General features: G+C 38.0%; 1 protein-coding gene and 2 pseudogenes across 1 annotated transcript in view; all 3 read left to right on the forward strand.

Annotated features, from left to right (window-relative positions):
• The first annotated feature begins 2873 nt into the window (after positions 1–2873).
• LOC131697447 (TBC1 domain family member 2A-like) lies at positions 2874–17145 on the forward strand (annotated as a pseudogene).
• Positions 17146–36804: 19659 nt separating this feature from the next.
• LOC117419864 (TBC1 domain family member 2A-like) lies at positions 36805–49759 on the forward strand (annotated as a pseudogene).
• A 20709-nt stretch (positions 49760–70468) lies between these two features.
• Positions 70469–72089, forward strand: part of LOC131697450 (TBC1 domain family member 2A-like) — an 11301-nt gene continuing 9680 nt past the window's right edge. The window contains exons 1-2 of the mRNA XM_058986313.1: positions 70469–70650; positions 71254–71528. Of these exons, the coding sequence (XP_058842296.1) occupies positions 71385–71528 (144 nt within the window). The 5' untranslated portion in view covers positions 70469–70650; positions 71254–71384. The remainder of the gene's footprint in view (positions 70651–71253; positions 71529–72089) is intronic.

The following is a 72089-nucleotide window of genomic DNA, read 5'->3' on the forward strand; positions in this document are numbered from 1 at the left end:
AATTTGAAGCAGTAGCAATTTTATATATAATGTATGTTCCGTTCTAATATCCCAATATATAGTCACTTATAAGTTACGTTGCAGTACTCCACACCATTCTTCCCATGGCCTGAACTCAGAATAAACTGTCCAGCTAACAAGTTATAAATTGTTCATTGGCTATGAAAGAAGGGGTTCTTACTAACTTTTCACTTGTAATCTTACATGAGCATCATCCAGCCAGTTGTGCAAGAAAAGGCTCTGATTGTTGTATGATAATGTGGGGGAGGAATGTATCCAAAGAAAAGACAAAAACTTAGTGTATGGTGTATTGAGGGTTTAGTAAGTTGAAGGTAAAAGATTAAACTTCAAAGTATATTGAATTTGGTATTTGACTGCATTGTGACCACTTTAAAATCCACAGCCTTCCTTTATAGTTTGAGTTAAGCAAACAGAGCAAGGCTATCATTTTAATCTTTTTTTTTTCTTATAAAGCTATAAAATAGCAGCTCTGTAAGTGTTTGCTGTAAAAAGGTTGTCAGTATAACAAAGGGAATCCTTTTCAGATGCTGCTTTGATAATACACAATAGCATCCCCCAAGCAGGTTTCCCTACATCTAAAATTTGCGCAATGATAAAAATGGATTACTGTGAAGGAATGGTTTGCAGTGTGCAGGTGTAGTGATGATGCAGTGCTCCAGAACAAACACACACAAGACAGTTCACAATTAACAGCTCTTTATTTTCAGCTGGGTTGCGTGCCAACAACACTTTAAATAATAAGCATGGGCTCTACACATCAATGTGTATTGCGCCATGCAAAAGGAGGGTTACAGTCCCGAAATAATAAAAACACTTTTTAAACACACAATACACAGACACAGACATGTCTCCTGACAGTGGGTGCTCTAGTGCAAGTGAATGGTGAAAGACAAACACAGAGGTAACAGTAGGTCAGTGTAGTCCGGGGTTTGGTGCTGGCGTGCAGCGACAGCTCCCGGTTTGTGTTAGCCGTCTAGCCAAACAAACAATGACAGTTAGCTGACAAACAAACAAAACACAAAACACTCACAGTACTTTTAATTCTCCTGTGCATACGGTCCTTATAGTTTAACCATCAAAACTAAGGAACAGATCACTGGGGCCACTTCCCCTTAAAACCCTCCGTCATGCCCTCTTTCGGTGGCGCGGCCAATCACGTCTCCTCCAATCCGTGACTGACACATCACCTACCGCATTAAGGCGCTGACTTCAGGTATCGTGGCCCCCAAAATTAGTAAACAATGTGACTTTTGACACAAATCAGCTACTTTGACCACTTTCCCAATAAAGCAAGCCCCACAACTTGTAAAGTTACCATTTAGTTTGTTTTGTTTTTGTTTTACAGGCATTAAACAGCCACGCCATGCTGTATTGGTTGCAGCAGCTGCAAATAAAACGGTGGCAGCACAATACCAGCCTGGTGAAAATACCTGCAGAGCCCTCCACTACCTCCACACAGCTCTGCCAGCTGCCTTCTGCACCTTGGGAAGGTAAGCTCACTGACAGCCCAGTTTTAATTCTAGCTCAAGTCGACCAAATTGTGTGTGGGGTGGGGTTCTTCAGTTTGTGATCTGATGGAGAAAAGGGTTCCAGGGTAGGTGTTGTGTGCATGCAATACAAAAGAGCTGAACCGGAATAACCCAATTTAAATTATTTATTCTAAACGCTTACAAAGTGTTGCTATACTCTTGTAACCACCACATATTTTTTCATGTTTTGCCCTTTATTGTAATTATATCTAAGATATTTTCATGAGGTGTAATGTGAAGCAAGAAATACAATGCTTTAATTAGGTGAGGTAACAAAAGTCCAAGGACTTTGTTTATTGTGTCTGGTGTCAGATATCTTAATGAATTCAAACAATCAAAAATGATGATCATACAGGAGAATGTTGGTGCTGTGTGGTGGAAAGAACTCAAAATAACAAAAGGGTGATTTCAATTCTGCCCCATACCCATGCTGAGAATGTTCACAGTGAGACAGTCTCATTTCTGCCGATGACTCACCGGCTCTGTTGTGCTTGAAGCCTTGAAGCAGGCTTAGTTGCTGAGAACACAAACATGGTAACTAGACAGGGATTCACTTTGTGATGTTATCTTCTGACTTGTTTCCATTTTTATAAAAACAGCGTTGTGTGGAGGTGACTCTGGCTGTTCATCTGTCCATCTGTATGTCACACCTGTCTAATTTTGGTTAAACTAGGTGTACACATTCTGTGGTAATATTTATTGTGCGTCCATTCATGTCTTGGGACTTTTCAGGAAACTGCATTGCCATTTCATAATGCTTATGTCATTGTCATGAATTTACAGTCATGGTGGGGAATGTATGTTAATGAAATACTTGGTTCATACTTGGATTCAGGTTAACCAGATTGGGTTAATATTGCTCCCTCCCAATGCTGTTTTATTTATTTTTTCTCAATTTACTGCTGTGATAATAAAATTGTCAATTTTTATATTTTACAGTCCTTTTGCCTGTCCAAACTACTCAAAATTTACAGAAGTTATTCAAACCTGTTATGTAAACTAGTCAGCCCTATCCAGGCAGCTGCCTGTAAGCAAGAGAAGCAACCAGTTGAGCTTTGGATTTTGTTATTTGTTGTGTACTACTTTAGTTTGTGTGTGTGTATTTGTTTCTATGCATTTAGTTTCGTTTTCTCTGTACTTTGCCTTCAGAAGTCAGTTTGTGTTTCCTCTGCCTTGCCCTTACAGGAACACAGTCCTCAATATCTGTGGAAACAAGCCAGCTCAGGAGCTGAGGTGGAGTGTGTTCAACTTTGACAAGATTCAGCAGTCGGAAGACTGTCCCTGTGAGGATCCTGTGACACAGATACTGGGGGAAAAAACAGGTGCGTCCTTCAGTTGACAGGAAACTGCCCTGCAAAGTCTGTGTCTCTGCTTAGTTCATGTCTGGATCAGTTCAATGCGGGGACCACCACAGTGGCTCTGAAACTATTACATTCTTCTCATGCAGGGTAAGAACTCTTTCTGCTGTTATAAATGTGCAGAGGTTTCCTGTTCCTAAAAGGTGAACCATGCAGGAGTAAAGCTTGTTAATAAGATAAAGAATGAGTGTCAATAAAGCCTTTTTTTTAAGAAATTTCTAGAAAACTCACTAGATAGCTCACAATTTCACCTTTCATTGAAAACAACAGCTCTTTTTAACAACTATTTTCTTTTGCAGCAAATTGTAGTTTTGGCTAGGCACCCTAGAATTAACATCGGTACTATGGGTTCTATGATGATTTTTGTGTGTATAACAAATTTGAATTCCAGAAATAATCATTATTTTCTTTTTTTTGTTTAATGATTATGAAGGGTATATTGTCAGGTAGGTGGCTCCAGAATAAAATAAAGAACCAGCAAGTTTAAGAAAAAAAAAAAATATATATATATATATATATATATAATAAATATTCATGCATTTCAAATGCTTTCTTTGCTTGCTCTCTTTCCTAGCACCTCCAGCACCGCCTGTACCTCTGACACCCCCAGCACCTACAGTCCTTTCAGCTCCTTCAGTTTCTTCAGTCTGCGCAGGAAGCAAAGACTGGAGGAAAGAGTTCTCCATCAAGCAGCATGAACAAGAGGGAGAAGAAAATGACCAGTTCTCTTCAGCCTTCTGGGGAGAAGGTGTCAGGAAAGGAGGGGAGCCCCGTGGACAAACTATCCAGACTCCAGCACGAGGTGTTCACGCTCACTGAGGAGCTCAAGTCACAAAAGGTATATGTTTGGTTTGGGTGACTGAAGTATATTTAAGCACATAACAACTGATAACTGAGTTATTAAATAATATGTCTTGTGAGGCACTTGTACAATGAATGATTGAACCTTACAAATGTTTCCCATAGTAAAATCATAAAGCATAGTGGTACAGCATAGGTCAGCATTGTAAAGACCAGCTAGGTATGGTAAAGCATATTAATAGACATGGAAAGCCAGGGTACATTGTGGGAAAATAACAGTCTAATCACGGGGAAAGCATGGGAAAACTGTAAAAAATACTGTGCAAAAACACAGTGGTAAACCTTTATAAAGTTGTATGATAGTATTTAAATATGATGTTGTATCTATAATAAGCATGGTATGAACGAACATAAGACAGAAACAGTGGATTTAGTCAAGCAGTTACACAAAGTAATACAAACTCAAATCCAAGACCAGCAATAATTTTGCCTAAACTGATTAAAGTACTGATCTACTGTATTTACTGTGTGATGTCTTAACTCTTTTTCTATGCAAGTCAGAAACCTGCATGCTGACCACAAATTGGTTGCTTTACTGTGCATTTTCTTTCCTCTTTGGCTAAGGTGTCAAAGGGTGTGAAGACAAACGCATTTAGCAGAATAACTCATGCATTACCTAACAGGAGAGCTTTTTAAAAGTGTGATAACTGTATTGCTGATAATCCAAATTGTTATAAACATGGTGGTATGATGTTCTATAGTAGCTGTGTATGTAAAATAGGGTTGAAGGGCACTTCTGAAACAGTGAAGAGAGTCTGTTGTTGCTTCATTGTCTGTAACTGAAACTCTTGTGCTGTACTACTGTTCCTATGAATCCATAAAGGTTACAGTGTAGAATTTTTTTATTATTTTGTCATCAACACATACAGTACAAGTGTATTAAAATACAAAATCTCTGGGGCCCTGTGGCAAAGTGCCCCGCCCCTGTGTGCATTTGTGTGTTCTGTGTATGTATGTTGCGTGCGTGTGTTAATGTTGGTGTATAGATTGGTACACGGGATATAAGCGGTCTGTGTTTCACGTGTGTGTAAATTGTATATTTGTAGTTAGGCACGGGGATGGCACATCACATCACGTGCAAGTAAAAAGTAATAGTATGTGAGCACGGGGAATTGCACTTGAATTAATTCACGTGCAGTTGTACCGAGATTCCAATTGAATGATTGACTAGCAATCGAATCTCGGTACAACTGCATAAAAGCTGCATGTTTTCACTCACTGGTGGTTGGTGTTCGGTGAGTGGAGAACGGGATAGGAGACGGAGGTAGTAATTGTTAGTAAAAGAAGTAGTAAAAGAAGCTCACCGTGTTTGTCTGTGTAGTTCGTTTTGTCTGTCTGTTTATTTTGGCGTGTAGTGCCGTGTCCTGTGTTTTTGGTTGTGTTTAAAACCTTTTATTTTTCTGTTTATTAAATGCTGAGCGCAATCACGCGCTCAGCTTAAACCAAACTCCACATCTCTGTCGTTTGTGTTCCTGTTTCTGGTCTGACGCCACCCACTCCGGCCGTCTTTGTGACAGGCCCCCGAGGGTCTCAGCTGGTAAAGGCATGAGTGCATGGTGTGCAGGGTGAGTCAGGAAGTCAAGGGTAATTTTGTGCCCTGTGCAGGGACTGTTTCTGCAGGGCTAGATCTAAACAGTCACAATAGAGCTCCTGAATGCAATTCTGGGTTTTCGCTCATGACTCCTCTGTATCTTATGATGATAAAAAGACAGCTTACATTTTTGCCTGTATGGTCACAAAACTTCCTTTTACATTTTTATGAGCTTCAATAAGCATATTTTATTGCTTCCCAAACATAAACTTTAATCTTGCATCGCCGCCTTCTTGTTTCCTGTTAGTAACCCATACGACTTTTAACGCAGTGCTCAAATGCACCTGATCTGTAACATGCAAGATGCATGCTAATTGTATATTTGATCTAAAATTAGACCAACAGACACAATCTTTATTTGTGCACAGAATTTATTCTGCATGTGCATTTTGACTTATTTTATCATTAGTTTTTGTGTCTTGATTAAAGACACGGTTATCCTGGACCTTATGAAACCACTTCACAAGACACCATTGCTCATTATTATTGTAATACTGGGACAGTATTTCCAGTGCTTGGTACTTTTATTGCATTATCATTGTTTTCTTCTTTCAGAGTACAAAGAACAGAGCTGCAAAAACAAGGTCTTTTTTGAGCCTGTTAAAAACACACAAGTTAAGCTGATCTCCTGAATGGTTTGAAAAATGACCACCAGCAGGCAGTGTGCAGAATTTTCAGTCATTTTGCTGGTCTTTTCTAAAAACACTTCACTGAATTCATCTTTTATAATTGGTTAAAAAAGGACATTGTTATTGAAATAGTAGGCTGTGTGGTCCAGTGGTCAAAGAAAAGGGCTTGTAATCAGGAGGTCCCCGGCTCAGATTCCAGTTCAGCCACTGAGTCACTGTGTGACCCTGAGCAAGTCACTTAACCTCCTTGTGGTCCGTCTTTCAGGTGGGACGTTGTTGTAAGTGACTCTGCAGCTGATGTATAGTTCACACACCCTAGTCTCTGTAAGTCGCCTTGGATAAAGGTGTCTGCAAAATAAACAAAATAGTAATAATAAAAATGTCTGATAATTGGTTTTAAGGCCACTGACGTATAATATAGGGCAGAGCTTCAGAGCCTTTTCTCATATGCACTACTAATAAATACTGCAACAGGCTGTTTTTTAGGGAAAATTGCATTGTACAGTAGACTATTGCATTGTACAGTAGACTATTTGAATTTACCTGTAGCTATAACTGTAATTAAATGCATGATGTTAATAGCTGTTCTTATATGATAAATAAAACAGTATTTTTTTATTCAAAGGGATATTACAGATTTTTCAGGAAATGCAAGAATCAAAAACCTAAAACAAATACTATACCAGGCATTTTTAGTATGGTACAGTTTATTATCAGTACTCCAAACAAATCACTAATCTGAACAGGTCTGATCCCACCTGGTTCAGATTACAAAGAAAGTACAGGTGCATTATTCAGGGACCACCTACAGTATAATTTATTTACCTCCAACACAGCTCATGAAGCTTCACCTTTAAGAGTAAATGACCATAGTGTTTTTGTTTTGAAATCAGGAGCTGGTGCGACTCCTTCACAAGGCCCTGGAGGCAGCACAGCAGGAGAAGAGGACCAGCAAACAGTTCCTGGCAGCAGCAGGGGAGCAGGAGCGGCTGGAACTGGTGCGGCACAAAGAGAGGTGTATCGCGGACCTGGACGGCCGCCTGGAGGCCCTGCTCAAAGACAAGGAGGAGCTGGAGCAGCGGCTGGCCATGCAGGACTGCCAAGTGAATGAGCTGCAGCAGCACGTGCAGCTCATGATGGAGAAGAACAATGCCAAGCAGGAAGTCATCCTCAAGCTCTCCGAGCAGGTGGCTGCCTGCATGGCTGACCCCCAGCGTACCGTAGCCAACTCCATGGGCACAGAGACCTTCTGCAGGCTGCAGGAGAAGATTGAGCACCTCAAGGTTATTTTAAAAGTTACTTTTACATTACAGCCATGGGAAGTACGTCAACTCTTGTTTCAAGAAACACGGATAAAACCACACTCTTTTTTTTGGTTTTGTTTGACCACCATGTAATCCTGCATGATGTGAAAAAGCAGTAAAGTAACTGATCCATGTTTTCACTGCTGGGGTGTCACATATGGTATTCTGCACCTTCTCTGCATCCAATAAGCATTACAAACATGACATCTTAACTAGCTTTTATTAGCATTGGAGCAGACACACAATTACTGTTTGCCACTCCAGTCTAAGAATGATTCATTTATAGTAGAACCGGTCCAGGGGTCCAGCGAATATATACTAATATTGTATCTCAGAGGAAGTCGTTTTAGTATATTGTAGTTTCTTTATTAACGTCGGGGCATTATAAATGAACAACGTCAGGTACACCAGTGTGCCTAAAACACCAAAGTACGACACAGCATGTATTCTATACAAAAAAATCTGTGAAAATGACTGCACAAGCACTGAAGTACAGTATTTCTCAGTTTACAAAACAGCATTCCAAACAGTTCTTAACGTGCTTTCTCAGTGTATGCCAAAGTAATCTGACAGGTTTTTTTTACATTGTGTGTGTGTGTTAATCTGAGACATAAACAACAACAAGGATGCACGCTTTTTAACAGTACAGTAATTTTATGAATCCTTTACTTTTCTTTTATTTACTATGGTTAAACTGGGCAGTTATGTGAAGTGACAGCGTGTACAAATTCTGACCTGCTAAGAGCTGAATTTACTGTTTTAGACCCATAATAAAATGTGCATTGGTCAGTTTCCATCAGTACCATTCAGTTGGTAGCAGCATATGTAAGTCACACATGGCACAGGTCCATTGGGTAATGATGGTGTCATATCTTACAGGATCAGATACGACAAGTTCGACTGTACTTTGTATCACGTTACTGTGATTTTGTACTCTATAGGTCAGGCTTGCACAGTGTTGATGTGATGTTACAATGAACAGCAAAAATTATTATAATAACATAAACATACTGTATAAAAAAAAAAAAAAAATCCCTGTGTAACCCCAGGCTACTAGGCATGATGGGGTACACTGCTCTCTGATAAAAGTTAGGAGACCAGTTATCTGCTTATTAGCAAAACTTAAATCCACTAATATAAAGTCAAATAATAATTCCAGACACATGATCAGTTGGCCAACTATTTTTTTCTTCTATTTCTTTGTTATTAGAACAAAACAAGTATATTGTTTTTGTACAGTGTATTAATTGACATTAGTTAGCCACACTTTTTTTTTACGTATCCCAGCGATTTTCAAACAGTGTTTTATAGGGTACAAATGAGTACAATTATGAAAGCAAAGAAAAGCAGTGATCAGTCAGGACTAGGTCAAACCTGTGCTCTTAATAAGTAGAGCTCACAGTAGAAATGTTTTAAGTACAACCACAGATTGTGTTCTGATTTCATTCGTTTACTGTGTTTACTAGGACGATATAGAGGCGCACAAGATCCAAAACAAGTTCCTCAACTCTGAAATTTACCAGCTTACTAAGCTGTGGAGGAACAGTTCAGAAGAGGAGAAGGGCCTCCTGATGAAGGTATGTGCTTTACAGCTTGCTGTGTGACAGATCTGTACCCATTTAACCATTGTGAAAAAACATATATGTTCAAAAAATATATTATCCTTACCTACAAGTCTTTAATGCAGTATCGTCACTGTGTAAGGCTAATATATAAGTGACTTTATTTAATACTAAACATCTTATTTTCAGCTTTTATAGCCTAGGCCCCAGATTAATAGTAATAGTAATGAGTTTCATTTATTTCTTTTTTCTTATAGCTCTAACCACAAAACCACAATGAGATCTGTGATTTCGCCTAGAGACATCTCTGTCTGCACTAAGAAGCCAAAGTAAATTAAAGAACAACTAGCATGCTGGTACATTATGATAAAGCAAACTGCTTAGTGACACATGGATTGCAAGTGGTTCTAATGTAGTGACGCAAGCTGGTGACCTACTGGGCACTATTCTTACACAGTCTAACGCAAAAAACAAAACAAAATAAAAAAAACAACTTTAGATTCACTTTGTATCATTTTCACATCATGGTAACTTTTTAAAAGTTTAAAGCATTCCTTTGGCCTCCTGTTTAACCACAGTATTTCTGCAGTTTTACCCATGCTTTTCCCATGGTTATACAATGCATTTATAATAATTTACCTGGGTTTACCATGTTTATTAATATACTTTTATTATTATTATTATTTATTTCTTAGCAGACACCCTTATCTAGGGTGACTTACAATTGTTACAAGATATCACATTATTTTTACATACAATTACCCATTTATACAGTTGGGTTTTTACTGGAGCAATCGAGGTAAAGTACCTTGCTCAAGGGTACAGCAGCAGTGTCCCCCAGCTGGGATTGAACCCACGACCCTCAGGTCAAGAGTCCAGAGCCCTAACCACTCCTCCACATGCCTTCTTACCTTGTTATTGTAGTCTAGTATCTGCATAAATAAAGACATAGGCAGTCAGTATTTTTGGTCAATTATTTGCTTTTTTTGCAGAGATACTTCCTCTGTTATGTTTCTCTTTAGTAATTTGTGGTTTTTCTTTTTTCATTTTATGCTGTACTTCCCTTATTTTTATAATTTTCTTTGTACTCCTACTTGGTTTCACTCCTTGTTTCTTCTTAGTTGACTGTCATAGTAGTTCTGACTGGCTGGCTGTTAGCCTGGTCAGCAACCTCGGGTGTGTTCATGCATTACTAATTAAAACCACAGAGAAGTTAGCAACTGAGCCAGCTCCAGTCTCCCAGAATGAACAGATCAGACTGACTGGGATGTTTCCCTTTCATCTCCAAATCTAGGTCTTCTCTAGATGCAGAAAGCAAATTGGAAAGATATGTAGTGAATTCTAAATACAAGTACAGTGCTGTGAATGTAGGGCACTGTTCACAAAAACACAAATGCCTGGTTTGCAAATTAAATTAATTTTTAATCTTGTTGACCCCAATGTGTTCTTTGGGGTGGGTCAAGTTGTAGCTGTTTCTGTATCAGTGCTTGATCTGTCCTAGTGCCTGCGTCATGGCTCCATATAGTGATATCCCCTGAGTGCACTGTGCAATGAAACAGCTACTGGCTGGTATGATTGCAGCAAATTAGATGTTTTATCTATCTGGTCTGATTGGCAATGGTTTTAAATTATTTTAGATATATTTAGGATCAGACCATATTTGTGACATGAAAAACTATTGTACTACAGTAGAGTTGTTTCAGGATTTCTGGGAGCACTTGAATTAATAGGTATCACATTTGATACCAGGGTGACTCTGGTTTAAAGAAGAACCAAATAGCAAAAATTGTAAAAATAAATAAATAAATATAATTTCAGTTGCAGGTTATGCTAAAACTGCTAAAATTGCCAAAAACATAAACGCTTTGATTTCCGAATCGTAATCGAAAAAAAACATGTATTGTACACAACAGTTTAACTTTCAAAGAAATGACCCTTCACAGCCACAGTGTCCATAAGCACTCGGGTGACACACATATTGCACTGTAGGAAATAGCAGTCTTGTAATTAATATAAGCAGCACAAGGGAACAAGTGAACACTGCAGCGAAGAGGATTTTTAAATAAAATTAATTTAAGGAGCAGAAGCAAGATTATAATTGGAATGGCTCCATCAGAACTGTAAAATTAGTTATTTGGAAATGTACTAGGTTCATTTTTACATTTTAATAAACAAGTTCAACCCAGTTAAAAAGTAACAGGGTGTAGAAACCCTCTGCCTTTGGACTGCCCTGTCTTGGAAATGAGTGGGAGGTTGTGGGAGGGTTACTGCTTTCACCAGCTGCTGTGTTTTGTTTTAATCCTAACCCTAAACCTCTCTTTTGTGTTGCAGTGTGCCTACCTGGAGGCCAAAAACTGCCAGATTGAGAGCAAGTACCTGGTCGTGCTGCGCAGGCTGCAGGAGAGCAAAGGGCTGGACAGCAGTCAGCAGGAGATGGTGAAAAGGCTCATTGAGGACTCACTGCAGGGAGACAAGAAGGATGGCTTTAAACTCAACCCTGTCAGGTAAGACAGTACTGACATTTCCATACCGGGGTTTCACAGCGAAAACTTTTTTCCCCCCGGTTACTTTCTTGTTTTTTTGTTACTAAGTATATTCAAATATTTAAAATGCAATTCTATTGCTAAACTGATGATGTGATTGCAAGCTACACCAGTTCCATTTTCATATAATACCCTCATATCCCGAACTGAAATACCAAAACAAGCAAAGGATCAAAATGTTAATGTTGGTTTGTTGCAATTGTGATCTAATAGGTGCGCAAATGAAAAGCCAACATCCTTGTTTAACTTTCTGTTCCTTCCCAGTGAGTACGACGACTATGGATTCAAGACCATTCCTGATTATGAAGTAGAGGACGTGAAGCTCCTGGCCAAAATCCAGGCCCTGGAGATCCGTTCCAACAACTTGCGCAACAATGAGATGGTGGACAAGCCTTTGCGGACCAGGTGGGCTAACTACCTGGCCAGCCGTCCCTTGGACCAGCTGGCTCCCTCCCCGGAGCTGAAGGGCCTGATCCGGTGTGGGATCCCTGTGGAGTACCGGGAGCAGGTGTGGCGCTGGATCGTGAGGACACGGACGCAGGTCTATAGGAAGCGGAATCCCAATCGCTACCAGGAGCTGAGGAAGCACTGCAAGGTGTCGGAGCACCCGGCCTCGCAGCAGATCAGGCTGGACCTGCACCGCACCCTCACCAGCAATAAGCACTTCTCCTCGCCCACCTCCGACGCAGTCCAAAAGTTGCAGCGCATTCTGCTAGCCTTCTCCTGGCAAAACCCCACCATCGGCTACTGCCAGGGCCTCAACCGGTACTGTACCTTTTGTATTGAAAGTTCTTAATGCCATTCGCTCATTTTAAGTAGTAAAAGGTGTTGCCAAAAAAGACAAAACACTTTCTTGTACTTCTTGGACGTGGACTAGCATAACTTATCCTTTTCTAAAACAGACAATAATGCCTATTACCGGTAAGCAGTGCCACAGGTAATGGCAGCATTACCGGTGTTAACATTTTAGAGCACTTCGTTGGAGGTAGCTATGCCAGGACACTATACTAGAGCGATGTGTTGTTGTATTATAAATAGCAATAAGAATACACATGCAAACAGTGTTTATTTATTGATTTGAGAAATTATGACACCTAGTGGTTGTTAACTGTGTTGTGTATTCTTAGCTACTCATCCCTCCCCTGTACAATATATCTTTTTCTGGAATCACAAATATACTGGCCCAGATATGTTCTTTAATATTCTACACAATTGTAAAGACAACTGTGTTGGAAAGCACGAGTGGCCATATTCAGGCAGATTAAAAATAATTCTGGCGCCTCCTCAAGACTCACCTCTTCAGACAGCACCTGTAGAAACTCCTCTTTTCCATCTGGACACTTATCACTCTTCCTTAAATGCACTTTACTTGCTCTTATCTGCTCCCTATTTTATTGCATTTAACCCTGTACTTTAGAGTACTGTAATCTGTCGAGTGTCATTTAATCTGTAGTATTTTGTATTTAATTAATCCTGATGTAACTATCACTGACACTGTTATCTGTTCTGTTATTGAATCGTAATCGTATTAATACTTATACTGATTCTTAAAATGTATTTTTGTCTACGACTGTAAGTCACCCTGGATAAGGGTGTCTGCTAAGAAATAAAATAATAATAAATACAAATAAGTGTATAATTTACATAATTTCTTGCTAGTTTCATACATCAAATTCCTCTGAATTTATTTCAAAATAGGGCCTAAAATGTGGCTTGGCACACCTATGTGTCCCCCTTTTCTTCTGAATATTAGCAGCACACTTCCAGTGGAGTCATGTGGTGTGTGTGTTTCCTCTTGCAGGTTGGCAGCTATTGCACTTTAGTTCTGAAGGATGAAGTGGATGCCTTCTGGTGTCTGGTGGCTGTTGTTGAAATCATAATGCCACAAGACTACTACAGCAAAACCCTCACTGCCTCTCAGGTACAGTATGTACAACAACTGATTTCAAATCAGTGAACCCTCTTCTTCCCTCCAGGGACACAAGGACGCAACAAGCCCTTGCCACCTCTCGATCTTAGGCAACTTTCTCTGCCTCATTTTCTTTTCCCTTGCGGTATCCATTGTAGAGCTACCTTCTGGATATGGGTTTGTTCCATCCTGAGTACGTGGCCTATACACCTCAGTCTTCTTTTTGTATCTGTGATGATTTGGTCTTCTCGTGGAGGTCTTTTATTTGAGATTTTGTTTGACCAGTTTTTGCCTATTTTCCAAAGTCACCTGTTATGGAAATTGGCTAATTTGTCCATGTCTCTCCGTTATTACTAAGAAAATGTTAAAATATTTGTGACATTGCTCGTCAGCCTATAGCTGAGTTTTAATGCTATCCCCTTTGCTTCACCAGTAAGTACTGTGGAGGTGCTAATTCAGGCAGTCATAGTCCCTATTTGTTCTAACAGCTGAGCAACTCCTGCTGCTCTAAGCAGAGCTCTTTGTTCCTTGCAGGCTGATCAGAGGGTGTTCCGTGACTTTCTTGCTGAGAAGATGCCTCGCCTGACGGCCCACTTCAAGGAGCACAGCATCGATCATTCCCTCATCACCTTCAACTGGTTCCTGGTGGTCTTCGTGGAAAGTCTGGTCAGCGACATCCTGCTCAGAGTGTGGGACGCTTTCCTCTATGAGGGCACAAAGGTACAGCGCCGGCTGTGTTAGTAATTGATCCTTTAATACCCACCCCCCCACCACCAACACCACCCACACCACCCACACTTACCCAACTGTGTTGAAACGTGCTTAATACATTTTTAAGCACAAATTGTTGAGAAAAATCGTCTTAACTTGCAAACATGTGCACAGTATGTCACACTTACATTGTAACAGCTTATCCAATTATTTTAAATTATAGTAATGACATTTTAGAGAGTTATAGAGAGTAAAAATGAAAAACATGGAAATAAGTAAAATATAATTAATTATAAAAGGGCTCAGTCCAGTGACGACTTGATGAGCGAAAGTATCCTTCTTTTTTAACCTGAACAGTATTTCCTTCTTTCTGTTTCCAGGTGATATTTCGCTATGCAGTGGCCCTCTTTAAGTACAATGAAGAGGACATTCTAAAAATTCACGACAATCTGGAAATCTACCAATACCTCAGTTTTTTCACCAAAACTATCTCTGATGGCAGAATGAGGATGATGATAATGTACAGCAGACGCATCAGACCAGTTGCTGTCAATCACAGACTGTATAAACAGTTCACACTCATCTCACTCACTCCAGTGGCCATGCTTTTAACCACTAGTAAAGTTAGTGATTGTACCATTTTGATGATGGTAAATGTGAACAGTGATTTTGCAGTTTACTGAGCTTTACCATGCATCCACTATGAAACCGTAAGTCCTTCTTTACCATTCACTTCCTACAGGTAATGGAGCCCCCACCTCACAGACCCACATAATGTCCTCTTTGCAGCTTAGAAAACAGATGTACTGTATGTATAGCTGTTTAATGAACAGTTTGCAAGCAGATTATTAAAGTGTTGAACAATTTAACTGGTAGGTCAATTGGCTGGTTTCACAGGCCCTGATTAGCACTAATCCTGGACTACCTATTGTTATCTTAAGTAAGGTCGTCCAAAATTAGTGCTAATTGTAGTTTGTGAAACCAGCCGTTTAAGATACTATTAAAAACAGAATTTTCTTGCCATTAGGTCTTAGTAGTAAAAATAAGTTATCCTAAGGATGAATAATTCCAAGGTTCTGTTGCCTTTTATTTACTGAAAACATTTATTTTCTGTTATACTGTAGCATGGAACTGGATCAATCAGTCTGCTTTCTCTTGATTTTCAGTGAAATAACTGGGATTATATGATAATAATTTGGCAGAGTTTTCTCACAATGACTGTAAAGCAGCAGAAATATGTTTCCATTTAGTTCTCAAAGCCTTTTCATTGGAATTATTGATTCAATCACCATGTTTCTCCTCTGTCCAGCCACTAAACCTGAAATACAAACACATTCATTTAGATGCAGCCATTCATGCTTCAGTATTAGACAAGAATCCAGGCAGTGCTGGCTGTGCAGAGACAGGGGGCCATTGACTGATTTGGACCACCTGAAGATTGATACACTGTAGAAGTTAATGGGTTCAATATCTAAACAATTATGTTATAAAATTAGCAAGTAACAACTTTGTATGTCAGACTTAAATTTTTTGTTCCTGTTAGAACTGTGTGGGGCTCCCGAGAGGTGCATCCAGTAAAGGCGCTCCACGTGGAGTGCAGGATGTGCCCTATAGTCTGGACGTTGCAAGTTCGAGTCCAGGCTATTCCTTTGCCGACCGAGGACAGGAGCTTCCAGGTGGCGACACTCAATTGGCCGAGCGCCGCCCGGGGGGATGGAGGGTTAGGTCGGCCAGGGCGTCATCGGCTCACCGCGCACCAGCGACCCCTGTAGTCGGCTGGGTGCCTGCAGGCTTGCCTGTAAGCTGCCCAAGAGCTGCGTTGTCCTCCGACGCTGTAGCTCTTGGGTGGCTGCATAGCGAGTCCGCAGTGTGAAAAAAAGGGGTCGGCTGACGGCACACGCTTCGGCCATTCCAAATTGGTTAGAAAATAATAAAAAATAATTGGCAATGACTAAATAAAAAAAAACTGCATTGTTTCTCAAGTGTGTATGTTTGTCTTTTTGTGTCTTTTTATGAATTTAATTTTGGCAGGCCCATACTTTATTGTTTATTTATTTATTTGTGTATTTTTTGAAAGGGGGAAAAATTCCCAGGTCCTTTTAACTTTGCAGTTGTTTCATCAGTGGCATTTTGTTTTCTCTGTATCTTCTGTCTTTAGGAAACTAATGAACATAGCATTTAATGATATGAATCCCTTCCCTATGAAGCTGCTGAAGAACAGACGAGAGTTTCACATGGAGAGGCTGACAGCCGAGCTGCAGGAGCTGGAGAGGATACAGGAGGAGTTTGTGAAAGAACAACAAGTGGAGCGCAAAGACAAGGACCTGGACACTGCTGTCAGCGAAGACGAAGAAGTAATACAGACTGCAGTTAGCTTGCATCACACGTCCTGACGTTATTGAAAAATTACACATCACTGATACTATTTAAACTAATTTGTTTGCCTTATTATTCCCTGCTGTGGAATATAGTGGGGCTTACATATTGTGTATGTCACACATACATCTAACTGTTATCCTTTGTCTGTTGTTGAGTATATAGGTATGTCAGACTTACATTTTTACATGTACAGTTCGGCTCTTATTTTGTAATGGCGCATGATGTACCGACATACTTGTTTTAGAGTCAACAAATTAAGTTTACCAAACCTGTCAAAATGCAGAATATTAATGGAAATAGGTGTGTTGGTAATACACACACACTACATCTCTGAATGCTTGACTTCAAATCCAGTTTAAGTCACACATGAAAGGAGTATGGTGGTCCTAAGCCCTCGGCTTCCACATCACAAAACCAACACACAGTGCAGCACAACTGGCACAAAGGATAAACCTGTTTCTTATCTCATAAAACAGCCTTTTACTATAATTATCATCTGTCAGTCTCTGAATTTCTTCAATCAGCAGTTCCATTCCACTCAGATCAGTTCAGTAAATTAATTATTTTGTAGTTTCCCAAGAAAACAAAAACTCATTGGAGATCTTGAAAATTAATGTCTTGAAATGTGATTAATTTAGGCCAGGCTAATCTGAACAAGTACAGAGATTCCAGTTACTTTTCAGACCGGCAACCAGGTTCCAGATTTTCTAAACGAGACTATCTCTGAAATAAACTTATTTTTTATGCATTGGTTGTTTGTTTATATTCCTGTAAATTGCATAATTCATTTATTGCTAAGTTAAGAGGAAGACGTTGCTTTGTTTAATTATGTTAAATTGTATGGCAATCCTTCATGATTTGCATGAATTCACTTAGGTTTAGAGGTACAGTTTTAATTCATGTACCTCTGATAAACCTAAACTAAGTGACGAAAGCAAAAACACAAACGTTTTTTACTTGAGCTTGAAAAGGAAAAAATAGGATGAATACAGTGCTATATATACTGTGTGTGTGTGTGTGTGTGTGTGTGTATATATATATATATATATATATATATATATATATATATATATATAATTGATCGCTACATATAGATTTTTCAACGCTGGTAAAATGTTTAATTCAGTAATGATTTTAAAAATGTTTATTTTTTAATTTTTTAGGGATGCAAGACATGTAACAACTTCGTGTCTAAAGTTTTTAAATGCCAACTGTTAAATAAATAGAATTATGGATATTAATGTGTTGATAGTAGGGATAGCTTTTGTGACTGGAGCATGGCTGCATTGTCTATTGCGCTGAATTTTAACCAATTTTAACAAATTGTTCCCATTATTCTTATTTTTTATTTTAGCTTTTCTCTTCAAATATTTTTTAGAAAACAAAAAAGCACAAACAAAATCTCAGCGCGTTTCGTCTTATTCATGAGAAGACAACTCTTGAGAAGGGAAACTTTTGTGATATTTTTTTTAATTCTGTTCCACCACATGGCCTTAATGAAGACTTTAAATATGGGTATTTTTTGTAGAATGTATGTTTGTATGTATACAGTATATACCTCTGTTCATTATTCAAGTTGCAGAGTAAAAAGAAAAAAGTAACTTAGTAAAAGAATATTTAGTGGTATGAAAAGTTTTGTGTTGACGTACAGATTTAGTGTTTACAATAATATAAAAAGTATGGTCTTCTGCCTTCTGTTGTCATTTCTGTACCTAATTACTTATTAATTTCAGTTGTTTTTGATTGTTCTGATTGTCAATTGAAGGTTTGTGACGTAAAGGTGATTAATCGCCTGTGGAGAATTGAGTGTAAAAAAAAGGGGTGTTCCTCTGTATCAAATTAAGTTTACTCATGATTAAGACTCTGTCGAAACACGTTGAGATTTTGTTTGTGCTTTTTTTGTTTACTAAAAAATGTGAAGAGAAAAGCTAAAATAAAAAATAAGAATAATGGAAAAATGTGTTAAAATAAATTATTTTTGTGAAGAATGGGTTGTCTTTTTCACTCGAATCACTGTATAAGGGCCTGTTGGCAACCAATACAAGCTGCCTTTATTTTCTCAGGTGTTGCCAGGTTGATTACCTGGTCAAAGACTAAACACATACAAGTAAAACATTTAGAACATATTTGTATTCTGTATTTGTATATTATGATATTTGATTGGATTTTTTATGTACGTATTATTGCACAATAGGGAGAATTAACGAGAACATTTCTAATATTTAGGCGTTCATTTTTGTATTGCTGTTTTATAATGTGATGGCAATCTGAACTATAGTCAAAGTCTCTCGAAGAGAATTATTATTTTAGGAAAGTATTACGGCACAAGCACTTATATATTACCAGTGTCACTCTCCTCACAAGGTTAAACTGTGAAACCCAGAACATACTTTAACTGGCTGAGATGAGCCCTTTTCAAGGCATTTTCTCTGCTGTATAATATAAAAGAACTTGTTTTTTGATGAAATGGTGTGCATTTTTTGCATCCTTTGTGTAAGGTATTTGAACTGAAAAAGATCAAATACTGGTATTATCACTGTGTTGTTTTAGATTTGTTGAACAAAATCTTATTCTACTGAAAATATTTCTCTTTTGTTTCTATAAAGGTTTATATAAATACAGTAATAACATTTGCTGACACTGCAGTGGAGAAACACTTCATTTATTAATTTGTCCCACAGCAAATTCAGAAAAGATTGTTCTACAACAGTGTTAATACCTCCCTTTAGTTTACTGATAATAAATGTTAATAAAAAACATTAACTAATATTAAACTGCTGAAACGTCTGTATTTCTTTTTCCCAATATATTTCTGTTTTACTCAATGACATTCCAGTTAATTATTCAACAGCCAAGCTTTTATGTTGTATATCCTGATGCAGTCGACATTTTAAAATCATAATTTTTTCATCTATGTTTGGAAAAGGAGACCATATAGAAAAAAGGTAGTCGAGGATCAAATGATGATATATGAGCCTCTAATACAATCACTAATAATATATATTGTAACAAAAGGCTGTCACTGGGACTTTGTGCATGCGTCGGTGCTTGAAGTGCTTTGCAGAGCAAAGTTGCATGGTCTGCGACCGTGCTTCCCATGCGTAGGAACGCTTACCCTGCTGCAGACACTGTTCCCCTATATTGGATTATTGGTGCAACCTTGCAGGATCATTATATGTACCTTGCAGGAGCCAGGGGGAGTGGGGCTGATAGTGGCCACTGATTGGTCGTGGTTAACCTGCAATGTTGTACGGGTTGTGGGCTGTAAGAGGCAGCTTGCATGCTAGACAGGAGTGGAGAGCTGGAGAAGTAACCTGTCTTGCTAAGAAGTATGTAGCCTGTTCTTTAATGCAAAATAAAAGTGATTGCTGCTTTTGAAGAACGCCTGTTTCACACTTCCATTCTTACCAAGTCATTACTATATATATATATATATATATATATATATATATATATATGAAGCAACCGGAGGTGGATGGAAAGACTCCATATCGTAGCTAGCGGGGCATGCAAGACTCCATATCGGAGCTACCGGGGCATGCAATTATATATATATATATATAAATTATTCTTATTTTTTTTCTTTTTTCTTTTTTTTTTTGGATGTTAGGAGTTAGGATGGTATTTACCCGCGCATAGGTTGGAATGTTATTTCCGAATCTCTCCTTTAACATGTTTGAAGGGGACACTGTATTACTTAAAACGTGAATTAACGTCTTAAATTGTGTTAAAAGTGAGCAGTTACCTTGGGATTACACACCAGGTTCAGGCGCAATGATTGGACTTATGTATCTGCAGGCGACCTGAGACTCACCGTTTCAATGGTGTCAGTAGTGCTCAACAGAAAAGAATGCATAGTGAAAAATATTGTATACTGGCCATGGTCTTTGGTTTTGCCCAGAGCCGTAACTAAGCATTTAGCTACCGGGGCATGCAAATAATTATATATATATATATATATATACATTTAGCTACCGGGGCATGCAAATAATTATATATTTTATTATAATAATTTTTATTATTATTATTGTTATTTTATTTCTTTTTTTTTTTTTTTGGATGTTTGGAGTTAGGATGGTATTTACTCGCGCATAGTTTTGAATGTTATTTCCGAATCTCTCCTTTAACATGTTTGAAGGGGACACTGTATTACTTAAAACGTGAATTAACGTCTTAAATCGTGTTAAAAGTGAGCAGTTACCTTCGGATTACACACCAGGTTCAGAAGCAATGATTGGATTTATGTATCCGCAGGCGACCTGAGACTCACCGTTTCAACGGTGTCAGGAGTGCTCAACAGAAAAGAATGCATAGAGAAAAATATTGTATACTGGCCAAGGGCTTTGGTTTTGCCCAGAGCCGTAACTAAGCTTTTAGCTACCGGGGCATGCAAATATATATATATATATATATATATATATATATATATATATATATATATATATATATATATATATATATATATATATATATATGTTGCATGCACCTCCATATCGTATCGTAGCTATCGGGGCATGCAAGACTCCATATCGGAGCTACCGGGGCATGCAATTATATATATATATATATATATATATATATATATATATATATATATATATATATATATTGGTAATACAGTGGTAATATTTTGTTTTATTTCTTTGATCACCAACTGCCACGACAACACACTCGTTTTTTTATGCAGTACTCCTGACGAACTTCACCCATTGCCCGCATCGTACCGGCTCTTAAGGTAGCTTGTGTTGGAGCAGCAGGACAAGCTCGCCATCCCGCCCGCTGCTTTCCTGCATTACTGCTCACCAAAACACAACGCACCCAGGGGAGAGATACCATGGTAAATAGGTAACCTATTTACCATGGTATCCCTCCCCTGCGGCGGCTGCTCTTGATCTCCGTGAACGCACGCGCTGTCTCCAAACCTTGCAGAGCAGCACATTGAAGCGCTTGAAAACACAGCACAACATTCCCTAATAACACTTGCAATGCATTATGACTTCAAAGGTATGACTTTAAGTCTATGACATTATTATTTATTGATTTTATTTTGTTTTATTCCTTTGATCACCAACTGCCACGACAACACACTCGTTTTTTTATGCAGTACTCCCGACGAACTTCACCCATTGCCCGCATCGTACCGGCTCTGAAGGTAGCTTGTGTTGGAGCAGCAGGACAAGCTCGCCATCCCGCCCGCTGCTTTCCTGCATTAATGCTCACCAAAACACAACGCACCCAGGGGAGAGATACCATGGTAAATAGGTAACCTATTTACCATGGTATCCCTCCCCTGCGGCGGCTGCTCTTGATCTCCGGCTGCTCTTGATCTCCGTGAACGCACCCGCTGTCTCCAAACCTTGCAGAGCAGCACATTGAAGCGCTTGAAAACACAGCACAACATTCCCTAATAACACTTGCAATGCATTATGACTTCAAAGGTATGACTTTAAGTCTATGACATTATTATTTATTGATTTTATGTTGTTTTATTATTTTGATCACCAACTGCCACGACAACACACTCGTTTTTTTATGCAGTACTCCTGACGAACTTCACCAATTGCCCGCATCGTACCGGCTCTTAAGGTAGCTTGTGTTGGAGCAGCAGGACAAGCTCGCCATCCCGCCCGCTGCTTTCCTGCATTACTGCTCACCAAAACACAACGCACCCAGGGGAGAGATACCATGGTAAATAGGTAACCTATTTACCATGGTATCCCTCCCCTGCGGCGGCTGCTCTTGATCTCCGGCTGCTCTTGATCTCCGTGAACGCACCCGCTGTCTCCAAACCTTGCAGAGCAGCACATTGAAGCGCTTGCAAACACAGCACAACATTCCCTAATAACACTTGCAATGCATTATGACTTCAAAGGTATGGATTTAAGTCTATGACATTATTATTTATTGATTTTATTTTGTTTTATTTCTTTGATCACCAACTGCCACGACAACACACTCGTTTTTTTATGCAGTACTCCTGACGAACTTCACCAATTGACCGCATCGTACCGGCTCTTAAGGTAGCTTGTGTTGGAGCAGCAGGACAAGCTCGCCATCCCGCCCGCTGCTTTCCTGCATTACTGCTCACCAAAACCGTTCGCCGAAACAAAAATTGGTAAATAGGTAACCTATTTACCATGGTATCTCTCCCCTGGGTGCCTTGTGTTTTGCGCCGGCTGCTCTTGATCTCCGTGAACGCACCCGCTGTCTCCAAACCTTGCAGAGCAGCACATTGAAGCGCTTGAAAACACAGCACAACATTCCCTAATAACACTTGCAATGCATTATGACTTCAAAGGTATGGCTTTAAGTCTATGACATTATTATTTATTGATTTTATGTTGTTTTATTATTTTGATCACCAACTGCCACGACAACACACTCGTTTTTTTATGCAGTACTCCTGACGAACTTCACCCATTGCCCGCATTGTACCGGCTCTTAAGGTAGCTTGTGTTGGAGCAGCAGGACAAGCTCGCCATCCCGCCCGCTGCTTTCCTGCATTACTGCTCACCAAAACACAACGCACCCAGGGGAGAGATACCATGGTAAATAGGTAACCTATTTACCATGGTATCCCTCCCCTGCGGCGGCTGCTCTTGATCTCCGGCTGCTCTTGATCTCCGTGAACGCACCCGCTGTCTCCAAACCTTGCAGAGCAGCACATTGAAGCGCTTGCAAACACAGCACAACATTCCCTAATAACACTTGCAATGCATTATGACTTCAAAGGTATGGCTTTAACTCTATGACATTATTATTTATTGATTTTATTTTGTTTTATTTCTTTGATCACCAACTGCCACGACAACACACTCGGTTTTTTTATGCAGTACTCCTGACGAACTTCACCAATTGACCGCATCGTACCGGCTCTTAAGGTAGCTTGTGTTGGAGCAGCAGGACAAGCTCGCCATCCCGCCCGCTGCTTTCCTGCATTAATGCTCACCAAAACACAACGCACCCAGGGGAGAGATACCATGGTAAATAGGTAACCTATTTACCATGGTATCCCTCCCCTGCGGCGGCTGCTCTTGATCTCCGGCTGCTCTTGATTTCCGTGAACGCACCCGCTGTCACATTGAAGCGCTTGAAAACACAGCACAACATTCCCTAATAACACTTGCAATGCATTATGACTTCAAAGGTATGGCTTTAAGTCTATGACATTATTATTTATTGATTTTATTTTGTTTTATTTCTTTGATCACCAACTGCCACGACAACACACTCGTTTTTTTATGCAGTACTCCTGACGAACTTCACCCATTGCCCGCATCGTACCGGCTCTTAAGGTAGCTTGTGTTGGAGCAGCAGGACAAGCTCGCCATCCCGCCCGCTGCTTTCCTGCATTACTGCTCACCAAAACACAACGCACCCAGGGGAGAGATACCATGGTAAATAGGTAACCTATTTACCATGGTATCCCTCCCCTGCGGCGGCTGCTCTTGATCTCCGGCTGCTCTTGATCTCCGTGAACGCACCCGCTGTCTCCAAACCTTGCAGAGCAGCACATTGAAGCGCTTGCAAACACAGCACAACATTCCCTAATAACACTTGCAATGCATTATGACTTCAAAGGTATGGCTTTAAGATACCATGGTAAATAGGTAACCTATATATATATATATATATATATATATATATATATATATATATATATATATATATAATTGCATGCCCCGTTAGCTACGATATGGAGTCTTGCATGCCCCGCTAGATACGATATGTAGTCTTTCCATCCACCTCCGGTTGCTTCATTCCGGAGGTGCATGCAATTTATATATATATATATATATATATATATATATATATATATATATATATATATATATATATATATATATATATATATATAATTGCTTGCCCCGTTAGCTACGATATGGAGTCTTGAATGCCCCGCTAGCTACGATATGTAGTCTTTCCATCCTCCTCCGGTTGCTTCATTCCGGAGGTGCATGCAATTTATATATATATATATATATATATATATATATATATATATATATATATATATATATATATATATATATATTTGCATGCCCCGGTAGCTAAATGCTTAGTTACGGCTCTGGGCAAAACCAAAGCCCATGGCCAGTATTCAATATTTTTCTCTATGCATTCTTTTCTGTTGAGCACTACTGACACCGTTGAAACGGTGAGTCTCAGGTCGCCTGCGGTTACAGTAGTCAAATCATTGCGTCTGAACCTGGTGTGTAATCCCAAGGTAACTGCTCACTTTTAACACGTTTTAAGACGTTAATTCACATTTTAAGTAATACAGTGTCCCCTTCAGACATGTTAAAGGAGAGATTCGGAAATAACATTCAAAACTATACGCGAGTAAATACCATCCTAACTCCTAACATCCAAAAAAAAAAAAAAGAAAAAAATAACAATAATATATATATATATATATATATATATATATATATATATATATATATATATATATATATATATATATAATTGCATGCCCCGTTAGCTACGATATGGAGTATTGCATGCCCCGCTAGCTACGATATGTAGTCTTTCCATCCTCCTCCGGTTGCTTCATTCCGGAGGTGCATGCAATTTATATATATATATATATATATATATATATATATATATATATATATATATATATATATATATATATATATTTGCATGCCCCGGTAGCTAAATGCTTAGTTACGGCTCTGGGCAAAACCAAAGCCCATGGCCAGTATACAATATTTTTCTCTATGCATTCTTTTCTGTTGAGCACTACTGACACCGTTGAAACGGTGAGTCTCAGGTCGCCTGCGGTTACAGTAGTCCAATCATTGCGTCTGAACCTGTTGTGTAACCCCAAGGTAACTGCTCACTTTTAACAAGTTTTAAGACGTTAATTCACATTTTAAGTAATAAAGTGTCCCCTTCAGACATGTTAAAGGAGAGATTCGGAAATAACATTCAAAACTATACGCGAGTAAATACCATCCTAACTCCTAACATCCAAAAAAAAAAAAAAAAAGAAAAAAAATAACAATAATATATATATATATATATATATATATATATATATATATATATATATATATATATATATAATTGCATGCCCCGTTACCTACGATATGGAGTCTTGCATGCCCCGCTAGCTACGATATGGAGTCTTTCCATCCACCTCCGGTTGCTTCATTCCGGAGGTGCATGCAATTTATATATATATATATATTTGCATGCCCCGGTAGCTAAATGCTTAGTTACGGCTCTGGGCAAAACCAAAACCCATGGCCAGTATACAATATTTTTCTCTATGCATTCTTTTCTGTTGAGCACTACTGACACCGTTGAAACGGTGAGTCTCAGATCGTATGCGGTTACATTAGTCCAATCATTGCGTCTGAACCTGGTGTGTAATCCCAAGGTAACTGCTCACATTTAGCACGTTTTAAGACGTTAATTCACATTTTAATTAATACAGTGTCCCCTTCAGACATGTTAAAGGAGAGATTCGGAAATAACATTCAAAACTATACGCGAGTAAATACCATCCTAACTCCTAACATCCCCCCCCCCAAAAAAAAGAAAAAAAATAACAATAATATATATATATATATATATATATATATATATATATATATATATATATATATATATATATATATATATATATACATAATTGCATGCCCCGTTAGCTACGATATGGAGTCTTGCATGCCCCGCTAGCTACGATATGTAGTCTTTCCATTCTCCTCCGGTTGCTTCATTCCGGAGGTGCATGCAATATATATATATATATATATATATATATATATATATATATATATATATATATATATATATATATATATTTGCATGCCCCGGTAGCTAAATGCTTAGTTACGGCTCTGGGAAAAACCAAAGCCCATGGCCAGTATACAATATTTTTCTCTATGCATTCTTTTCTGTTGAGCACTACTGACACCGTTGAAACGGTGAGTCTCAGGTCGCCTGCGGTTACAGTAGTCCAATCATTGCGTCTGAACCTGTTGTGTAACCCCAAGGTAACTGCTCACTTTTAACAAGTTTTAAGACGTTAATTCACATTTTAAGTAATAAAGTGTCCCCTTCAGACATGTTAAAGGAGAGATTCGGAAATAACATTCAAAACTATACGCGAGTAAATACCATCCTAACTCCTAACATCCAAAAAAAAAAAAAAAAGAAAAAAAATAACAATAATATATATATATATATATATATATATATATATATATATATATATATATATATATATATATATAATTGCATGCCCCGTTACCTACGATATGGAGTCTTGCATGCCCCGCTAGCTACGATATGGAGTCTTTCCATCCACCTCCGGTTGCTTCATTCCGGAGGTGCATGCAATTTATATATATATATATATATATATATATATATATATATATATATATATATATATATATATATATATATTTTTGCATGCCCCGGTAGCTAAATGCTTAGTTACGGCTCTGGGCAAAACCAAAACCCATGGCCAGTATACAATATTTTTCTCTATGCATTCTTTTCTGTTGAGCACTACTGACACCGTTGAAACGGTGAGTCTCAGATCGTATGCGGTTACATTAGTCCAATCATTGCGTCTGAACCTGGTGTGTAATCCCAAGGTAACTGCTCACATTTAGCACGTTTTAAGACGTTAATTCACATTTTAAGTAATACAGTGTCCCCTTCAGACATGTTAAAGGAGAGATTCGGAAATAACATTCAAAACTATACGCGAGTAAATACCATCCTAACTCCTAACATCCCCCCCCCCCCAAAAAAAAGAAAAAAAATAACAATTATATATATATATATATATATATATATATATATATATATATATATATATATATACATAATTGCATGCCCCGTTAGCTACGATATGGAGTCTTGCATGCCCCGCTAGCTACGATATGTAGTCTTTCCATTCTCCTCCGGTTGCTTCATTCCGGAGGTGCATGCAATTTATATATATATATATATATATATATATATATATATATATATATATATATATATATATATATTTGCATGCCCCGGTAGCTAAATGCTTAGTTACGGCTCTGGGCAAAACCAAAGCCCATGGCCAGTATACAATATTTTTCTCTATGCATTCTTTTCTGTTGAGCACTACTGACACCGTTGAAACGGTGAGTCTCAGGTCGCCTGGATACATTAGTCCAATCATTGCGTCTGAACCTGGTGTGTAATCCCAAGGTAACTGCTCTCTTTTAACACGTTTTAAGACGTTAATTCACATTTTAAGTAATACAGTGTCTCCTTCAGGCATGTTAAAGGAGAGATTCGGAAATAACATTCAAAACTATACGCGAGTAAATACCATCCTAACTCCTAACATCCCCCCCCCCCAAAAAAAAGAAAAAAAATAACAATTATATATATATATATATATATATATATATATATATATATATATATATATATATACATAATTGCATGCCCCGTTAGCTACGATATGGAGTCTTGCATGCCCCGCTAGCTACGATATGTAGTCTTTCCATTCTCCTCCGGTTGCTTCATTCCGGAGGTGCATGCAATTTATATATATATATATATATATATATATATATATATATATATATATATATATATATATATATTTGCATGCCCCGGTAGCTAAATGCTTAGTTACGGCTCTGGGCAAAACCAAAGCCCATGGCCAGTATACAATATTTTTCTCTATGCATTCTTTTCTGTTGAGCACTACTGACACCGTTGAAACGGTGAGTCTCAGGTCGCCTGCGGATACATTAGTCCAATCATTGCGTCTGAACCTGGTGTGTAATCCCAAGGTAACTGCTCTCTTTTAACACGTTTTAAGACGTTAATTCACATTTTAAGTAATACAGTGTCTCCTTCAGGCATGTTAAAGGAGAGATTCGGAAATAACATTCAAAACTATACGCGAGTAAATACCATCCTAACTCCTAACATCCAAAAAAAGAAAAAAAATAACAATAATATATATATATATATAATTGCATGCCCCGGTAGCTAAATGCTTAGTTACGGCTCTGGGCAAACCAAAGCCCATGGCCAGTATACAATATTTTTCTCTATGCATTCTTTTCTGTTGAGCACTACTGACACCGTTGAAACGGTGAGTCTTAGGTCGCCTGCGGATACATTAGTCCAATCAATGCGTCTGAACCTGGTGTGTAATCCCAAGGTAACTGCTCACTGTTGTAATTGTTTGCCACAAAGGTCAGTGGTGTCTGGGATTACGCAAGCACTGAAAACGTGACATTGCTAAAATTCCCAAAACACTATCAGCAAGGAACGAAGAAACAGGTTTGTAATAAGGAAGAACCTTTAAATAACCCTCCCAAAGGAAATGCATATACATAACCATCGTCAAAGAGGAGATAAAACAAGTCCATTGACCTAAACTGTCACCATAGCACGGGGAACAAGTTTAAACTGTCGTTGTGAAACATTGAGGAGCACAAAGTTCATACGAAGTTTCTAGTATTACGACAACACGAAGCTTCTAGTATTACGACAATGAAGAATTCGTTTCTGTAAGTGAATGAGGTAAGAACCAAGAGAAGTGTTATTCATTTATAAGTGCTCTCTCAATTTACGGGATTCAGAGGTTGTTTACTGAAGAAAAAAACGAAAGTTGAATATATTGAAGCTGCAGTTGATAGTAAATGTGTACTTGCAATGAAGAATGATCGTGGTTAAGACGTGAGCTGTTTTGTATTACTGTACATGAAGGGTGTGTGTTCTTGTTAGGAGTATGTATCGTAATTGCACAAGTGGAACTGTACTGTGTCTTGTAATTAGTGAAACTAAAACATTATTCCCAACACTCTGATACGTCTAACCACGGTCAGTTTACCAAATAAGTCTTGGAAATGCCAATTGTTTTCACAATATTTCAGTTTTAGATCCCAAATTCATTTTCTGAAGGAGTCTAATAATAGCTGGGATGAAAGCCTACTCCAGTAAAGTATTAGGGCAAGGGCGTTTATGCTGAAGTATCCAATGCGTACAGTTCACATTGTCAGGCAGTTTTAAACCCTTTTTTTGAAAACACGACAGTAGCCTGCTACACATTAATACGCTTTGTTCCTTGTCATTGGGCTCTGGTGTTTTTTCCTTATGGAGGCCACCTTCAGTCTTAACTACATCAGAACACTCCAATTGTCTATTGCTGATTCAAGATTTGGTTTATTTATTTAATAAAATGAACTGTGCTACTGCAGCATTTTACTCCAGTATTTTGCTGTAAACACTATACTTTAAAGTGGTAATTTGCTGTAAATGCATTTTTATTATACAACAGTAAACTATAGTGGCCATACTTAGTACTGTAGTCTACTATAACATCCTTGAATAATGCATACTTCAAAGTGGTTATAGAAATTTTCAGAATTTACTATAGCATACTTTCAAGGAGGTGTAATTGCCAGTAGTATTTACTACAGTGCCTGTATGTTATACAGTATTAAAAAAAGCATTTACAGCAAATGTGCTCATTAACAATAGAATCCTGTATTAAAATATGTGTTTTAAAAAAGTTGCAATAATTTAAAGTTGTGTGAAGTTTAGATTTTATTTTTCATAGAACATAATCCTGAATAAGGGACACTGCTATCACCACAGAGAACATAGGGAAACTAGTACCTCTTCTGCAGACCTTCATAGCTGATAACTTCTTTTTTTGTACTAATTGTTACTCACATGGGACTGTAAGGATGTAACATTTTATTTACAAATTCGTCCCTCGCTGAAGCTGGTGTTTGTGAAAGTTTAACTAACTGACAAGGGGCAGGGAAAAGCTAATAAAGGGAATGAAAATTGATTATACCATACTACACCTCTTTTTAATAGCCAAAGACAAACCAGTTAACATCTTTTCTTTGAAATCTGGTGAGGACACATGGTGAGGACTGTTAAGATGGAGCAGGACTGTCAAGTCGGAAAACCCATGCCTGCAGCTGATCCCAATCTGACAAGCCCAGACAATCATCATGACCTCACTGCCAGTGCAAGAGAGGAAGTGGAAAGCACCAAGGAGAACGAGGGTGATTCCACACACATGGACCAGAGCAATGCCCAAGAGAAGCCAGTCATGAAAACTAAGATGGAACCCTCCTCCACAAAACTGTGTGGGTACCTGAACAAACTGGGGGGGGCCCTTGATGGCCTGGAAAGCCCGCTGGTTTGTTTTCGAAGAGAAGAAGTGCCAGCTGTACTACTACAGAACGTCACAGGATGTCAATCCCGTGGGAAGCATTGACCTGGCTAACGCTACCTTTGGCTATCCGGCTCAAGCTCAGGAAGGGACCTTTCAAATTCAAATCCCAGGACGGGTTGTTGTGCTGAAGGTATGTCTTTTTAAAATTAAAGCAATAGGAAATCCCCTAATCTGTGAAGGTACGTGAAGCAGTAACAAGCCAGCCAATAAAACTTAATCATATACATCTTGCACTTCCATTCGTTGAGTAGAACACACAAGTGCAGTTCTGAGTTGAAACAAACACAAGTTACAGCAAACATGTATTTTCATTAACAAAAAAAACCACTGTTTGTGCCTATACTGATGTCTTAATTAAGTTATTTTGTTAGATACAACCGCTTTGGTTGAGGATACACTAATCAGTTTGGACTTCCACTTACTGTCATTTTTTTTCAAATAACCTTAAAAAACGATGTATCATTTTAAGAAAGTGCCCTTGTGCAATACCAAGGGTTCCCTTATAAATTTAACCACAGTAAATTTAACGCAGGAATTTAGCATTTTTCCCATGGTTCTACAATGCATTTACTGTAGTTTACCATGGTATATTAATGTTCTTTACCATACCTCTGTGTTCCAGGGATGGAAATAAGACTTCCATTGCATAGCAGTTTGATCCATTCCTGGTTTTACTTTGAGTTTAATATGACACATTGGAACTTGTTACTTATACACTGTGGCTAATCAGGCTAATTTTAAAACCTGTAATGGAGGGAACTGCAATGCAATAGGGGTTTGAATGTCTGTCATTTGGTGCAGGGTGTAAAATGAGCTTTTGAGCACTGGGAACCTGAAAGTTTTATATATATATACAGACGTGCTCAAATTTGTTGGTACCCTTACAGCTCTTTGAAATAATGCTTCATTCCTCCTGAAAAGTGATGACATTAAAAGTTATTTTATCATGTATACTTGCATGCCTTTGGTATGTCATAGAATAAAGCAAAGAAGTTGTGAAAAGAGATGAATTATTGCTTATTCTACAAAGATATTCTAAAATGGCCTGGACACATTTGTTGGTACCCCTTAGAAAAGATAATAAATAATTGGATTATAGTGATATTTCAAACTAATTAGTTTCCTTAATTAGTATCACACATGTCTCCAATCTTGTAATCAGTCATTCAGCCTATTTAAATGGAGAAAAGTAGTCACTGTGCTGTTTGGTATCATTGTGTGCACCACACTGAACATTGACCAGAGAAAGCAAAGGAGAGAGTTGCCTGAGGAGATTCAGAAAGAAAATAATAGACAAGCATGGTAAAGGTAAAGGCTACAAGACCATCTCCAAGCAGCTTGATGTTCCTGTGACAACAGCTGCAAATATTATTAAGAAGTTTAAGGTCCATGGAACAGTTGCCAACCTCCCTGGGCGCGGCCGCAAGAGGAAAATCGACCCTAGATTGAACAGAAGGATAGTGCGAATGGTAGAAAAAGAACCAAGGATAACTGCCAAAGAGATACAAGCTGAACTCCAAGGTGAAGGTACGTCAGCTTGTGATCGCACCATCCGTCGCTTTTTGAGTGAAAGTAGGCTCCATGGAAGAACACCCAGGAGGACTCCACTTTTGAAAGAAAAACATACAAAAGCCAGACTGGAATTTGCTAAAATGCATATTGACAAGCCACAATCCTTCTGGGAGAATGTCCTTTGGACAGATGAGTTAAAACTGGAGCTTTTTGGCAAGTCACATCAGCTCTATGTTCACAGACGAAAAAATGAAGCTTTCAAAGAAAAGAACACTGTACCTACAGTGAAACATGGAGGAGGCTTGGTTATGTTTTGGGGCTGCTTTGCTGCGCCTGGCACAGGGTGCCTTGAATCTGTGCAGGGCACAATGAAATCTCAAGACTATCAAGTCATTCTGGAGCGAAATGTACTGCCCAGTGTCAGAAAGCTCTGTCTCAGTCGCAGATCATGGGTCCTCCAACAGGATAATGACCCAAAACACACAACTAAAAGCACCCAAGAATGGATAAGAACAAAACATTGGACTATTCTGAAGTGGCCTTCTATGAGTCCTGATCTGAATCGTATCGAACATCAATGGAAAGAGCTGAAACTTGCAGTCTGGAGAAGGCACCCATCAAACCTGAGACAGCTGGAGCAGTTTGCTCAAGAAGAGTGGGCCAAACTACCTGTTAACAGGTGCAGAAGTCTCATTGAGAGCTACAGAAAACATTTGATTGCAGTGATTGCCTCTAAAGGTTGTGCAACAAAATATTAGGTTAGCGGTCCCATCATTTTTGTCCATGCCATTTTCATTTGTTTTATTATTTACAATATTATGTTGAATAAAAAATCAAAAGCAAAGTCTGATTTCTATTAAATGTGGAATAAACAATAGTGGATGCCAATTACTTTTGTCAGTTTCAAGTTATTTCAGAGAAAATTGTGCATTCTTCATTTTTTGTGGAGGGGTACCAACAAATTTGAGCACGTCTGTATATAAATGTAATTTATACACGCATACAATTCCATTAAATTAGCCATTGTATGGTCTCATGTTATGCTTTACCTAAAATAAATACATTCATCCTAAACTGGTATAGAAATGTATTCCCTGTATCTACTGGCATACATTTCATCAAATGCTCTTGTCAAATGCTCTTGTCAAATGCTCTTGTCAAATGCTCTTGGTTGTGAACACAAAAATAAGCACTACTGTTCTAGCTTTGTTGTTCTCAGTCTTTAAAATGTATAAAATTAACAATCTAACAGCTTGCAGCTAACATGCTTAACACTGTGTGTAATAATGATCTACGGATAAGCTTGATCAGTTATGAAAGAGATTGTTGAATTAATTTGAAGCAGTAGCAATTTTATATATAATGTATGTTCCGTTCTAATATCCCAATATATAGTCACTTATAAGTTACGTTGCAGTACTCCACACCATTCTTCCCATGGCCTGAACTCAGAATAAACTGTCCAGCTAACAAGTTATAAATTGTTCATTGGCTATGAAAGAAGGGGTTCTTACTAACTTTTCACTTGTAATCTTACATGAGCATCATCCAGCCAGTTGTGCAAGAAAAGGCTCTGATTGTTGTATGATAATGTGGGAGAGGAATGTATCCAAAGAAAAGACAAAAACTTAGTGTATGGTGTATTGAGGGTTTAGTAAGTTGAAGGTAAAAGATTAAACTTCAAAGTATATTGAATTTGGTATTTGACTGCATTGTGACCACTTTAAAATCCACAGCCTTCCTTTATAGTTTGAGTTAAGCGAACAGAGCAAGGCTATCATTTTAATCTTTTTTTTTTTTTCTTATAAAGCTATAAAATAGCAGCTCTGTAAGTGTTTGCTGTAAAAAGGTTGTCAGTATAACAAAGGGAATCCTTTTCAGATGCTGCTTTGATAATACACAATAGCATCCCCCAAGCAGGTTTCCCTACATCTAAAATTTGCGCAATGATAAAAATGGATTACTGTGAAGGAATGGTTTGCAGTGTGCAGGTGTAGTGATGATGCAGTGCTCCAGAACAAACACACACAAGACAGTTCACAATTAACAGCTCTTTATTTTCAGCTGGGTTGCGTGCCAACAACACTTTAAATAATAAGCATGGGCTCTACACATCAATGTGTATTGCGCCATGCAAAAGGAGGGTTACAGTCCCGAAATAATAAAAACACTTTTTAAACACACAATACACAGACACAGACATGTCTCCTGACAGTGGGTGCTCTAGTGCAAGTGAATGGTGAAAGACAAACACAGAGGTAACAGTAGGTCAGTGTAGTCCGGGGTTTGGTGCTGGCGTGCAGCGACAGCTCCCGGATCGTGTTAGCCGTCTAGCCAAACAAACAATGACAGTTAGCTGACAAACAAACAAAACACAAAACACTCACAGTACTTTTAATTCTCCTGTGCATACGGTCCTTATAGTTTAACCATCAAAACGAAGGAACAGATCACTGGGGCCACTTCCCCTTAAAACCCTCCATCATGCCCTCTTTCGGTGGCGCGGCCAATCACGTCTCCTCCAATCCGTGACTGACACATCACCTACCGCATTCAGGCGCTGACTTCAGGTATCGTGGCCCCACCCCCTTCCTGAATGTCCGGCTTCCGACTGACCCTGGAATGAACTGCAAAAACATCCATTCTGGGGCACTCTGTTCTGGTTATACAGCGCCCTCAGAGATTGAGAGGGAGATTGTTGACGAGGATTCATTCATTCTCTGTCACAATTACTAACCATTTTTATTAGTGGGGCTTGCGAAGCAAGAGTCCCCACTTTAAATCTTCAACGTACTTCTTCTTCTTCTTATTCTTTGGCACGCTACTCCTCTTACACCGTTTAAGCTAGAAACGCCGTTCAAACTTTAAAACGTGTAGAATAGTCTGGAATAGTGTGCTTGTATGCAACTTTTTGATATCTTTTATACTTTTTAAACTATTAAGCTTTGTGTCCTTTTTTTGTCCATCTTCATTCACTTTAATGGGACTTTTTTCAACATTCTAAAGCTCCCCGTTGTTTAAAAACTCCCAGACTTCCAACATTCTATTTACTGTAAACGATGTAACTTTTGACACAAATCAGCTACTTTGACCACTTTCCCAACAAGTAAGACAAAAAGTTAGAGCATATGGAATCTTCCTCTACTTCTCTGCTATTCAAAACAGAAATAACTTTTACCAATCAAGAGATACAGCTGTTTTAGTAACCGCATCAACTTCTTTCAGTAGGCTACTTCCCACTGTTGAATTAACTGTCATAGAACTTTGAGAAATATCAAATTCTAGCACATTCTAAGCATGAGACAATTAATAAACAATGTGACTTTTGACACAAATCAGCTACTTTGACCACTTTCCCAATAAAGCAAGCCCCACAACTTGTAAAGTTACCATCTAGTTTGTTTTGTTTTTGTTTTACAGGCATTAAACAGCCAAGCCATGCTGTATTGGTTGCAGCAGCTGCAAATAAAACGGTGGCAGCACAATACCAGCCTGGTGAAAATACCTGCAGAGCCCTCCACTACCTCCACACAGCTCTGCCAGCTGCCTTCTGCACCTTGGGGAAGGTAAGCTCACTGACAGCCCAGTTTTAATTCTAGCTCAAGTCGACCAAATTGTGTGTGGGGTGGGGTTCTTCAGTTTGTGATCTGATGGAGAAAAGGGTTCCAGGGTAGGTGTTGTGTGCATGCAATACAAAAGAGCTGAACCGGAATAACCCAATTTAAATTATTTATTCTAAACGCTTACAAAGTGTTGCTATACTCTTGTAACCACCACATATTTTTTCATGTTTTGCCCTTTATTGTAATTATATCTAAGATATTTTCATGAGGTGTAATGTGAAGCAAGAAATGCAATGCTTTAATTAGGTGAGGTAACAAAAGTACCAGGACTTTGTTTATTGTGTCTGGTGTCAGATATCTTAATGAATTCAAACAATCAAAAATGATGATCATACAGGAGAATGTTGGTGCTGTGTGGTGGAAAGAACTCAAAATAACAAAAGGGTGATTTCAATTCTGCCCCATACCCATGCTGAGAATGTTCACAGTGAGACAGTCTCATTTCTGCCGATGACTCACCGGCTCTGTTGTGCTTAAAGCCTTGAAGCAGGCTTAGTTGCTGAGAACACAAACATGGTAACTAGACAGGGATTCACTTTGTGATGTTATCTTCTGACTTGTTTCCATTTTTATAAAAACAGCGTTGTGTGGAGGTGACTCTGGCTGTTCATCTGTCCATCTGTATGTCACACCTGTCTAATTTTGGTTAAACTAGGTGTACACATTCTGTGGTAATATTTATTGTGCGTCCATTCATGTCTTGGGACTTTTCATGAAACTGCATTGCCATTTCATAATGCTTATGTCATGGTCATGAATTTACAGTCATGGTGGGGAATGTATGTTAATGAAATACTTGGTTCATACTTGGATTCAGGTTAACCAAATTGGGTTAATATTGCTCCCTCCCAATGCTGTTTTATTTATTTTTTCTCAATTTACTGCTGTGATAATAAAATTGTCAATTTTTATATTTTACAGTCCTTTTGCCTGTCCAAACTACTCAAAATTTACAGAAGTTATTCAAACCTGTTATGTAAACTAGTCAGCCCTATCCAGGCAGCTGCCTGTAAGCAAGAGAAGCAACCAGTTGAGCTTTGGATTTTGTTATTTGTTGTGTACTACTTTAGTTTGTGTGTGTGTGTTTGTTTCTATGCATTTAGTTTCGTTTTCTCTGTACTTTGCCTTCAGAAGTCAGTTTGTGTTTCCTCTGCCTTGCCCTTACAGGAACACAGTCCTCAATATCTGTGGAAACAAGCCAGCTCAGGAGCTGAGGTGGAGTGTGTTCAACTTTGACAAGATTCAGCAGTCGGAAGACTGTCCCTGTGAGGATCCTGTGACACAGATACTGGGGGAAACAACAGGTGCGTCCTTCAGTTGACAGGAAACTGCCCTGCAAAGTCTGTGTCTCTGCTTAGTTCATGTCTGGATCAGTTCAATGCGGGGACCACCACAGTGGCTCTGAAACTATTACATTCTTCTCATGCAGGGTAAGAACTCTTTCTGCTGTTATAAATGTGCAGAGGTTTCCTGTTCCTAAAAGGTGAACCATGCAGGAGTAAAGCTTGTTAATAAGATAAAGAATGAGTGTCAATAAAGCCTTTTTTTAAGAAATTTCTAGAAAACTCACTAGATAGCTCACAATTTCACCTTTCATTGAAAACAACAGCTCTTTTTAACAACTATTTTCTTTTGCAGCAAATTGTAGTTTTGGCTAGGCACCCTAGAATTAACATTGGTACTATGGGTTCTATGATGATTTTTGTGTGTATAACAAATTTGAATTCCAGAAATAATCATTATTTTCTTTTTTTTGTTTAATGATTATGAAGGGTATATTGTCAGGTAGGTGGCTCCAGAATAAAATAAAGAACCAGCAAGTTTAAGAAAAAATAAATATATATATATATATATATATATATATATATATATATATATATATATATATATATATATATATATAAATTAAATAAATATTCATGCATTTCAAATGCTTTCTTTGCTTGCTCTCTTTCCTAGCACCTCCAGCACCGCCTGTACCTCTGACACCCCCAGCACCTACAGTCCTTTCAGCTCCTTCAGTTTCTTCAGTTACAAACGAGTCTGCGCAGGAAGCAAAGACTGGAGGAAAGAGTTCTCCATCAAGCAGCATGAACAAGAGGGAGAAGAAAATGACCAGTTCTCTTCAGCCTTCTGGGGAGAAGGTGTCAGGAAAGGAGGGGAGCCCCATGGACAAACTATCCAGACTCCAGCACGAGGTGTTCACGCTCACTGAGGAGCTCAAGTCACAAAAGGTATATGTTTGGTTTGGGTGACTGAAGTATATTTAAGCACATAACAACTGATAACTGAGTTATTAAATAATATGTCTTGTGAGGCACTTGTACAATGAATGATTGAACCTTATAAATGTTTCCCATAGTAAAATCATAAAGCATAGTGGTACAGCATAGGTCAGCATTGTAAAGACCAGCTAGGTATGGTAAAGCATATTAATAAACATGGAAAGCCAGGGTACACTGTGGGAAAATAACAGTCTAATCACGGGGAAAGCATGGGAAAACTGTAAAAAATACTGTGCAAAAACACAGTGGTAAACCTTTATAAAGTTGTATGATAGTATTTAAATATGATGTTGTATCTATAATAAGCATGGTATGAACAAACATAAGACAGAAACAGTGGATTTAGTCAAGCAGTTACACAAAGTAATACAAACTCAAATCCAAGACCAGCAATAATTTTGCCTAAACTGATTAAAGTACTGATCTACTGTATTTACTGTGTGATGTCTTGACTCTTTTTCTATGCAAGTCAGAAACCTGCATGCTGACCACAAATTGGTTGCTTTACTGTGCATTTTCTTTCCTCTTTGGCTAAGGTGTCACTGGGTGTGAAGGCAAACGCATTTAGCAGAATAACTCATGCATTACCTAACAGGAGAGCTTTTTAAAAGTGTGATAACTGTATTGCTGATAATCCAAATTGTTATAAACATGGTGGTATGATGTTCTATAGTAGCTGTGTATGTAAAATAGGGTTGAAGGGCACTTCTGAAACAGTGAAGAGAGTCTGTTGTTGCTTCATTGTCTGTAACTGAAACTCTTGTGCTGTACTACTGTTCCTATGAATCCATAAAGGTTACAGTGTAGAATTTTTTTATTATTTTGTCATCAACACATACAGTACAAGTGTATTAAAATACAAAATCTCTGGGGCCCCCGAGGGTCTCAGCTGGTAAAGGCATGAGTGCATGGTGTGCAGGGTGAGTCAGGAAGTCAAGGGTAATTTTGTGCCCTGTGCAGGGACTGTTTCTGCAGGGCTAGATCTAAACAGTCACAATAGAGCTCCTGAATGCAATTCTGGGTTTTCGATCTTATGATGATAAAAAGACAGCTTACATTTTTGCCTGTATGGTCACAAAACTTCCTTTTACATTTTTATGAGCTTCAATAAGCATATTTTATTGCTTCCCAAACATAAACTTTAATCTTGCATTGCCGCCTTCTTGTTTCCTGTTAGTAACCCATACGACTTTTAACGCAGTGCTCAAATGCACCTGATCTGTAACATGCAAGATGCATGCTAATTGTATATTTGATCTAAAATTAGACCAACAGACACAATCTTTATTTGTGCACAGAATTTATTCTGCATGTGCATTTTGACTTATTTTATCATTAGTTTTTGTGTCTTGATTAAAGACACGGTTATCCTGGACCTTATGAAACCACTTTACAAGACACCATTGCTCATTATTATTGTAATACTGGGACAGTATTTCCAGTGCTTGGTACTTTTATTGCATTATCATTGTTTTCTTCTTTCAGAGTACAAAGAACAGAGCTGCAAAAACAAGGTCTTTTTTGAGCCTGTTAAAAACACACAAGTTAAGCTGATCTCCTGAATGGTTTGAAAAATGACCACCAGCAGGCAGTGTGCAGAATTTTCAGTCATTTTGCTGGTCTTTTCTAAAAACACTTCACTGAATTCATCTTTTATAATTGGTTAAAAAAAGGACATTGTTATTGAAATAGTAGGCTGTGTGGTCCAGTGGTCAAAGAAAAGGGCTTGTAATCAGGAGGTCCCCGGCTCAGATTCCAGTTCAGCCACTGAGTCACTGTGTGACCCTGAGCAAGTCACTTAACCTCCTTGTGGTCCGTCTTTCAGGTGGGACGTTGTTGTAAGTGACTCTGCAGCTGATGTATAGTTCACACACCCTAGTCTCTGTAAGTCGCCTTGGATAAATGTGTCTGCAAAATAAACAAAATAGTAATAATAATAATGTCTGATAATTGGTTTTAAGGCCACTGACATATAATATAGGGCAGAGCTTCAGAGCCTTTTCTCATATGCACTACTAATAAATACTGCAACAGGCTGTTTTTTAGGGAAAATTGCATTGTACAGTAGACTATTGCATTGTACAGTAGACTATTTGAATTTACCTGTAGCTATAACTGTAATTAAATGCATGATGTTAATAGCTGTTCTTATATGATAAGTAAAACAGTATTTTTTTATTCAAAGGGATATTACAGATTTTTCAGGAAATGCAAGAATCAAAAACCTAAAACAAATACTATACCAGGCATTTTTAGTATGGTACAGTTTATTATCAGTACTCCAAACAAATCACTAATCTGAACAGGTCTGATCCCACCTGGTTCAGATTACAAAGAAAGTACAGGTGCATTATTCAGGGACCACCTACAGTATAATTTATTTACGGAACCTCCAACACAGCTCATGAAGCTTCACCTTTAAGAGTAAATGACCATAGTGTTTTTGTTTTGAAATCAGGAGCTGGTGCGACTCCTTCACAAGGCCCTGGAGGCAGCACAGCAGGAGAAGAGGACCAGCAAACAGTTCCTGGCAGCAGCAGGGGAGCAGGAGCGGCTGGAACTGGTGCGGCACAAAGAGAGGTGTATCGCGGACCTGGACGGCCGCCTGGAGGCCCTGCTCAAAGACAAGGAGGAGCTGGAGCAGCGGCTGGCCATGCAGGACTGCCAAGTGAATGAGCTGCAGCAGCACGTGCAGCTCATGATAGAGAAGAACAATGCCAAGCAGGAAGTCATCCTCAAGCTCTCCAAGCAGGTGGCCGCCTGCATGGCTGACCCCCAGCGTACCGTAGCCAACTCCATGGGCACAGAGACCTTCTGCAGGCTGCAGGAGAAGATTGAGCACCTCAAGGTTATTTTAAAAGTTACTTTTACATTACAGCCATGGGAAGTACGTCAACTCTTGTTTCAAGAAACACGGATAAAACCACACTCTTTTTTTTGGTTTTGTTTGACCACCATGTAATCCTGCATGATGTGAAAAAGCAGTAAAGTAACTGATCCATGTTTTCACTGCTGGGGTGTCACATATGGTATTCTGCACCTTCTCTGCATCCAATAAGCATTACAAACATGACATCTTAACTAGCTTTTATTAGCATTGGAGCAGACACACAATTACTGTTTGCCACTCCAGTCTAAGAATGATTCATTTATAGTAGAACCGGTCCAGGGGTCCAGCGAATATATACTAATATTGTATCTCAGAGGAAGTCGTTTTAGTATATTGTAGTTTCTTTATTAACATCGGGGCATTATAAATGAACAACGTCAGGTACACCAGTGTGCCTAAAACACCAAAGTACGACACAGCATGTATTCTATACAAAAAAATCTGTGAAAATGACTGCACAAGCACTGAAGTACAGTATTTCTCAGTTGACAAAACAGCATTCCAAACAGTTCTTAACATGCTTTCTCAGTGTATGCCAAAGTAATCTCACAGGTTTTTTTTACATTGTGTGTGTGTTAACCTGAGACATAAACAACAACAAGGATGCACGCTTTTTAACAGTACAGTAATTTTATGAATCCTTTACTTTTCTTTTATTTACTATGGTTAAACTGGGCAGTTATGTGAAGTGACAGCGTGTACAAATTCTGACCTGCTAAGAGCTGAATTTACTGTTTTAGACCCATAATAAAATGTGCATTGGTCAGTTTCCATCAGTACCATTCAGTTGGTAGCAGCATATGTAAGTCACACATGGCACAGGTCCATTGGGTAATGATGGTGTCATATCTTACAGGATCAGATACGACAAGTTCGACTGTACTTTGTATCACGTTACTGTGATTTTGTACTCTATAGGTCAGGCTTGCACAGTGTTGATGTGATGTTACAATGAACAGCAAAAATTATTATAATAACATAAACATACTGTATAAAAAAATCCCTGTGTAACCCCAGGCTACTAGGCATGATGGGGTACACTGCTCTCTGATAAAAGTTAGGAGACCAGTTATCTGTTTATTAGCAAAACTTAAATCCACTAATATAAAGTCAAATAATAATTCCAGACACGTGATCAGTTGGCCAACTATTTTTTTCTTCTATTTTTTTGTTATTAGAACAAAACAAGTATATTGTTTTTGTACAGTGTATTAATTGACATTAGTTAGCCACACTTTTTTTTTACGTATCCCAGCGATTTTCAAACAGTGTTTTATAGGGTACAAATGAGTACAATTATGAAAGCAAAGAAAAGCAGTGATCAGTCAGGACTAGGTCAAACCTGTGCTCTTAATAAGTAGAGCTCACAGTAGAAATGTTTTAAGTACAACCACAGATTGTGTTCTGATTTCATTCGTTTACTGTGTTTACTAGGACGATATAGAGGCGCACAAGATCCAAAACAAGTTCCTCAACTCTGAAATTTACCAGCTTACTAAGCTGTGGAGGAACAGTTCAGAAGAGGAGAAGGGCCTCCTGATGAAGGTATGTGCTTTACAGCTTGCTGTGTGACAGATCTGTACCCATTTAACCATTGTGAAAAAACATATATGTTCAAAAAATATATTATCCTTACCTACAAGTCTTTAATGCAGTATCGTCACTGTGTAAGGCTAATATATAAGTGACTTTATTTAATACTAAACATCTTATTTTCAGCTTTTATAGCCTAGGCCCCAGATTAATAGTAATAGTAATGAGTTTCGTTTATTTCTTTTTTCTTATAGCTCTAACCACAAAACCACAATGAGATCTGTGATTTCGCCTAGAGACATCTCTGTCTGCACTAAGAAGCCAAAGTAAATTAAAGAACAACTAGCATGCTGGTACATTATGATAAAGCAAACTGCTTAGTGACACATGGATTGCAAGTGGTTCTAATGTAGTGACGCAAGCTGGTGACCTACTGGGCACTATTCTTACACAGTCTAACGCAAAAAACAAAACAAAATAAAAAAAAACAACTTTAGATTCACTTTGTATCATTTTCACATCATGGTAACTTTTTAAAAGTTTAAAGCATTCCTTTGGCCTCCTGTTTAACCACAGTATTTCTGCAGTTTTACCCATGCTTTTCCCATGGTTATACAATGCATTTATAATAATTTACCTGGGTTTACCATGTTTATTAATATACTTTTATTGTTATTATTATTTATTTCTTAGCAGACACCCTTATCTAGGGCGACTTACAATTGTTACAAGATATCACGTTATTTTTACATACAATTACCCATTTATACAGTTGGGTTTTTACTGGAGCAATCGAGGTAAAGTACCTTGCTCAAGGGTACAGCAGCAGTGTCCCCTACCAGGGATTGAACCCACGACCCTCGGGTCAAGAGGCCAGAGCCCTAACCACTCCTCCACATACCTTCTTACCTTGTTATTGTAGTCTAGTATCTGCATAAATAAAGACATAGGCAGTCAGTATTTTTGGTCAATTATTTGCTTTTTTTTGCAGAGATACTTCCTCTGTTATGTTTCTCTTTAGTAATTTGTGGTTTTTCTTTTTTCATTTTATACTGTGCTTCCCTTATTTTTATAATTTTCTTTGTACTCCTCCTTGATTTCACTCCTTGTTTCTTCTTAGTTGACTGTCGTAGTAGTTCTGACTGGCTGGCTGTTAGCCTGGTCAGCAACCTCGGATGTGTTCATGCATTACTAATTAAAACCACAGAGAAGTTAGCAACTGAGCCAGCTCCAGTCTCCCAGAATGAACAGATCAGACTGACTGGGATGTTTCCCTTTCATCTCCAAATCTAGGTCTTCTCTAGATGCAGAAAGCAAATTGGAAAGATATGTAGTGAATTCTAAATACAAGTACAGTGCTGTGAATGTAGGGCACTGTTCACAAAAACACAAATGCCTGGTTTGCAAATTAAATTAATTTTTAATCTTGTTGACCCCAATGTGTTCTTTGGGGTGGGTCAAGTTGTAGCTGTTTCTGTATCAGTGCTTGATCTGTCCTAGTGCCTGCGTCATGGCTCCATATAGTGATATCCCCTGAGTGCACTGTGCAATGAAACAGCTACTGGCTGGTATGATTGCAGCAAATTAGATGTTTTATCTATCTGGTCTGATTGGCAATGGTTTTAAATTATTTTAGATATATTTAGGATCAGACCATTTTTGTGACATGAAAAACTATTGTACTACAGTAGAGTTGTTTCAGGATTTCTGGGAGCACTTGAATTAATAGGTATCACATTTGATACCAGGGTGACTCTGGTTTAAAGAAGAGCCAAATAGCAAAAATTGTAAAAATAAATAAATAAATATAATTTCAGTTGCAGGTTATGCTAAAACTGCTAAAATTGCCAAAAACATAAACGCTTTGATTTCCGAATCGTAATCGAAAAAAAACATGTATTGTACACAACAGTTTAACTTTCAAAGAAATGACCCTTCACAGCCACAGTGTCCATAAGCACTCGGGTGACACACATATTGCACTGTAGGAAATAGCAGTCTTGTAATTAATATAAGCAGCACAAGGGAACAAGTGAACACTGCAGCGAAGAGGATTTTTAAATAAAATTAATTTAAGGAGCAGAAGCAAGATTATAATTGGAATGGCTCCATCAGAACTGTAAAATTAGTTATTTGGAAATGTACTAGGTTCATTTTTACATTTTAATAAACAAGTTCAACCCAGTTAAAAAGTAACAGGGTGTAGAAACCCTCTGCCTTTGGACTGCCCTGTCTTGGAAATGAGTGGGAGGTTGTGGGAGGGTTACTGCTTTCACCAGCTGCTGTGTTTTGTTTTAATCCTAACCCTAAACCTCTCTTTTGTGTTGCAGTGTGCCTACCTGGAGGCCAAAAACTGCCAGATTGAGAGCAAGTACCTGGTCGTGCTGCGCAGGCTGCAGGAGAGCAAAGGGCTGGACAGCAGTCAGCAGGAGATGGTGAAAAGGCTCATTGAGGACTCACTGCAGGGAGACAAGAAGGATGGCTTTAAACTCAACCCTGTCAGGTAAGACAGTACTGACATTTCCATACCGGGGTTTCACAGCGAAAACTTTTTTCCCCCCGGTTACTTTCTTGTTTTTTTGTTACTAAGTATATTCAAATATTTAAAATGCAATTCTATTGCTAAACTGATGATGTGATTGCAAGCTACACCAGTTCCATTTTCATATAATACCCTCATATCCCGAACTGAAATACCAAAACAAGCAAAGGATCAAAATGTTAATGTTGGTTTGTTGCAATTGTGATCTAATAGGTGCGCAAATGAAAAGCCAACATCCTTGTTTAACTTTCTGTTCCTTCCCAGTGAGTACGACGACTATGGATTCAAGACCATTCCTGATTATGAAGTAGAGGACGTGAAGCTCCTGGCCAAAATCCAGGCCCTGGAGATCCGTTCCAACAACTTGCGCAACAATGAGATGGTGGACAAGCCTTTGCGGACCAGGTGGGCTAACTACCTGGCCAGCCGTCCCTTGGACCAGCTGGCTCCCTCCCCGGAGCTGAAGGGCCTGATCCGGTGTGGGATCCCTGTGGAGTACCGGGAGCAGGTGTGGCGCTGGATCGTGAGGACACGGACGCAGGTCTATAGGAAGCGGAATCCCAATCGCTACCAGGAGCTGAGGAAGCACTGCAAGGTGTCGGAGCACCCGGCCTCGCAGCAGATCAGGCTGGACCTGCACCGCACCCTCACCAGCAATAAGCACTTCTCCTCGCCCACCTCCGACGCAGTCCAAAAGTTGCAGCGCATTCTGCTAGCCTTCTCCTGGCAAAACCCCACCATCGGCTACTGCCAGGGCCTCAACCGGTACTGTACCTTTTGTATTGAAAGTTCTTAATGCCATTCGCTCATTTTAAGTAGTAAAAGGTGTTGCCAAAAAAGACAAAACACTTTCTTGTACTTCTTGGACGTGGACTAGCATAACTTATCCTTTTCTAAAACAGACAATAATGCCTATTACCGGTAAGCAGTGCCACAGGTAATGGCAGCATTACCGGTGTTAACATTTTAGAGCACTTCGTTGGAGGTAGCTATGCCAGGACACTATACTAGAGCGATGTGTTGTTGTATTATAAATAGCAATAAGAATACACATGCAAACAGTGTTTATTTATTGATTTGAGAAATTATGACACCTAGTGGTTGTTAACTGTGTTGTGTATTCTTAGCTACTCATCCCTCCCCTGTACAATATATCTTTTTCTGGAATCACAAATATACTGGCCCAGATATGTTCTTTAATATTCTACACAATTGTAAAGACAACTGTGGTGGAAAGCACGAGTGGCCATATTCAGGCAGATTAAAAATAATTCTGGCGCCTCCTCAAGACTCACCTCTTCAGACAGCACCTGTAGAAACTCCTCTTTTCCATCTGGACACTTATCACTCTTCCTTAAATGCACTTTACTTGCTCTTATCTGCTCCCTATTTTATTGCATTTAACCCTGTACTTTAGAGTACTGTAATCTGTCGAGTGTCATTTAATCTGTAGTATTTTGTATTTAATTAATCCTGATGTAACTATCACTGACACTGTTATCTGTTCCGTTATTGAATCGTAATCGTATTAATACTTATACTGATTCTTAAAATGTATTTTTGTCTACGACTGTAAGTCACCCTGGATAAGGGTGTCTGCTAAGAAATAAAATAATAATAAATACAAATAAGTGTATCATTTACATAATTTCTTGCTAGTTTCATACATCAAATTCCTCTGAATTTATTTCAAAATAGGGCCTAAAATGTGGCTTGGCACACCTATGTGTCCCCCTTTTCTTCTGAATATTAGCAGCACACTTCCAGTGGAGTCATGTGGTGTGTGTGTTTCCTCTTGCAGGTTGGCAGCTATTGCACTTTAGTTCTGAAGGATGAAGTGGATGCCTTCTGGTGTCTGGTGGCTGTTGTTGAAATCATAATGCCACAAGACTACTACAGCAAAACCCTCACTGCCTCTCAGGTACAGTATGTACAACAACTGATTTCAAATCAGTGAACCCTCTTCTTCCCTCCAGGGACACAAGGACGCAACAAGCCCTTGCCACCTCTCGATCTTAGGCAACTTTCTCTGCCTCATTTTCTTTTCCCTTGCGGTATCCATTGTAGAGCTACCTTCTGGATATGGGTTTGTTCCATCCTGAGTACGTGGCCTATACACCTCAGTCTTCTTTTTGTATCTGTGATGATTTGGTCTTCTCGTGGAGGTCTTTTATTTGAGATTTTGTTTGACCAGTTTTTGCCTATTTTCCAAAGTCACCTGTTATGGAAATTGGCTAATTTGTCCATGTCTCTCCGTTATTACTAAGAAAATGTTAAAATATTTGTGACATTGCTCGTCAGCCTATAGCTGAGTTTTAATGCTATCCCCTTTGCTTCACCAGTAAGTACTGTGGAGGTGCTAATTCAGGCAGTCATAGTCCCTATTTGTTCTAACAGCTGAGCAACTCCTGCTGCTCTAAGCAGAGCTCTTTGTTCCTTGCAGGCTGATCAGAGGGTGTTCCGTGACTTTCTTGCTGAGAAGATGCCTCGCCTGACGGCCCACTTCAAGGAGCACAGCATCGATCATTCCCTCATCACCTTCAACTGGTTCCTGGTGGTCTTCGTGGAAAGTCTGGTCAGCGACATCCTGCTCAGAGTGTGGGACGCTTTCCTCTATGAGGGCACAAAGGTACAGCGCCGGCTGTGTTAGTAATTGATCCTTTAATACCCACCCCCCCACCACCAACACCACCCACACCACCCACACTTACCCAACTGTGTTGAAACGTGCTTAATACATTTTTAAGCACAAATTGTTGAGAAAAATCGTCTTAACTTGCAAACATGTGCACAGTATGTCACACTTACATTGTAACAGCTTATCCAATTATTTTAAATTATAGTAATGACATTTTAGAGAGTTATAGAGAGTAAAAATGAAAAACATGGAAATAAGTAAAATATAATTAATTATAAAAGGGCTCAGTCCAGTGACGACTTGATGAGCGAAAGTATCCTTCTTTTTTAACCTGAACAGTATTTCCTTCTTTCTGTTTCCAGGTGATATTTCGCTATGCAGTGGCCCTCTTTAAGTACAATGAAGAGGACATTCTAAAAATTCACGACAATCTGGAAATCTACCAATACCTCCGTTTTTTCACCAAAACTATCTCTGATGGCAGAATGAGGATGATGATAATTTACAGCAGACGCATCAGACCAGTTGCTGTCAATCACAGACTGTATAAACAGTTCACACTCATCTCACTCACTCCAGTGGCCATGCTTTTAACCACTAGTAAAGTTAGTGATTGTACCATTTTGATGATGGTAAATGTGAACAGTGATTTTGCAGTTTACTGAGCTTTACCATGCATCCACTATGAAACCGTAAGTCCTTCTTTACCATTCACTTCCTACAGGTAATGGAGCCCCCACCTCACAGACCCACATAATGTCCTCTTTGCAGCTTAGAAAACAGATGTACTGTATGTATAGCTGTTTAATGAACAGTTTGCAAGCAGATTATTAAAGTGTTGAACAATTTAACTGGTAGGTCAATTGGCTGGTTTCACAGGCCCTGATTAGCACTAATCCTGGACTACCTATTGTTATCTTAAGTAAGGTCGTCCAAAATTAGTGCTAATTGTAGTTTGTGAAACCAGCCGTTTAAGATACTATTAAAAACAGAATTTTCTTGCCATTAGGTCTTAGTAGTAAAAATAAGTTATCCTAAGGATGAATAATTCCAAGGTTCTGTTGCCTTTTATTTACTGAAAACATTTATTTTCTGTTATACTGTAGCATGGAACTGGATCAATCAGTCTGCTTTCTCTTGATTTTCAGTGAAATAACTGGGATTATATGATAATAATTTGGCAGAGTTTTCTCACAATGACTGTAAAGCAGCAGAAATATGTTTCCATTTAGTTCTCAAAGCCTTTTCATTGGAATTATTGATTCAATCACCATGTTTCTCCTCTGTCCAGCCACTAAACCTGAAATACAAACACATTCATTTAGATGCAGCCATTCATGCTTCAGTATTAGACAAGAATCCAGGCAGTGCTGGCTGTGCAGAGACAGGGGGCCATTGACTGATTTGGACCACCTGAAGATTGATACACTGTAGAAGTTAATGGGTTCAATATCTAAACAATTATGTTATAAAATTAGCAAGTAACAACTTTGTATGTCAGACTTAAATTTTTTGTTCCTGTTAGAACTGTGTGGGGCTCCCGAGAGGTGCATCCAGTAAAGGCGCTCCACGTGGAGTGCAGGATGTGCCCTATAGTCTGGACGTTGCAAGTTCGAGTCCAGGCTATTCCTTTGCCGACCGAGGACAGGAGCTTCCAGGTGGCGACACTCAATTGGCCGAGCGCCGCCCGGGGGGATGGAGGGTTAGGTCGGCCAGGGCGTCATCGGCTCACCGCGCACCAGCGACCCCTGTAGTCGGCTGGGTGCCTGCAGGCTTGCCTGTAAGCTGCCCAAGAGCTGCGTTGTCCTCCGACGCTGTAGCTCTTGGGTGGCTGCATAACGAGTCCGCAGTGTGAAAAAAAGGGGTCGGCTGACGGCACACGCTTCGGCCATTCCAAATTGGTTAGAAAATAATAAAAAATAATTGGCAATGACTAAATAAAAAAAAACTGCATTGTTTCTCAAGTGTGTATGTTTGTCTTTTTGTGTCTTTTTATGAATTTAATTTTGGCAGGCCCATACTTTATTGTTTATTTATTTATTTGTGTATTTTTTGAAAGGGGGAAAAATTCCCAGGTCCTTTTAACTTTGCAGTTGTTTCATCAGTGGCATTTTGTTTTCTCTGTATCTTCTGTTTTTAGGAAACTAATGAACATAGCATTTAATGATATGAATCCCTTCCCTATGAAGCTGCTGAAGAACAGACGAGAGTTTCACATGGAGAGGCTGACAGCCGAGCTGCAGGAGCTGGAGAGGATACAGGAGGAGTTTGTGAAAGAACAACAAGTGGAGCGCAAAGACAAGGACCTGGACACTGCTGTCAGCGAAGACGAAGAAGTAATACAGACTGCAGTTAGCTTGCATCACACGTCCTGACGTTATTGAAAAATTACACATCACTGATACTATTTAAACTAATTTGTTTGCCTTATTATTCCCTGCTGTGGAATATAGTGGGGCTTACATATTGTGTATGTCACACATACATCTAACTGTTATCCTTTGTCTGTTGTTGAGTTTATAGGTATGTCAGACTTACATTTTTACATGTACAGTTCGGCTCTTATTTTGTAATGGCGCATGATGTACCGACATACTTGTTTTAGAGTCAACAAATTAAGTTTACCAAACCTGTCAAAATGCAGAATATTAATGGAAATAGGTGTGTTGGTAATACACACACACTACATCTCTGAATGCTTGACTTCAAATCCAGTTTAAGTCACACATGAAAGGAGTATGGTGGTCCTAAGCCCTCGGCTTCCACATCACAAAACCAACACACAGTGCAGCACAACTGGCACAAAGGATAAACCTGTTTCTTATCTCATAAAACAGCCTTTTACTATAATTATCATCTGTCAGTCTCTGAATTTCTTCAATCAGCAGTTCCATTCCACTCAGATCAGTTCAGTAAATTAATTATTTTGTAGTTTCCCAAGAAAACAAAAACTCATTGGAGATCTTGAAAATTAATGTCTTGAAATGTGATTAATTTAGGCCAGGCTAATCTGAACAAGTACAGAGATTCCAGTTACTTTTCAGACCGGCAACCAGGTTCCAGATTTTCTAAACGAGACTATCTCTGAAATAAACTTATTTTTTATGCATTGGTTGTTTGTTTATATTCCTGTAAATTGCATAATTCATTTATTGCTAAGTTAAGAGGAAGACGTTGCTTTGTTTAATTATGTTAAATTGTATGGCAATCCTTCATGATTTGCATGAATTCACTTAGGTTTAGAGGTACAGTTTTAATTCATGTACCTCTGATAAACCTAAACTAAGTGACGAAAGCAAAAACACAAACGTTTTTTACTTGAGCTTGAAAAGGAAAAAATAGGATGAATACAGTGCTATATATACTGTGTGTGTGTGTGTGTGTGTGTGTGTGTATATATATATATATATATATATATATATATATATATATATATATATATAATTGATCGCTACATATAGATTTTTCAACGCTGGTAAAATGTTTAATTCAGTAATGATTTTAAAAATGTTTATTTTTTAATTTTTTAGGGATGCAAGACATGTAACAACTTCGTGTCTAAAGTTTTTAAATGCCAACTGTTAAATAAATAGAATTATGGATATTAATGTGTTGATAGTAGGGATAGCTTTTGTGACTGGAGCATGGCTGCATTGTCTATTGCGCTGAATTTTAACCAATTTTAACAAATTGTTCCCATTATTCTTATTTTTTATTTTAGCTTTTCTCTTCAAATATTTTTTAGAAAACAAAAAAGCACAAACAAAATCTCAGCGCGTTTCGTCTTATTCATGAGAAGACAACTCTTGAGAAGGGAAACTTTTGTGATATATTTTTTAATTCTGTTCCACCACATGGCCTTAATGAAGACTTTAAATATGGGTATTTTTTGTAGAATGTATGTTTGTATGTATACAGTATATACCTCTGTTCATTATTCAAGTTGCAGAGTAAAAAGAAAAAAGTAACTTAGTAAAAGAATATTTAGTGGTATGAAAAGTTTTGTGTTGACGTACAGATTTAGTGTTTAAAATAATATAAAAAGTATGGTCTTCTGCCTTCTGTTGTCATTTCTGTACCTAATTACTTATTAATTTCAGTTGTTTTTGATTGTTCTGATTGTCAATTGAAGGTTTGTGACGTAAAGGTGATTAATCGCCTGTGGAGAATTGAGTGTAAAAAAAAGGGGTGTTCCTCTGTATCAAATTAAGTTTACTCATGATTAAGACTCTGTCGAAACACGTTGAGATTTTGTTTGTGCTTTTTTTGTTTACTAAAAAATGTGAAGAGAAAAGCTAAAATAAAAAATAAGAATAATGGAAAAATGTGTTAAAATAAATTATTTTTGTGAAGAATGGGTTGTCTTTTTCACTCGAATCACTGTATAAGGGCCTGTTGGCAACCAATACAAGCTGCCTTTATTTTCTCAGGTGTTGCCAGGTTGATTACCTGGTCAAAGACTAAACACATACATGTAAAACATTTAGAACATATTTGTATTCTGTATTTGTATATTATGATATTTGATTGGATTTTTTATGTACGTATTATTGCACAATAGGGAGAATTAACGAGAACATTTCTAATATTTAGGCGTTCATTTTTGTATTGCTGTTTTATAATGTGATGGCAATCTGAACTATAGTCAAAGTCTCTCGAAGAGAATTATTATTTTAGGAAAGTATTACGGCACAAGCACTTATATATTACCAGTGTCACTCTCCTCACAAGGTTAAACTGTGAAACCCAGAACATACTTTAACTGGCTGAGAGGAGCCCTTTTCAAGGCATTTTCTCTGCTGTATAATATAAAAGAACTTGTTTTTTGATGAAATGGTGTGCATTTTTTGCATCCTTTGTGTAAGGTATTTGAACTGAAAAACATCAAATACTGGTATTATCACTGTGTTGTTTTAGATTTGTTGAACAAAATCTTATTCTACTGAAAATATTTCTCTTTTGTTTCTATAAAGGTTTATATAAATACAGTAATAACATTTGCTGACACTGCAGTGGAGAAACACTTCATTTATTAATTTGTCCCACAGCAAATTCAGAAAAGATTGTTCTACAACAGTGTTAATACCTCCCTTTAGTTTACTGATAATAAATGTTAATAAAAAACATTAACTAATATTAAACTGCTGAAACGTCTGTATTTCTTTTTCCCAATATATTTCTGTTTTACTCAATGACATTCCAGTTAATTATTCAACAGCCAAGCTTTTATGTTGTATATCCTGATGCAGTCGACATTTTAAAATCATAATTTTTTCATCTATGTTTGGAAAAGGAGACCATATAGAAAAAAGGTAGTCGAGGATCAAATGATGATATATGAGCCTCTAATACAATCACTAATAATATATATTGTAACAAAAGGCTGTCACTGGGACTTTGTGCATGCGTCGGTGCTTGAAGTGCTTTGCAGAGCAAAGTTGCATGGTCTGCGACCGTGCTTCCCATGCGTAGGAACGCTTACCCTGCTGCAGACACTGTTCCCCTATATTGGATTATTGGTGCAACCTTGCAGGATCATTATATGTACCTTGCAGGAGCCAGGGGGAGTGGGGCTGATAGTGGCCACTGATTGGTCGTGGTTAACCTGCAATGTTGTACGGGTTGTGGGCTGTAAGAGGCAGCTTGCATGCTAGACAGGAGTGGAGAGCTGGAGAAGTAACCTGTCTTGCTAAGAAGTATGTAGCCTGTTCTTTAATGCAAAATAAAAGTGATTGCTGCTTTTGAAGAACGCCTGTTTCACACTTCCATTCTTACCAAGTCATTACTATATATATATATATATATATATATATATATATATATATATATATATATATGAAGCAACCGGAGGTGGATGGAAAGACTCCATATCGTAGCTAGCGGGGCATGCAAGACTCCATATCGGAGCTACCGGGGCATGCAATTATATATATATATATATATATATATATATATATATATATATATATATATATATATATATATATATATATAATTATTGTTATTTTTTTTCTTTTTTCTTTTTTTTTTTGGATGTTAGGAGTTAGGATGGTATTTACCCGCGCATAGGTTGGAATGTTATTTCCGAATCTCTCCTTTAACATGTTTGAAGGGGACACTGTATTACTTAAAACGTGAATTAACGTCTTAAATTGTGTTAAAAGTGAGCAGTTACCTTGGGATTACACACCAGGTTCAGGCGCAATGATTGGACTTATGTATCTGCAGGCGACCTGAGACTCACCGTTTCAATGGTGTCAGTAGTGCTCAACAGAAAAGAATGCATAGTGAAAAATATTGTATACTGGCCATGGTCTTTGGTTTTGCCCAGAGCCGTAACTAAGCATTTAGCTACCGGGGCATGCAAATAATTATATATATATATATATATATATATATATATATATATATATATATATATATATATATACATTTAGCTACCGGGGCATGCAAATAATTATATATATATATATATATATATATATATATATATATATATATATATATATATATATATATATATATATATAATTTTTATTATTATTATTGTTATTTTATTTCTTTTTTTTTTTTTTTGGATGTTTGGAGTTAGGATGGTATTTACTCGCGCATAGTTTTGAATGTTATTTCCGAATCTCTTCTTTAACATGTTTGAAGGGGACACTGTATTACTTAAAACGTGAATTAACGTCTTAAATCGTGTTAAAAGTGAGCAGTTACCTTCGGATTACACACCAGGTTCAGAAGCAATGATTGGATTTATGTATCCGCAGGCGACCTGAGACTCACCGTTTCAACGGTGTCAGGAGTGCTCAACAGAAAAGAATGCATAGAGAAAAATATTGTATACTGGCCAAGGGCTTTGGTTTTGCCCAGAGCCGTAACTAAGCTTTTAGCTACCGGGGCATGCAAATATATATATATATATATATATATATATATATATATATATATATATATATATATATATATATGTTGCATGCACCTCCGGAATGAAGCAACCGGAGGAGGATGGAAAGACTCCATATCGTAGCTATCGGGGCATGCAAGACTCCATATCGGAGCTACCGGGGCATGCAATTATATATATATATATATATATATATATATATATATATATATATATATATATATATATATATTGGTAATACAGTGGTAATATTTTGTTTTATTTCTTTGATCACCAACTGCCACGACAACACACTCGTTTTTTTATGCAGTACTCCTGACGAACTTCACCCATTGCCCGCATCGTACCGGCTCTTAAGGTAGCTTGTGTTGGAGCAGCAGGACAAGCTCGCCATCCCGCCCGCTGCTTTCCTGCATTACTGCTCACCAAAACCGTTCGCCGAAACAAAAATTGGTAAATAGGTAACCTATTTACCATGGTATCTCTCCCCTGGGTGCCTTGTGTTTTGCGCCGGCTGCTCTTGATCTCCGTGAACGCACCCGCTGTCTCCAAACCTTGCAGAGCAGCACATTGAAGCGCTTGAAAACACAGCACAACATTCCCTAATAACACTTGCAATGCATTATGACTTCAAAGGTATGGCTTTAAGTCTATGACATTATTATTTATTGATTTTATTTTGTTTTATTTCTTTGATCACCAACTGCCACGACAACACACTCGTTTTTTTTATGCAGTACTCCTGACGAACTTCACCAATTGACCGCATCGTACCGGCTCTTAAGGTAGCTTGTGTTGGAGCAGCAGGACAAGCTCGCCATCCCGCCCGCTGCTTTCCTGCATTACTGCTCACCAAAACACAACGCACCCAGGGGAGAGATACCATGGTAAATAGGTAACCTATTTACCATGGTATCCCTCCCCTGCGGCGGCTGCTCTTGATCTCCGGCTGCTCTTGATCTCCGTGAACGCACCCGCTGTCTCCAAACCTTGCAGAGCAGCACATTGAAGCGCTTGAAAACACAGCACAACATTCCCTAATAACACTTGCAATGCATTATGACTTCAAAGGTATGGCTTTAAGTCTATGACATTATTATTTATTGATTTTATTTTGTTTTATTTCTTTGATCACCAACTGCCACGACAACACACTCGTTTTTTTTATGCAGTACTCCTGACGAACTTCACCAATTGACCGCATCGTACCGGCTCTTAAGGTAGCTTGTGTTGGAGCAGCAGGACAAGCTCGCCATCCCGCCCGCTGCTTTCCTGCATTACTGCTCACCAAAACACAACGCACCCAGGGGAGAGATACCATGGTAAATAGGTAACCTATTTACCATGGTATCCCTCCCCTGCGGCGGCTGCTCTTGATCTCCGGCTGCTCTTGATTTCCGTGAACTCACCCGCTGACACATTGAAGCGCTTGAAAACACAACACAACATTCCCTAATAACACTTGCAATGCATTATGACTTCAAAGGTATGGCTTTAAGTCTATGACATTATTATTTATTGATTTTATTTTGTTTTATTTCTTTGATCACCAACTGCCACGACAACACACTCGTTTTTTTATGCAGTACTCCTGACGAACTTCACCCATTGCCCGCATCGTACCGGCTCTTAAGGTAGCTTGTGTTGGAGCAGCAGGACAAGCTCGCCATCCCGCCCGCTGCTTTCCTGCATTAATGCTCACCAAAACACAACGCACCCAGGGGAGAGATACCATGGTAAATAGGTAACCTATTTACCATGGTATCCCTCCCCTGCGGCGGCTGCTCTTGATCTCCGGCTGCTCTTGATCTCCGTGAACGCACCCGCTGTCTCCAAACCTTGCAGAGCAGCACATTGAAGCGCTTGCAAACACAGCACAACATTCCCTAATAACACTTGCAATGCATTATGACTTCAAAGGTATGGCTTTAAGATACCATGGTAAATAGGTAACCTATATATATATATATATATATATATATATATATATATATATATATATATATATATATATATATATATATATATATATAAATAATTGCTTGCCCCGTTAGCTACGATATGGAGTCTTGAATGCCCCGCTAGCTACGATATGTAGTCTTTCCATCCTCCTCCGGTTGCTTCATTCCGGAGGTGCATGCAATTCATATATATATATATATATATATATATATATATATATATATATATATATATATATATATATATATATATATTTGCATGCCCCGGTAGCTAAATGCTTAGTTACGGCTCTGGGCAAAACCAAAGCCCATGGCCAGTATTCAATATTTTTCTCTATGCATTCTTTTCTGTTGAGCACTACTTACACCGTTGAAACGGTGAGTCTTAGATCGCCTGCCGATACATTAGTCCAATCATTGCGTCTGAACCTGGTGTGTAATCCCAAGGTAACTGCTCACTTTTAACACGTTTTAAGACGTTAATTCACGTTATAAGTAATACAGTGTCCCCTTCAGACATGTTAAAGGAGAGATTCGGAAATAACATTCAAAACTATGCGCGAGTAAATACCATCCTAACTCCTAACATCCAAAAAAAAAAAAAAGAAAAAAAATAACAATAATATATATATATATATATATATATATATATATATATATATATATATATATATATATATATAATTGCATGCCCCGTTAGCTACGATATGGAGTCTTGCATGCCCCACTAGCTACGATATGTAGTCTTTCCATCCTCCTCCGGTTGCTTCATTCCGGAGGTGCATGCAATTTATATATATATATATATATATATATATATATATATATATATATATATATATATATATATATATTTGCATCCCCCGGTGGCTAAATGCTTAGTTACGGCTCTGGGCAAAACCAAAGCCCATGGCCAGTATACAATATTTTTCTCTATGCATTATTTTCTGTTGAGCACTACTGACACCGTTGAAACAGTGAGTCTCAGGTCGCCTGCGGTTACATTAGTCCAATCATTGCGTCTGAACCTGGTGTGTTTTCCCAACGTAACTGCTCACTTTTAACACGTTTTAATACGTTAATTCACATTTTAAGTAATACAGTGTCCCCTTCAGACATGTTAAAGGAGAGATTCGGAAATAACATTCAAAACTATACGCGAGTAAATACCATCCTAACTCCTAACATCCAAAAAAAAAAAAAAAAGAAAAAAAATAACAATAATATATATATATATATATATATATATATATATATATATATATATATATATATATATATATATATATATAATTGCATGCCCCGTTAGCTACGATATGGAGTCTTGCATGCCCCGCTAGCTACGATATGTAGTCTTTCCATCCTCCTCCGGTTGCTTCAATCCGCAGGTGCATGCAATTTATATATATATATATATATATATATATATATATATATATATATATATATATATATATATATATATATATTTGCATGCCCCGGTAGCTAAATGCTTAGTTACGGCTCTGGGCAAAACCAAAGCCCATGGCCAGTATTCAATATTTTTCTCTATGCAGTCTTTTCTGTTGAGCACTCCTGACACCGTTGAAACGGTGAGTCTCAGGTCGCCTTCGGATACATTAGTCCAATCAATGCGTCTGAACCTGGTGTGTAATCCCAAGGTAACTGCTCACTTTTAAAACGTTTTAAGACGTTAATTCACGTTTTAAGTAATACAGTGTCCCATTCAGACATGTTAAAGGAGAGATTCGGAAATAACATTCAAAGCTATACGCGAGTAAATAACATCCTAACTCCTAACATCCAAAAAAAAAAAAAAAGAAAAAAAATAACAATTATATATATATATATATATATATATATATATATATATATATATATATATATATATATATATATATATATATATATATATATAATTGCCTGCCCCGTTAGCTACGATATGGAGTCATGCATGCCCCGCTACCTACAATAAGTAGTCTTTCCATCCTCCTCCGGTTGCTTCATTCCGCAGGTGCATGCAATTTATATATATATATATATATATATATATATATATATATATATATATATATATATATATATATATATATATATATATTTGCATGCCCCGGTAGCTAAATGCTTAGTTACGGCTCTGGGCAAAACCAAAGCCCATGGCCAGTATACAATATTTTTCTCTATGCATTATTTTCTGTTGAGCACTACTGACACCGTTGAAACGGTGAGTCTCAGGTCGCCTGCGGTTACATTAGACCAATCATTGCGTCTGAACCTGGTGTGTTTTCCCAAGGTAACTGCTCACTTTTGACACGTTTTAATACGTTAATTCACATTTTAAGTAATACAGTGTCCCCTTCAGACATGTTAAAGGAGAGATTCGGAAATAACATTCAAAACTATACGCGAGTAAATACCATCCTAACTCCTAACATCAAAAAAAAAAAAAAAAAAAAAAAAAAATAACAATAATATATATATATATATATATATATATATATATATATATATATATATATATATATTTATATATATAAGCTTGCCCCGTTAGCTACGAAATGGAGTCTTGAATGCCCCGCTAGCTACGATATGTAGTCTTTCCAACCTCCTCCGGTTGCTTCATTCCGGAGGTGCATGCAATTTATATATATATATATATATATATATATATATATATATATATATATATATATATATATATATATATATATATTTGCATGCCCCGGTAGCTAAATGCTTAGTTACGGCTCTGGGCAAAACCAAAGCCCATGGCCAGTATACAATATTTTTCTCTATGCATTCTTTTCTGTTGAGCACTACTGACACCGTTGAAACGGCGAGTCTCAGGTCGCCTGCGGTTACAGTAGTCAAATCATTGCGTCTGAATCTGGTGTGTAATCCCAAGGTAACTGCTCACTTTTAACACGTTTTAAGACGTTAATTCACATTTTAAGTAATACAGTGTCCCCTTCAGACATGTTAAAGGAGAGATTCGGAAATAACATTCAAAACTATGCGCGAGTAAATACCATCCTAACTCCTAACATCCAAAAAAAAAAAAAAAAGAAAAAAAATAACAATAATATATATATATATATATATATATATATATATATATATATATATATATATAATTGCATGCCCGGTTAGCTACGATATGGAGTCTTGAATGCCCCGCTAGTTACGATATGTACTCTTTCCATCCTCCTCCGGTTGCTTCATTCCGGAGGTGCATGCAATTTATATATATATATATATATATATATATATATATATATATATATATATATATATTTGCATGCCCCGGTAGCTAAATGCTTAGTTACGGCTCTGGACAAAACCAAAGCCCATGGCCAGTATACAATATTTTTCTCTATGTATTCTTTTCCGTTGAGCACTACTGACACCGTTGAAACGGTGAGTCTCAGGTCGCCTGCGGTTACATTAGTCCAATCATTGCGTCTGAACCTGGTGTGTAATCCCAAGGTAACTGCTCACTTTGAACACGTTTTAAGACGTTAATTCACATTTTAAATTATACAGTGTCCCCTTCAGACATGTTAAAGGAGAGATTCGGAAATAACATTCAAAACTATGCGCGAGTAAATACCATCCTAACTCCTAACATCCCCCCCAAAAAAAAAAAAAAGAAAAAAAATAACAATAATATATATATATATATATATATATATATATATATATATATATATATATATATATATATAAATATATATATATATAATTGCATGCCCCGTTAGCTACGATATGGAGTCTTGAATGCCCCGCTAGCTACGATGTGTACTCTTTCCATCCTCCTCCGGTTGCTTCATTCCGGAGGTGCATGCAATTTATATATATATATATATATATATATATATATATATATATATATATATATATATATATATATATATATATTTGCATGCCCCGGTAGCTAAATGCTTAGTTACGGCTCTGGGCAAAACCAAAGTCCATGGCCAGTATACAATATTTTTCTCTATGCATTATTTTCTGTTGAGCACTACTGACACCGTTGAAACGGTGAGTCTCAGGTCGCCTGCGGTTACATTAGTCCAATCATTGCGTCTGAACCTGGTGTGTTTTCCCAACGTAACTGCTCACTTTTAACACGTTTTAATACGTTAATTCACATTTTAAGTAATACAGTGTCCCCTTCAGACATGTTAAAGGAGAGATTCGGAAATAACATTCAAAACTATATGCGAGTAAATACCATCCTAACTCCTAACATCCAAAAAAAAAAAAAAAAGAAAAAAAATAACAATAATATATATATATATATATATATATATATATATATATATATATATATATATATATATATATATATATATATATATATATATATATATATATATATATATATATATATATATATAAGCTTGCCCCGTTAGCTACGAAATGGAGTCTTGAATGCCCCGCTAGCTACGATATGTAGTCTTTCCATCCTCCACCGGTTGCTTCATTCCGGAGGTGCATGCAATTTATATATATATATATATATATATATATATATATATATATATATATATATATATATATATATATATTTGCATGCCCCGGTAGCTAAATGCTTTGTTACGGCTCTGGTCAAAACCAAAGCCCATGGCCAGTATACAATATTTTTCTCTATGCATTCTTTTCTGTTGAGCACTACTGACACCGTTGAAACGGTGAGTCTCAGGTCGCCTGCGGTTACAGTAGTCCAATCATTGCGTCTGAAACTGGTGTGTAATCCCAAGGTAACTGCTCACTTTTAACACGTTTTAAGACGTTAATTCACATTTTAATTAATACAGTGTCCCCTTCAGAAATGTTAAAGGAGAGATTCGGAAATTACATTCAAAACTATGCGCGAGTAAATACCATCCTAACTCCTAACATCCAAAAAAAAAAAAAAAAAGAAAAAAAAGAACAATAATATATATATATATATATATATATATATATATATATATATATATATATATATATATATATATAATTGCATGCCCCGTTAGCTACGATATGGAGTCTTGCATGCCCCGCTAGCTACGATATGTAGTCTTTCCATCCTCCTCCGGTTGCTTCATTCCGGAGGTGCATGCAATTTATATATATATATATATATATATATATATATATATATATATATATATATATATATATATATATATATTTGCATGCCCCGGTAGCTAAATGCTTAGTTACGGCTCTGGGCAAAACCAAAGCCCATGGCCAGTATACAATATTTTTCTCTATGCATTCTTTTCTGTTGAGCACTTCTGACACCGTTGAGACGGTGAGTCTCAGGTCGCCTGCGGATACATTAGTCCAATCAATGCGTCTGAACCTGGTGTGTAATCCCAAGGTAACTGCTCACTGTTGTAATTGTTTGCCACAAAGGTCAGTGGTGTCTGGGATTACGCAAGCACCGAAGACGTGACATTGCTAAAATTCCCAAAACACTATCAGCAAGGAACGAAGAAACAGTTTTTTCATAAGGAAGAACCTTTAAATAACCCTCCCAAAGGAAATGCATATACAAAACCATCGTCAAAGAGGAGATAAAACAAGTCCATTGACCTAAACTGTCACCATAGCACGGGGAACAAGTTTAAACTGTCGTTGTGAAACATTGAGGAGCACAAAGTTCATACGAAGTTTCTAGTAGTACGACAACACGAAGCTTCTAGTATTACGACAATGAAGAAGTCGTTTCTGTAAGTGAATGAGGTAAGAACCAAGAGAAGTGTTATTCATTTATAAGTGCTCTCTCAAGTTACGGGATTCAGAGGTTGTTTACTGAAGAAAAAACGAAAGTTGAATATATTGAAGCTGCAGTTGATAGTAAATGTGTACTTGCAATGAAGAATGATCGTGGTTAAGACGTGAGCTGTTTTGTATTACTGTACATGAAGGGTGTGTGTTCTTGTTAGGAGTATGTATCGTAATTGCACAAGTGGAACTGTACTGTGTCTTGTAATTAGTGAAACTAAAACATTATTCCCAACACTCTGATACGTCTAACCACGGTCAGTTTACCAAATAAGTCTAGGAAATGCCAATTGTTTTCACAATATTTCAGTTTTAGATCCCAAATTCATTTTCTGAAGGAGTCTAATAATAGCTGGGATGAAAGCCTACTCCAGTAAAGTATTAGGGCATGGGCGTTTATGCTGAAGTATCCAATGCGTACAGTTCACATTGTCAGGCAGCTTTAAACCCTTTTTTTGATAACACCACAGTAGCCTGCTACACATTAATACGCTTTGTTCCTTGTCATTGGGCTCTGGTGTTTTTTCCTTATGGAGGCCACCTTCAGTCTTAACTACATCAGAACACTCCAATTGTCTATTGCTGATTCAAGATTTGGTTTATTTATTTAATAAAATGAACTGTGCTACTGCAGCATTTTACTCCAGTATTTTGCTGTAAACACTATACTTTAAAGTGGTAATTTGCTGTAAATGCATTTTTATTATACAACAGTAAACTATAGTGGCCATACTTAGTACTGTAGTCTACTATAACATCCTTGAATAATGCGTACTTCAAAGTGGTTATAGAAATTTTCAGAATTTACTATAGCATACTTTCAAGGAGGTGTAATTGCCAGTAGTATTTACTACAGTGCCTGTTTGTTACAAAAAAAGCATTTACAGCAAATGTTCTCATTAACAATAGAATCATGTATTAAAATATGTGTTTTAAACAAGTTGCAATAATTTAAAGTTGTGTGAAGTTTAGATTTTATTTTTCATAGAACATAATCCTGAATAAGGGACACTGCAATCACCACAGAGAGCATAGGGAAACTAATACCTCTTCTGCAGACCTTCATAGCTGATAACTTCTTTTTTTGTACTAATTGTTACTCACATGGGACTGTAAGGATGTAACATTTTATTTACAAATTCGTCCCTCACTGAAGCTGGTGTTTGTGAAAGTTTAACTAACTGACAAGGGGCAGGGAAAAGCTAATAAAGGGAATGAAAATTGATTATACCATACTACACCTCTTTTTAATAGCCAAAGACAAACCAGTTAACATCTTTTCTTTGAAATCTGGTGAGGACACATGGTGAGGACTGTTAAGATGGAGCAGGACTGTCAAGTCGGAAAACCCATGCCTGCAGCTGATCCCAATCTGACAAACCCAGACAATCATCATGACCTCACTGCCAGTGCAAGAGAGAGTGGAAAGCACCAAGGAGAACGAGGGTGATTCCACACACATGGACCAGAGCAATGCCCAAGAGAAGCCAGTCATGAAAACTAAGATGGAACCCTCCTCCACAAAACTGTGTGGGTACCTGAACAAACTGGGGGGGCCCTTGAAGGCCTGGAAAGCCCGCTGGTTTGTTTTCGAAGAGAAGAAGTGCCAGCTGTACTACTACAGAACATCACAGGATGTCAATCCCTTGGGAAGCATTGACCTGGCTAACGCTACCTTTGGCTATCCGGCTCAAGCTCAGGAAGGGACCTTTCAAATTCAAATCCCAGGACGGGTTGTTGTGCTGAAGGTATGTCTTTTTAAAATTAAAGCAATAGGAAATCCCCTAATCTGTGAAGGTACGTGAAGCAGTAACAAGCCAGCCAATAAAACTTAATCATATACATCTTGCACTTCCATTCGTTGAGTAGAACACACAAGTGCAGTTCTGAGTTGAAACAAACACAAGTTACAGCAAACATGTATTTTCATTAACAAAAAAAAACCACTGTTTGTGCCTATACTGATGTCTTAATTAAGTTATTTTGTTAGATACAACCGCTTTGGTTGAGGATACACTAATCAGTTTGGACTTCCACTTACTGTCATTTTTTTTCAAATAACCTTAAAAAACGATGTATCATTTTAAGAAAGTGCCCTTGTGCAATACCAAGGGTTCCCTTATAAATTTAACCACAGTAAATTTAACGCAGGAATTTAGCATTTTTCCCATGGTTCTACAATGCATTTACTGTAGTTTACCATGGTATATTAATGTTCTTTACCATACCTCTGTGTTCCAGGGATGGAAATAAGACTTCCATTGCATAGCAGTTTGATCCATTCCTGGTTTTACTTTGAGTTTAATATGACAAATTGGAACTTGTTACTTATACACTGTGGCTAATCAGGCTAATTTTAAAACCTGCAATGGAGGGAACTGCAATGCAATAGGGGTTTGAATGTCTGTCATTTGGTGCAGGGTGTAAAATTAGCTTTTGAGCACTGGGAACCTGAAAGTTTTATATATATATACAGACGTGCTCAAATTTGTTGGTACCCTTACAGCTCTTTGAAATAATGCTTCATTCCTCCTGAAAAGTGATGAAATTAAAAGTTATTTTATCATGTATACTTGCATGCCTTTGGTATGTCATAGAATAAAGCAAAGAAGTTGTGAAAAGAGATGAATTATTGCTTATTCTACAAAGATATTCTAAAATGGCCTGGACACATTTGTTGGTACCCCTTAGAAAAGATAATAAATAATTGGATTATAGTGATATTTCAAACTAATTAGTTTCCTTAATTAGTATCACACATGTCTCCAATCTTGTAATCAGTCATTCAGCCTATTTAAATGGAGAAAAGTAGTCACTGTGCTGTTTGGTATCATTGTGTGCACCACACTGAACATTGACCAGAGAAAGCAAAGGAGAGAGTTGCCTGAGGACATTCAGAAAGAAAATAATAGACAAGCATGGTAAAGGTAAAGGCTACAAGACCATCTCCAAGCAGCTTAATGTTCCTGTGACAACAGCTGCAAATATTATTAAGAAGTTTAAGGTCCTTAGAACAGTTGCCAACCTCCCTGGGCGCGGCCGCAAGAGGAAAATCGACCCCAGATTGAAAAGAAGGATGGTGCGAATGGTAGAAAAAGAACCAAGGATAACTGCCAAAGAGATACAAGCTGAACTCCAAGGTGAAGGTACGTCAGCTTGTGATCGCACCATCCGTCGCTTTTTGAGTGAAAGTGGGCTCCATGGAAGAACACCCAGGAGGACTCCACTTTTGAAAGAAAAACATAAAAAAGCCAGACTGGAATTTGCTAAAATGCATATTGACAAGCCACAATCCTTCTGGGAGAATGTCCTTTGGACAGATGAGTCAAAACTGGAGCTTTTTGGCAAGTCACATCAGCTCTCAAAGAAAAGAACACTGTACCTACAGTGAAACATGGAGGAGGCTCGGTTATGTTTTGGGGCTGCTTTGCTGCACCTGGCACAGGGTGCCTTGAATCTGCAGGGCACAATGAAATCTCAAGACTATCAAGGCATTCTGGAGCGAAACGTACTGCCCAGTGTCAGAAAGCTCTGTCTCAGTCGCAGGTCATGGGTCCTCCAACAGGATAATGACCCAAAACACACAGCTAAAAGCACCCAAGAATGGATAAGAACAAAACATTGGACTATTCTGAAGTGGCCTTCTATGAGTCCTGATCTGAATCCTATCGAACATCAATGGAAAGAGCTGAAACTTGCAGTCTGGAGAAGGCACCCATCAAACCTGAGACAGCTGGAGCAGTTTGCTCAGGAAGAGTGGGCCAAACTACCTGTTAACAGGTGCAGAAGTCTCATTGAGAGCTACAGAAAACATTTGATTGCAGTGATTGCCTCTAAAGGTTGTGCAACAAAATATTAGGTTAGCGGTCCCATCATTTTTGTCCATGCCATTTTCATTTGTTTTATTATTTACAATATTATGTTGAATAAAAAATCAAAAGCAAAGTCTGATTTATATTAAATGTGGAATAAACAATGATGGATGCCAATTACTTTTGTCAGTTTCAAGTTATTTCAGAGAAAATTGTGCATTCTTCGTTTTTTGTGGAGGGGTACCAACAAATTTGAGCACGTCTGTATATAAATGTAATTTATACACGCATACAATTCCATTAAATTAGCCATTGTATGGTCTCATGTTATGCTTTACCTAAAATAAATACATTCATCCTAAACTGGTATAGAAATGTATTCCCTGTATCTACTGGCATACATTTCATCAAATGCTCTTGTCAAATGCTCTTGTCAAATGCTCTTGGTTGTGAACACAAAAATAAGCATTACTGTTCTAGCTTTGTTGTTCTCAGTCTTTAAAATGTATAAAATTAACAATCTAACAGCTTGCAGCTAACATGCTTAACACTGTGCGTAATAATGATCTACGGATAAGCTTGATCAATTATGAAAGAGATTGTTGAATTAATTTGAAGCAGTAGCAATTTTATATATAATGTATGTTCCGTTCTAATATCCCAATATATAGTCACTTATAAGTTACGTTGCAGTACTCCACACCATTCTTCCCATGGCCTGAACTCAGAATAAACTGTCCAGCTAACAAGTTATAAATTGTTCATTGGCTATGAAAGAAGGGGTTCTTACTAACTTTTCACTTGTAATCTTACATGAGCATCATCCAGCCAGTTGTGCAAGAAAAGGCTCTGATTGTTGTATGATAATGTGGGGGAGGAATGTATCCAAAGAAAAGACAAAAACTTAGTGTATGGTGTATTGAGGGTTTAGTAAGTTGAAGGTAAAAGATTAAACTTCAAAGTATATTGAATTTGGTATTTGACTGCATTGTGACCACTTTAAAATCCACAGCCTTCCTTTATAGTTTGAGTTAAGCAAACAGAGCAAGGCTATCATTTTAATCTTTTTTTTTTCTTATAAAGCTATAAAATAGCAGCTCTGTAAGTGTTTGCTGTAAAAAGGTTGTCAGTATACAAAGGGAATCCTTTTCAGATGCTGCTTTGATAATACACAATAGCATCCCCCAAGCAGGTTTCCCTACATCTAAAATTTGTGCAATGATAAAAATGGATTACTGTGAAGGAATGGTTTGCAGTGTGCAGGTGTAGTGATGATGCAGTGCTCCAGAACAAACACACACAAGACAGTTCACAATTAACAGCTCTTTATTTTCAGCTGGGTTGCGTGCCAACAACACTTTAAATAATAAGCATGGGCTCTACACATCAATGTGTATTGCGCCATGCAAAAGGAGGGTTACAGTCCCGAAATAATAAAAACACTTTTTAAACACACAATACACAGACACAGACATGTCTCCTGACAGTGGGTGCTCTAGTGCAAGTGAATGGTGAAAGACAAACACAGAGGTAACAGTAGGTCAGTGTAGTCTGGGGTTTGGTGCTGGCGTGCAGCGACAGCTCCCGGTTCGTGTTAGCCGTCTAGCCAAACAAACAATGACAGTTAGCTGACAAACAAACAAAACACCAAACACTCACAGTACTTTTAATTCTCCTGTGCATACGGTCCTTATAGTTTAACCATCAAAACTAAGGAACAGATCACTGGGGCCACTTCCCCTTAAAACCCTCCGTCATGCCCTCTTTCGGTGGCGCGACCAATCACGTCTCCTCCAATCCGTGACTGACACATCACCTACCGCATTAAGGCGCTGACTTCAGGTATCGTGGCCCCACCCCCTTCCTGAATGTCCGGCTTCCGACTGACCCTGGAATGAACTGCAAAAACATCCATTCTGGGGCACTCTGTTCTGGTTATACAGCGCCCTCAGAGATTGAGAGGGAGATTGTTGACGAGGATTCATTCATTCTCTGTCACAATTACTAACCATTTTTATTAGTGGGGCTTGCGAAGCAAGAGTCCCCACTTTAAATCTTCAACGTACTTCTTCTTCTTCTTATTCTTTGGCACGCTACTCCTCTTACACCGTTTAAGCTAGAAACGCCGTTCAAACTTTAAAACGTGTAGACCGGTCTGGAATAGTGTGCTTGTATACAACTTTTTGATATCTTTTATACTTTTTAAACTATTAAGCTTTTTATCCTTTTTTTGTCCATCTTCATTCACTTTAATGAGACTTTTTTCAACATTCTAAAGCTCCGCATTGTTTAAAAACTCCCAACATTCTATTTACTGTAAACGATGTAACTTTTGACACAAATCAGCTACTTTGACCACTTTCCCAACAAGTAAGACAAAAAGTTAGAGCATATGGAATCTTCCTCTACTTCTCTGCTATTCAAAACAGAAATAACTTTTACCAATCAAGAGATACAGCTGTTTTAGTAACCGCATCAACTAAAATTTTCTCTAACTTTTTATAAACAACTGAAATTTTGACCACTTTCCCAACAAGCTAGACAAAAAGTTAGAGGGTATGACATCTTTCTCTACTTCTCTGCTATTCAAATTTGAAATCAAAACATAAATAACTTTTACCAATCAAGAGGTACACCTGTTTTAGTAACTGCACCAACTAAAATGTTCTCTAACTTTTTATAAACTGCCATTTTGACCACTTTCCCAACAAGTTAGACAACTACTTAGAGCAAATGAAATCTTCCTCTACTTCTCAGCTATTCAAATATGAAATCAAAACAGGAATGGCATCTACCAATCAAGAGGTACATCTGTTTTAGTAACCGCATCAACTTCTTTCAGTAGGCTACTTCCCACTGTTGAATTAACTGTCATAGAACTTTGAGAAATATCAAATTCTAGCACATTCTAAGCATGAGACAATTAATAAACAATGTGACTTTTGACACAAATCTGCTACTTTGACCACTTTCCCAATAAAGCAAGCCCCACAACTTGTAAAGTTACCATCTAGTTTGTTTTGTTTTTGTTTTACAGGCATTAAACAGCCAAGCCATGCTGTATTGGTTGCAGCAGCTGCAAATAAAACGGTGGCAGCACAATACCAGCCTGGTGAAAATACCTGCAGAGCCCTCCACTACCTCCACACAGCTCTGCCAGCTGCCTTCTGCACCTTGGAAAGGTAAGCTCACTGACAGCCCAGTTTTAATTCTAGCTCAAGTCGACCAAATTGTGTGTGGGGTGGGGTTCTTCAGTTTGTGATCTGATGGAGAAAAGGGTTCCAGGGTAGGTGTTGTGTGCATGCAAAACAAAAGAGCTGAACCGGAATAACCCAATTTAAATTATTTATTCTAAACGCTTACAAAGTGTTGCTATACTCTTGTAACCACCACATATTTTTTCATGTTTTGCCCTTTATTGTAAGTATATCTAAGATATTTTCATGAGGTGTAATGTGAAGCAAGAAATGCAATGCTTTAATTAGGTGAGGTAACAAAAGTACCAGGACTTTGTTTATTGTGTCTGGTGTCAGATATCTTAATGAATTCAAACAATCAAAAATGATGATCATACAGGAGAATGTTGGTGCTGTGTGGTGGAAAGAACTCAAAATAACAAAAGGGTGATTTCAATTCTGCCCCATACCCATGCTGAGAATGTTCACAGTGAGACAGTCTCATTTCTGCCGATGACTCACCGGCTCTGTTGTGCTTGAAGCCTTGAAGCAGGCTTAGTTGCTGAGAACACAAACATGGTAACTAGACAGGGATTCACTTTGTGATGTTATCTTCTGCCTTGTTTCCATTTTTATAAAAACAGCGTTGTGTGGAGGTGACTCTGGCTGTTCATCTGTCCATCTGTATGTCACACCTGTCTAATTTTGGTTAAACTAGGTGTACACATTCTGTGGTAATATTTATTGTGCGTCCATTCATGTCTTGGGACTTTTCATGAAACTGCATTGCCATTTCATAATGCTTATGTCATGGTCATGAATTTACAGTCATGGTGGGGAATGTATGTTAATGAAATACTTGGTTCATACTTGGATTCAGGTTAACCAAATTGGGTTAATATTGCTCCCTCCCAATGCTGTTTTATTTATTTTTTTTCAATTTACTGCTGTGATAATAAAATTGTCAATTTTTATATTTTACAGTCCTTTTGCCTGTCCAAACTACTCAAAATTTACAGAAGTTATTCAAACCTGTTATGTAAACTAGTCAGCCCTATCCAGGCAGCTGCCTGTAAGCAAGAGAAGCAACCAGTTGAGCTTTGGATTTTGTTATTTGTTGTGTACTACTTTAGTTTGTGTGTGTGTGTGTTTGTTTCTATGCATTTAGTTTCATTTTCTCTGTACTTTGCCTTCAGAAGTCAGTTTGTGTTTCCTCTGCCTTGCCCTTACAGGAACACAGTCCTCAATATCTGTGGAAACAAGCCAGCTCAGGAGCTGAGGCGGAGTGTGTTCAACTTTGACAAGATTCAGCAGTCGGAAGACTGTCCCTGTGAGGATCCTGTGACACAGATACTGGGGGAAACAACAGGTGCGTCCTTCAGTTGACAGGAAACTGCCCTGCAAAGTCTGTGTCTCTGCTTAGTTCATGTCTGGATCAGTTCAATGCGGGGACCACCACAGTGGCTCTGAAACTATTACATTCTTCTCATGCAGGGTAAGAACTCTTTCTGCTGTTATAAATGTGCAGAGGTTTCCTGTTCCTAAAAGGTGAACCATGCAGGAGTAAAGCTTGTTAATAAGATAAAGAATGAGTGTCAATAAAGCCTTTTTTTAAGAAATTTCTAGAAAACTCACTAGATAGCTCACAATTTCACCTTTCATTGAAAACAACAGCTCTTTTTAACAACTATTTTCTTTTGCAGCAAATTGTAGTTTTGGCTAGGCACCCTAGAATTAACATCGGTACTATGGGTTCTATGATGATTTTTGTGTGTATAACAAATTTGAATTCCAGAAATAATCATTATTTTCTTTTTTTTGTTTAATGATTATGAAGGGTATATTGTCAGGTAGGTGGCTCCAGAATAAAATAAAGAACCAGCAAGTTTAAGAAAAAAAAAAAATATATATATATATATATAATAAATATTCATGCATTTCAAATGCTTTCTTTGCTTGCTCTCTTTCCTAGCACCTCCAGCACCGCCTGTACCTCTGACACCCCCAGCACCTACAGTCCTTTCAGCTCCTTCAGTTTCTTCAGTTACAAACGAGTCTGCGCAGGAAGCAAAGACTGGAGGAAAGAGTTCTCCATCAAGCAGCATGAACAAGAGGGAGAAGAAAATGACCAGTTCTCTTCAGCCTTCTGGGGAGAAGGTGTCAGGAAAGGAGGGGAGCCCCATGGACAAACTATCCAGACTCCAGCACGAGGTGTTCACGCTCACTGAGGAGCTCAAGTCACAAAAGGTATATGTTTGGTTTGGGTGACTGAAGTATATTTAAGCACATAACAACTGATAACTGAGTTATTAAATAATATGTCTTGTGAGGCACTTGTACAATGAATGATTGAACCTTATAAATGTTTCCCATAGTAAAATCATAAAGCATAGTGGTACAGCATAGGTCAGCATTGTAAAGACCAGCTAGGTATGGTAAAGCATATTAATAGACATGGAAAGCCAGGGTACACTGTGGGAAAATAACAGTCTAATCACGGGGAAAGCATGGGAAAACTGTAAAAAATACTGTGCAAAAACACAGTGGTAAACCTTTATAAAGTTGTATGATAGTATTTAAATATGATGTTGTATCTATAATAAGCATGGTATGAACGAACATAAGACAGAAACAGTGGATTTAGTCAAGCAGTTACACAAAGTAATACAAACTCAAATCCAAGACCAGCAATAATTTTGCCTAAACTGATTAAAGTACTGATCTACTGTATTTACTGTGTGATGTCTTAACTCTTTTTCTATGCAAGTCAGAAACCTGCATGCTGACCACAAATTGGTTGCTTTACTG

The sequence above is a fragment of the Acipenser ruthenus genome, chromosome 14, assembly GCF_902713425.1.
Source record: "Acipenser ruthenus chromosome 14, fAciRut3.2 maternal haplotype, whole genome shotgun sequence".
NCBI lineage: Eukaryota > Metazoa > Chordata > Actinopteri > Acipenseriformes > Acipenseridae > Acipenser > Acipenser ruthenus.